The 72,089-nt window shown below is 42.7% G+C and overlaps 1 long non-coding RNA gene across 1 annotated transcript; it reads left to right on the forward strand.

Annotated features, from left to right (window-relative positions):
- The first annotated feature begins 3,891 nt into the window (after positions 1-3,891).
- LOC124049971 lies at positions 3,892-35,342 on the forward strand. The gene is made up of 3 exons (XR_006841517.1): positions 3,892-4,364; positions 34,371-34,452; positions 34,550-35,342. It is a non-coding gene; the product is annotated as an uncharacterized LOC124049971 (long non-coding RNA).
- Positions 35,343-72,089: the final 36,747 nt, after the last annotated feature.

Consider the following 72,089-nt stretch of genomic DNA (forward strand, 5'->3'; position numbering starts at 1 on the left):
CTGGGCGTTTTTAAATGGAGGGGAATTTAAAAACAGATTTATGGGTCAGTTAAATATAGTAGGCAAAACTGATTCCCTAACCAACCACCCCTCCTTCGTAACTCCCTCCATCCATCCCTCCGTTGTATCAGTAACCCCCCCCCAGTTTTTGTCTCCCTTTTCCCTCCCTTTGGTCTTTTATAAAATGATATATCTCTTAAAAAGGATGGAACAGTTCCCCCAGTGGAACGCTCAAACACAAATTGACAATCCAAGCCTTGTGGTTTAATAGGCTGCCTGTATGTCTTCAGCCTCCCCTCCCTTTCTTTCCTTTCCATCTCTGCCTCCCTCCCACCTTCCTCTCTCCTGTCTCCTATTCTCCTGACCAACAAGGACTTATTAAATGAAGCCTTAACTAAATCTGAGTTAATGAATTATTCTAACACCTACGATGTGATTATTGTAATTAATGGGCCACCGACGTACCTACCTTCACACCAGGTTTCCTAAATGAACATCTTCCACTAATGTCTCTCTTTTTGACACAGATTTAAAGCTTCCCCTGTCTGCCTTTCCTCCTCTTCAGCTGGCAACCCCAAATGCATTGTGGGATGGAAATCTGGGTCTGATATTCATTTTTCTTCTCTTAGGAGAGATTAAAAAAAAATACCCATGAGTATTTATATTATGGTTTTAATAAAATTGAGAGCACTGAAATTAGTGTTTAAAGAATTAGCAATATCTCATTGGGTAGATTTTTTATGTTCTATGCAAGTTTCTGCGGCTACAGCAAACTCACATATATACTATAACATTGCTATTTTGGATATGTTCTTGCTGCTTTTCCTTTAAAAATCTTATAGAAGGAGGGAGGGAAGGGGGTTCACTAAAAATGTGTTTACCTCACCATACTGAGAGTTGTAAATGCAACGGTTAGCAGGTTTTCAGCAGCGTGCATGAAGGTGCGAATCTCCCTCCGCACCACACGCTAGCCTCCAGCGCCAACACACAGACATGTACACATACTTTATTCATACACACACACACACTGCCTGCTGCTGCCTTCTGCTAATCCACAGCACCAGCACAATCCACTTTCAGGGCTGCACTGCTGCAACCGCGCCAAACAGGCCACAAGTTTGGTTCCTTCTCCAAGACACACAGTTCCAGGCCATGTTTGGGATTCTGTTTCAGCAGCAAACACACAGACCAGCACTGTACAAAGTTCCACTACTATAAAAGCAGATAATTTGACAAAAAAAAACCTTCCTGGTGTCGGTGCTAGTTCACCAACCTCGGCCAAGCCTTTCATCCCAAAGCCAATGTGTATGGGGCAAACATTCAGTGCGCTTTGATTTTCTAACCACTTAAGAAGATTTGGTCATGCTTAATCCAGTTTCTCAGACGAATTTCCCTCCAAGCTGGTAATTATGGCTGAATAAAGTGTATACTTCAAGTACTGCTGTTGTTGCTGTTGTTATAGACTCTACATCAGGTGTAGTAACCTCCTTGTTAACCTGTGGGTAAACTGGAAGTTAACACCCAGCCTGAGTAATCCGCAGCAGATGTGAATCAGGGGCTCGTACTTTAAGTACATTTATGTTACTATTTTTCATATCATTGCATAAACTTAACATGCTTTAACCTGGTGTTCTTCTCATTTCTTAATACAGAGTGTAAATGACCACTGCTTTGGTGTGGCAATTTATTAAAATTTTGTGCTACAGTTAAAGACAGGAGTGACAAAGGTAGGATAAGGACTCCAGCAGTTCCTTTAATCAAATCATTTGCTCTCTACAAGCCTGTGCAACTTTGAAAAGCATTGCTGGGAACATATGATGCATCTCCATTAAACAACTGGCCACTTAGAGATGAAATGCGCTGCTGACCTACATGCTGTATATGCAGTTGCAACATTCTGAATATGTTTACACTTGGTAATATTTAGCTTAAACAGAGTTTTCTGGTTCAGGGTCACAGTTTAAACCACCATCTGTTTTTGTTTATGGCAGGCTGGTTTATTGTTTTTCAACAGGTGTATGTTGAGTGTTATCAGTACTGGATGTGAATTATTCATTTATTTTGTTCAGATATGCAGTCCAGTTCAATTTTACAAAGGTTGTGACTGATACCAATCAAAATTCTACAGTTTTAACTGCTGCACTTTGTTAGCACGGCCCTTATCACCGGCTGAATGCTAACATTTTATCCTATGTGGCAATAAACATTTTTTTTTTTTTTTTTTTTTTTTGCACATCTAAACCCAAGGAGTGTAATTTAAGCTTTCCTTTTTTTGGTCCATTATCAGATCTGCCAAACCAGCAGTGCTGCATCTCCCAGGTATTCTCACAGTGTAGAGATGTGAGGGGTACGGGGTTGACCCATGTGGACCCTCGGCTGGTCTGTGTGCTCTGAGCCCGCAGCAAAAAAGCAGCCCAGCACTGATGAGAATCCCTATAATTGGCCCAAACCTGCACACATGGCCTCAAGCTCCTCCACTCTACATTGCCAATGAGAGTGGAGGATACAGATGGAGAAAGTAAAGCGGAGAAAGGCAGCTGACCTGACTGAAGATGCAGCTACATATTGGTCTCGGTGAAAAGATGTAGTCCGGGTTTACTAGATTCTGAGTAATGGTTGGAAATGAAACCGCTCACCTCACTTGAATATTTTTTTTCTTAAAGCAGAGTCAATCTGGAGACCTGAAAACTCTCCCTTCCATTTCTTTATCCATTGTCTGCTGGTATTTTTATAGCTACAGTATCTCTCTTTCAGCACAATTTCTCTTATCCATCCTGATCCATGCATTGCTCCATCTCCTCATTGTCACTGTCAGTGCATGTGTGAGTGTACATGTATGTGTGTCTGGTGCACCACTGCACGTGGGCCTGCTATCTTCCAGCCACACTTCTGGGGCTGGCAGTGGGACAGAACATCCTGAGGGCCCTAACTTTCCCCAGCTCCCCAACCCTTCCCTTCTCTCTCTCCCTTTCTGCCTCTGTTAGCCATCCAAGAATATGCCAGTCAGGTCCTGGGCAATCTGCATGCTGCCCTCCTGCCATCTTCCACCCACTCTCTCATCCTTTCCCTTACTCCTGCTCTTCTACATAGCCTTTCTCCTTTTCACTTTTCCTTTTGCCCTTGTCCTCACTCCGTCCCACATTTTCTCTGAAGGAACCATGCCTGCTCCTGTCCTCTCCTGTCCTCTCGGGCCTTTGGCAGTCACTGTAAACCCGCTGCATGAAGTGGTGTATGTTTGTAGTGCAGTACTGTATGTGTGGTGACGCCCTGTAGACAGGCACGCTCGCTGCCAGCTTGATTTGGACCTTCAGCAGACAGGAAAGCTCATAAATTTACCTATTAGGGAAAATGTTAAGAGGATTTTAAATAATTCTCTTGATAAGTTCAAACAAAGTCGATTATGTTAGATGATATCATTAATGTGATGACTTTCATTAATTTGTCATATATCGACAGTCAAGAAACGGACTTAGTGTCACTTTTTCTCTTGGTAGTTTGTCTCTTTTCCCTGCATCTTAAAATACTTAATAATGATTGATGCATTTCATCTTAAAGAACAGATACACATTTATTCAATTACATGAAGCTGAAGGCAACCCTGACAAACTGTGTTACATCTAAAAAACATACAGGTGCTGGATATAAAGGGAAAACTAACAGCAAGAATCTGACAAAAGATCCACTGTACCAATAGCACTCTACCATCTCAAATCTAAATATGATCTGTAAATATAATCCTGACATTTGTGCCTCTGGTTCCTACCTGTTGACACAAGCATAAAATTAAGAACATGGCTAAAGCTGTTTTTCAAACATTTCAGGACCTACAAGGACATTAAGAAAAATCAATTGTGTGTTTTATTATCTTTGCTGAGTGAAGCAAAATGTCAAACTAAACCACTGTTGCAGGTAAAATTTCTATATGTTGGAATATGGGTTATTTCCCTTCTGATATTTAAATTGAGTTACTTAACATAGCCAGGGCAGTGTATAGACAGAAGTTATTCCCACAGCTTTTCTGTTTTGTTGCTGAATTCTCACTCCACTTAAACAGTTTCCTGTCCTATTCAGCCCAGAAGAAGGACTTGTACAAGTTTCATTTTGCTTTTTTCTCAAGAAGAATAGTAAGCTTATGCTGCTGCTGTATGCATGCTGAACTCTGCTATCATCTCTGCAGCTGTGTGCTTCATGCTGTCCTGTAAGTAACTGCTAACTTCCTGCTGTTGTGCTTCATGTTGGACTGTGAGTAACTGCTAACTTCCTGCTGCTGTGCTTCATGTTGGACTTTGCTAACATCTTTGGTGCTGTGTACCTCATGCATGACTACTCTAAGATCTCTGCTGCTGTGTGCTTCATGTTGGACTGTGAGTAACTGCAAACTGTTCTGCTGTTGTGTGCTTGATGCTGAACTTTGCTAACATCTCTGCTGTTGTATGTTTCATGTTGGGCTGTGAGTTAGCTGCTAACATCTTTGGTGCTGTGTGCTTCATGTTGGACTGTGAGTTAGCGGCTAACATGTTTGGTGCTGTGTGCTTCATGTTGGGCTGTGAGTTAGCTGCTAACATCTCTGCTGTTGTATGTTTCATGTTGGCTGTGAGTTAGCGGCTAACATCTTTGGTGCTGTGTGCTTCATGTTGGGCTCTGAGTTGGCTCCTAACATCTCTGGTGCTTTATGCTTCATGTTTGACTGTGAGTTAGCTGCTAACATCTCTTCTGTTGTGTGTTTCATGTTGGCTGTTGCTATTATCTGCTGCTGTGTGCTTCATGTTGGACTGTGAGTAACTGCTAACTTCCTGCTGCTGTGCTTCATGTTGGACTGTGAGTAACTGCTAACTGCTCTGCTGTTGTGTGCTTGATGCTGAACTTTGCTAACATCTCTGCTGTTGTATGTTTCATGTTGGACTGTGAGTTAGCAGCTAACATCTTTGGTGCTGTGTGCTTCATGTTGGACTGTGAGTTGGCTCCTAACATCTCTGCCGCTTTATGCTTCATGTTTGACTATGAGTTAGCTGCTAACATGTCTTCTGTTGTGTGTTTCATGTTGGCTGTTGCTATTATCTGCTGCTGTGTGCTTCTAATCTTTGCTGATTCTGCTGATCTCTGAGTTTCATGCTGGACCTTGTGAATGTTTTTGCTACTGCGTACTCCATGCAGTTTTTCTCTATAGCTGACAATATTTCTGCTGTTGTTGCTACTGTTGTATTGTTTACTAGTGTCTTACTTTGCCTTGACCTCAGAGCTCAAAGCATTCATTAAATTCTGCCAAGACTAACGTTGTGTGGTTCAGTTGAAAGGGCACTTTGTTTCTCTCCACCTTGAACATTTCCACTAGATGAATTCATCCTGCAGCAGGTTACAGTTTGTAAATACTTAGGAATCTGGTTAGATACTGAATTGTTCTTCTCTCAGTATTTCACCAAGTTTCAGTTGATGATCAACATTTCTTTTACATCTGCTGACAGAGACATGATTGTCCAGATTACTATAAATCCTTTGTTTGATCGTTCATTCTGCTATCCAATTTGTTCTAAAGGTCCTTTTCAAGTCATAGGCCCGCTGCCTCCTGAGAATACAGGAGGCAGTGGGCCTCCTGTATTCTCAGATTAAATGGCCTTCTCTGCATCATTGTTGGAATTTATGCGAGAGTATAGGCGCCCACATGCAACACATCCTTTAGGCTGTTGTTAGCTAATGAAAGGAATTACCAAAAAAACACTAAAACTGGATAAATTTAACTCAAAGCATTGCTTTTTTTTTTTTAACCTAATTTTAGATTTACTTATTTATTTATTTGTATTTACTTCTACAAGTGTCTTCTGGCACTTCCCAGGCTGACAGTGTAAATAAGATAAGAAATTGTTCTTAATGACTGGACTTTTCTTTTTCTTTTCTTTTTTTTTCTTTTTTTTTTTTAAAAAAGGGATGAACAAAAGTATAATCTGACATGCAGAGTCAAACTACTCCACAGCATTAGATACAAAGTAGTGCAAAAAGAGAATTGCATTGTTTTGTGAGTATTTTGGGTTATTTTCCCTGTGTGGTCTTAAACTATGCAGTACTCACACAGATGAGAGGCTGTTGTCAGAGAAAAGAGTGGACAGGCAGATGGGCAAATGGATTGTTGTGATTGAATGTTATTGATTGGCTGTGTAACTCCACTGTATAAGGATTGATGTGACTTCACTGTAGGCCACATCTGCATAGTAACAAATGCAGGGAAACAAAACAGCTACTGTAGCAGGACCTCCTTCGAAAAAAGACTGATTAATGCAGGTCCTCCAGGGGTAAGAATGGAGGGATGGATGGATGCTAAAGAGGAGAGCCTGGCAGCTAGCTCCTAATGCTACAGGGCGAGTGACGAGAGGGAGGGAGGGAGGGAGGAGAAGGAGAGAGAGAACGTCCGGGGGCAGGCATGCAGGAACGAATACACACACACACTACACACACGTGGGGAGGATTTTGACTCTTTAATCTTGCCCTGTGTTGCTTTGATAAGGAAAGAAATCCCCCCCTTGCAACGAAGATAGAGCTGTTCTCCTTTTGTCTTAAAGTTATGGGCATATTTATGCATGAGCTGTTTATTTGTGTCAGGCTTACAAATTAATTTCTCCTCAAAAATAAATAAATAAATAAAGTGAGCGCCCAAGTTAAATGTGACTTTGCAGAGTTTGGAGACAAAGCGAGTCAGTGCTGATGTCTGTATGTATCGATTGCATCCGCCTGTAAAGAATATCTTCCTTGGCTGCAGCGATGAGTATTTACGTACACAAACCCACGCACATTCACAGATTCACATTCCTTTGAGTCTTTCAATGAAGTTTCCCAAGAGCAAGTGTGTGCCAAACCTGCAGTAGGTCACTGGATGTCAAATGCACCACAGCTCTCACTCCTCCTCCCTCTCAGTTTTGTTCCAAAATTAAATGTGCACATGCAAAAATTGGGGCAGCAAGTTTCACAAAAAGTGACTGCTCACATGAAGGAAAAAACTCTATTGAATTGGTCCCTCTGCTTAGAAGTCTGCTCCACTACAGTAACATGTAATTATCAAAGAACCCATCAACACAAAGCAACAGTTATTTCTGGCAAGCTTTCATTTAAACCCAACCTTCTTGTTGATTCACACAGGCACTCAGGTATACACGCACAAATATGATGTAGCTGTCAGAGGTGCGGAGCTCTGTTTTGAAGCTCTTTCCAGACTTTGAAGTCTTTGACCTTTCTGGTCTGGATCGTCACACACTAATGCAGAACCGGACTGTCGAGTTGCCACTGTCTTGTGCCAAATTCCACTGTAACTGCAAACAGGAAGCCATTTTTAAAAAGAATATTTCTGCTTCACTGGCATAGACTCACTGCATAGTGCAAGAGGATGCATGCATGCTCTGTCCGAGTGGTGCATGAATAGCATGCAGTGAACAGGTGATTAAATCTGCCGGTTCAAACACCAAACTGAGAAGAGGGAAACAAACCAAAAAACATCTTCTCTTATTGACCCCTGAATGTCTGGTTAAAAAGTGGCCTAAATAAGTGTACACACAAGCCACAAACTGTATGCAATTCTGGGTGGTCTTAAAATAAGAAAAAAATATTATAATGTATTAGCCACTTTTTTCAAATAGAAGTTGCTAATAACACAGTGTATAAACTTCTATAATCCTATTACTCATTTTACAGTACACAATACACACAATTATGGACTAAATACATAACACTGCTGTAAGTGTGTGTGTGTGTGTGTGTGAGAGAGAGAGAGAGAGAGAGAGAGAGAGAGACCTTCAGACATCTGTTTATGAGTGTGTACTAGCATTTTACGTCTCTTTCAACCAGTTTTTTTTCCTCCTTCTTCTAGACAGTTACTCATGCACTTAATTTATGGCACACCTGCACTGTGTGTGTGTGTGTGTGTTTTCATGTATTTGGGTCTAACTGTGTGGTAAGTCTCAGGCTCACAGTGGAACTGCTGATGAAGGAATGTTGCTCCGTCTGACTCACCTGATGATTTGTCTCTTACTTTGTGATCAGCGCAGCAGGGAGCTCCCACACAATAGGCATGTGATGAGCAACATGCAACAGCAGTGTGTTTTAGTTCAGGGGTTGAGATTTAAAGATGGAAATTGTTCCTGAAATAATCCCAGAGAAAATGAAAGATATTAATTTGTGTGTTGCCAGAACAAAACTCACACAGTAGCTTCATTCAAGTGGATAAAAACTGCTGACCCCATCCCACAACACCGATGGGCTGCTATGTGAAATGAATTTAATCAAACATGAGCATGTGACCCAATACGGACACTCTCACTTACCCACGTGCAGTCCATCACAGACCTGAAACAGATGTGCTCATGAGACTCGCTGCAGAATGACGTAGTAACACATGAAGCTAGTATAATCACACATTTAGTGAGTGAAGGGTCCAGTCCGCTGCCCTTTCTGAAGATGGGCGCTGAAAGATGGTCAGAGGGGAAGAGCTGGGTGGTTGGTATTTAAAGTTCATGTGTGTAAAGGCTCTGAGTGCGGCCTTGGATGGACGGACCGCTCATTTACATTTCTGCCTCTTTGCACTCGTGCCGGTCTTCTGAAGCATGGCGTGCAGAGGATCACTTCATGTGTGCTGCCATCTTTCTCTCTCACACACTCATACAGGCATGTTGTCTGTTTCTCTGCATCCGTCCAGCTCTCTCTCAGCTGTCAGATGTGTAAATACAAGCCATGCTTCCAGTAAAGCCTTTAGGCTAGCTGGAGTACACTCTAATTATGTGGAATATTATTTAGAGGACACACTTAGAGCAGTTACTGTTACTTGGCAGAGGTTAGGTAGAAAGAACTCTACAGGGACTACAATATCTGTGCGCATGGAAACAAAATGAATGATGTGATTGCTTTTTTTTTCTATTTTTTTCTATTTTCATTTTGATTTTCAGCCTGTTATAGCCTTTGAAAGTTAACCTTTCAACATCAGATCAGACTTCTTGGGGCCAAAACCAGATTTTAACCAATTTGCCATTATAGATAAAATCAAACAAAATATAAGTATCATCATTTGTAATAAAATAATGAGACCCCCATTATAGCCTTTATACACCATCGATGTGTCAAATAAACAGCACAGATATGTTCACCAGCAGACCGTATTCTTATGTTCTAACTTGCAACACATTAAAATTAAAAAAATAAATCCACACACAGCTCTGTAATGATGAGGCTGTAGCACTGACTGACTCATTGACAGGTAGAAAGAAGTCACAATCAGCATGGTTCATCCCTGGTTCATCTGATTTGCCTATCCAGTCCAGTCTGTTCTGTTCATGCTTAAACACCAAATTCACAAACAAACCAATTGAGGCAGCTGTAGATAAGCAAATCTGGTGTTCTGTGAGGTAACACTACTGACTGAGTAACTGTGCTGGGTAACCTTGAGTACCCTTGAGTAATCAAGGTTCTAATTAGTCACTTTCGTCTGTTGTCTTTATAATTTCTGTGCCATTTGTAGGGTGATGAGAATCACAAACAACAATCAGGTAAAGCTGCTGTCATTAGAAGTCATACAACACTATCTAAACTAGACCATTTTTCTGTCCACGCAGAGCCCCAGGTTGAATGTCACTCTCAGTTTCACTACTTTTTGTAGATTGGTAAACATCTGCAGAGAGAGCTGGTGGATTGACTAAATGATAGGTGTTCACTTTAATTATCCATCCTCAGCTAAACCAATGTGTAAAGTTAGTATAATGGAATCCCTATAAAATCCCTCCCGGGAGTGAGAATGCCTGATATCTTGCGTCATGATTTACCAAAGTCAGACTGCTGTTACTGTTAAAATGCTGCAAAAGTATGAGCAGTAACTTCATATGTTTTATTTAATAAAACGTCAGTTTTAGGTTTCATTCAAGATAAAAGTTAAGAGAACAAAAAAATATCTCAGTTTGTCTGACAGTGCTGGTTGTTATGTCTGCCTGCCGTCTGCAGAAATTAAACCATATGTTTGTGATCAGCAACAACACATGGCACAGGCGTGGGATCCTGGGAACGAAAGGAGAAAGACAGGGCCCGTACATCCTGGGTCAGGAAGGAAGAAGCAAACGATAGTGATGACGAAACAGATCCCATCTTTATTAGCAGGACTGCAGGCTTATGTGTCCTTTTGGGCTCAGGTCAGAGCTTATTATAGAAATACACATTTCTCATCTTCAGATTTCACTTTGGACCGATTCCCACCCCCACTGTCTCACGAGGAGGCAAGGACGTTAAAATACCTGAAAGGGATCAGCTTTAAAAATCGGGTGGTGACGGTCGGGAGTAGCAGCAGAGCTTCTGCAGGCCCCTGCAGCCATGTGACAGTGATGTGATCTAGTTTAAACAACAGCTGTTTGTGATTCCAGGGGAAATTAGGAGAAAGATTCCCCTTGAGATGACAGCAGCTCACTACTCCAGTTATCTAAATGAGGTGTCTCCACATCTCCGACGCTCTCACCTAGTAAAAACACACTACCTTCTTCTCATTGGTCTCCGATGATGTGTGATGCTGTTCCATCACTTTGTCTCTCCAACTCTCCTTTGTCTCTCTCTTCCTCTCTGGTAGATCAGAATATAAACTTATTCCCTTACTGCTCTTTGGCTTCCTGCCACCTCTTTTTTCTTTTATCTCGTGTTCGCATAGTGTCCCTTCAGGTTGCATGAATAACACCTGTTGTCATGCATGTGTGTGCTTGTGTGTATGAAGCCATCCTCCTGCCTGCTTTGGTGCTGTATTGAAATGATTAGTGGGCCATTTTTTATGATGCTTGCCTGCTTTCTGGGCATGTGAATACTTGCACAGGACTTATACCACGCTCCTCTTCATCCCCCAGCCTTACCCTGTGGCTATCCCTGCCCCGTCCCATAAAAATGATGCAATAGAACTGAATTAAAGAGGCTGAGATAATCTGTAAATGTGGCAGTATTGTGCCCCCTATAAATTCCTTTAGAATACTAAATGTGTTTAATACAAGTCTGCTGTTTTGTGTCACATTTAGCCCTTGTGAAACTGTTTTTATAGCAGGAGGCTTTGAGATGTTTTAGCACTCAAAGGTATTAATGAAAGTCTGAATAGCAAGAACTATTGACAAAATGTACAGAAATGAAATTAATTCTCCACTGTAAAAACAGTGGAGTGCAGTGCAGTGCCATCAGAGGACAGTGTTCAATGACAAACACAAATAGCACAATCCAGGTTTCATTTGTATGCCAAACTTCAATTCTCTCTTTGCTCTGGTGGGAGCAAAAAATCTCATTGATTATTTTCCTTTTCAAGTTGAGGGATAACACTTTAAGCACTCCAGTGTTAGGAAAATGAAAAGCCACTGGAATAACATATGGATTCACAAACTCACTACCTGCTTTAGAAGAGCACATAAAAATCTTTGGATTTCAAATTTCACTAGAATTAACCTTTTTAAATACTCTCACTGCACTTGGTGTTTTTGGGAAACCAGCTGACCAATGAAACCCTAGAGAGGTCCCAGCCCCCCAGCTTCTCCCTTACGTCTTTACCAGGTCATATTGTTGCTGTTCCATGTTAAGTGCTTGTAGCAGCCGACACATGGGTGTGTTCAATTAAAGTTATATAGCCACCTTAAATGGAGTTGCCATTATGGATAAGGAACCTTTATGGGAACTTAAAAAAATTAAGCATTTTCTTTGAAGTAGAAACCACACCGTGGCTACGAATAGTAAAAGTTGTTGAGTAAAATGCATTCAAATGATATTTACTTTTTTCCATAAAACACCTGGGTTTGATGTCAAACTTTATTGTCCTAGTAGAAGTATTAATTGGTTATTTTAAAAAGATTATATTGGCCAACTTAAGAGTTTTATAAACCGAAAGCACATTGGCAGCATATGGACGTGTCTTGATGTATGGGAGTGGGACAAGGTGCAACACTTTGCTAAATGGAAACAGCCTGAAATGCTTTGAGTTCAGTCACTTGAATTTATGAGAAGATGCTGTAAAATCCAAACTCTGTGTCTGGTTTGTTTGAGCCTCATCATTACAGAGCTGAGATTTATCCATCAGTGGAATCTGACTTCTCTTTATGCGGATGATGTGATAATGTTTAATCGACATATGGTTACATAAAAAGATACACAATACATGAAATATATAAAAATGTTAGAAATGCAACACTGAAGATGTGAGAAAATAACATCTGTGCTAGCCTTTCACTGAGCTGTGACTCTCGCAGTCTGTGCTCAGAGCTAAAGGCTTTGTTGTCAAGTTCTAGGCACAAAAATAACTCCTCGCACCAGACTGCACATTGGTCACCAGTACTCCCACAAATATGCACTCATTCATCAAATCAATGCATTCCCCTCCCATTCACAGAGATCTCCTCCAGCAGAGAACAGTGCAGCACAGCGCAGCAGCAAGCTAGACATGTCTGTTGGAGACTTCACAATGGTTCAGCAAGCAAACATACTTCCCTTAAGGCCCTTGGGACAAACACGGCATCAAGCAGAGGGACTCCAGGAGTGGTTGCTGCTGTCTTTTTTTTTTTCTCTTGTGTACTTGTATTTGTGTATTTCTCATTGCGTGTTACTGCACTGTTGCATCTGTATGTTTCCTTATTGACCGATCAGCTTTCAAAGTAGTCAGATTTGTAAAATTACCCAGCATTAGTCTGACTTTAGGTAAAATATTTTGGTCTTCATTAATGTTCCATCTCTTGACAATCAGCTATATGTCAGTTATGAAATACACTGCAGCCAAAACATACTGACAGCTGATCACAATACTTGTTTTGGAGAAAAGGCATCACCATGGGGTTAGCTGAATGAAGAGATTTTATCCTTAGGCAATTTTGCATGTATTAATGAGACTGTAGTTGTGAAAAATGAAGTAGAACAGATGAGAGGATTTTACGTTTTTTTGAAATATTTTACTTTTTTAATGGCCTCTGCTGATCTGTCTTCACTTAAACTACCAACTCCTGTGGGCATCAATTATCTTTTCTTGTTGATAACCAATCATTAATTATGTAATGCACTGTAGCCGTAGCTTATAGGGAAGTGAAGCGAACTTAACTTTGGGCACAGCGATAGTCCGACACATTTTGCAATCAAATCCAAGTTAATTTAATGAGGAATCATTTTGCCAAAGCAACAATGTTTATGTTCCTAAATCTAACAGTGCTTTTTCAGTGCCGTTGCCATGCAGCTATCTGTGGGTTGGCATGAATCACTGAGCGGTGGGATGGGAAGGGGGCGGTCCACCTGGGTTGGTGTACCACACTGGGCCTGTCAGAGAAAGCAGGAGGGGTGCACATTCTTCACCTTGCCCAGAATGGCACCTTCCAAAGTGGATCCCCTGTCTACCCGTTCCCCAGGCCCCAGATAAGAAGCTCATCCGTCATCCACTGGGGCCGCATTAAATTTTAACTCTGGTTACCGAGTGTGGCCATTCAAACTTTTATCTCAAACCTTCTTTATCTTCTTTTCATTAAGTTCTCAAGCACTAATAGCCCTGCGAGTCTCCGCCGGGGTAAGGATGATGTTCTGAATAATGAAAGCTCATTATTTCTCCACAGAATGCTTGTTAATTCAAATGATGATATTAAAACTATAGTAGCCCTCAGCAGTCGGGTGATTTCTAGCATACTTTATCATGTATCAATATATACTCTGTTTGTCAAAACTGCCCCGAGCCTGGGCTGACATTCTCCTCCTGAGGAGTGGAGTGCTTCAGCTGGGCCTGCAATACTCTAAGGTGACAACTGGCAGAGTTTGTGCCTTTAGGAAAGTGGGGGGAAGGAGGCATGAAGGCAGTGATGGGGAGAAGGATGAAACTCAAAGAGCAGTCGTCGTGCTCCCATGTCTATTTGACGTTCTTCCATCATGCACACACAAATCCCCCTCCACCTCTTCCTCCTCCTCCCACACACACCCATGCACGAATACACTCACATCTGTCATCCTCATCTGTCTTGCCTGATATGTGCATGTCAGCAGACATTTGCACATACTCACTTGGACTCATATATACACACACAAGAGCGCACATGAACATCCTCGGCCATTAACCTTTAAATATATCACCGTAGTATGTTATCTTCAAGACATGACTTAAGCTCAGGGATGTTCGTAGGATGATTGTGAATGAATGTTGATATCATTAAATAATTTTTTGTCCAGATCAATCATAATTTCACAGTCAATCTCATGGTCAGTATCCACGTCACAAGTACAGCTATTACGGTATGTTAGGAATCAGATCAGAGTTTTAAAAAAATAGGAAATACTCAATAATTTTACATTTGAATTAAACTGTGACATTATTAGTTCAAAATTGCACAATATAGCACAACAATGTTTCAAAATAAAATACTTGGATGGCTTGTGTTCTGGTAACCCCGAACCAAATGGCAGATAACACACTTTAAATTTGATGGAGGGAAAAAAAATGAAGCGAGTGTTAAAATTCCTTCGAGGATGTTGCTGCACTAAATATATCCCTCTTATTTCATTACCTGCAGCGCAACATTTATGTTTTGGCATCTCCTAAAAAAATGCCTGTGGTTCTTTGCTTGAAATGCATATCTTGGGGGTGAATGTGATGACAATATGTTTCAAATAGTGTGGAGGCCATATTTATTTTAGATTCCTCAAGAGAACTAAACCAGAGGAAAAAAAGAGGGTGGAGAGAGTCACATTCAAAAGGGCCTTGGGTGCCGTAGATGACACACTTTGATAGGTGTGCTCCTGGACACGTCTTGTTAACACCGGGCCAGATGCAAGCAAAAGAATACATCAACCTGGATTGTATGTGTTTGTCTGTGTGTGTACAGCATAGCAAACAGTGCACATGCACGTGTGTACACATTTATTTCTGTGCATGTTCCTTCGGAGCAGAGTGGTGGGTGAGTTAGGAGTCACAGACTAACATAGCAAAACACAACAAGAAGCCACACAGGCCTGACTGGTTGGTTCACCTCGATGTGGTCTGCATGACGCCCCAAGGCTGACCCACCCGACTATCTGTGAGCTTCTGCTCCAGGCTTCAGGTTACAAAAGTGGAAGCCTGTAGCACAATGTCACTAAGCCACAGGCCCTGAAGGCCTTGACTTGTGTACACATCCGCACGGCACATATACACACACATTCATATAAATGCGTGCAGGAGCCAAAGTCGACCTGCAGCTTGAAGCAAATGCATAAGTAGGTGCAGAACAAGGGGAAAGGATCTCTGAAAGATTGTACCAAGAGGTCATAGGTTAGGTCAGATGTAGTAAAATTCAGGTTAGACCTCATGCTTGAATAATGCAATTGTTCGTGCCTTGCGTTTTATGAGAAATACTCGATTTACCTGCTGCAAAGCAGATGTACTGTGTATCAGCTACCGGCTAAGAGAAAACTGCTTCTGAACAATTTCACTGTTCTCACAGTTCACTGCTAGCAGGACGCTATATTGAAAGAAAGTTAAATCTGACAGACAGCTGTGACAAAGTAACTATTGTGTTATTTTTATTCTTTAAAGTTCACCGTGGAGTCTTAAAAAAAAAACAACTCCCACGTTGTTTATCCTCTTAAAGTCATATTGCCCCTGTTTTCATACATTGCTCCTGATACCTGTGTCATATCCACAGTATCCTGAAAAAAGGAGACTTGTCTCTTTCCATCTGTTTTTTATCTCGTTTTATGCCCGTCCTTTTCCTCGAAAAGCTTTTAAAGAAGCGCAGTGAGTACTGAGAGTGGCAGGCAGCCAAGGACAGTGGACCTGGGGGGCAGACGGCATTAGAATTAGACACACTCACGCTCAGACTGGCATACTGGCCATCGCTATACTGCTACAGTGGCCCCTTGGTTGGTCCACAGTGTGCCTGTGTGTGTGTGTGTGTGTGTGTGTGTGTGAGAGAGAGAGAGAGAGAGACAGCAACAAAACCCACAGCATCAGACTATGATGCAGCTTTCTGCCTTGTGGGTGATGTTTCTTGAGATTAGCAGAGGCCTGGCTTGTCTTCCTGACACACACACCTGGATAGAATAAAGTAATTAAGCCAGGAACTGTTTGTATGATTTGCCTTGTTTAATTCTGATATGATCTGTCAAGATTCTCAAAGTATGAGTGATGTCTTCTGGTTATTGGAAAGCTGAAAGAAAAAAAAAAAAAAGCTCATGCATGTATTATTCTGGGTCGCTCAGGTGTCAAAATAAATCACACAATGTTTAAGTAATTTGACCTTAATAAACTTTTGTGCAGACATGTCCTGATGATGTTACTCCATAATAATTCACTAGTAATTAAGTTAAGCCTGAAAATGTGGTGAGAACATAAAGGTGCAGATAGCGGATGTATGTAAATACCTGATGGCTATTTGTGAGCTTTTAAACTATGTTCTCTCAGTAGAAGATCATCTTTTTAACAGTTGTTTGTAGTGTTTAATTTATATTTCCATTGACTCGTAATCAGGTTTACAAAGCTATTGCAGACCTCAGCCCCCACCCCCACCCCCCACTCTCATCCCTGCCTTTTCTTCCTCTTTTCCTCCCTCCATATACAGTGCGAGTGAAGCAGTGTGGAAACTGTTGTCGTACCTGATAATGGATTTGGTGGCCCCCCTGCAGGCATGCACCATTGGCAGATACTGAATACCACTGTGAGATCAATGGAAGAGCGGGATGACAGAAAGGGAGGGAGTTGTGAAGGGAGGGAGAGAAGGAAGATGAAGAAGGGATGGGGCGGATAAAAACTGAAATCCCGTGGCTTCTCCTATTTGCGAGCGGGGTAGGGTAAAGCCGTCGCCGTAATCTGTTGTCAAGACACAAGGCCGCTGTAATGTCTTCCATCAGCAAGTGGATTATGTGCAGGGGAATTGTAATTTACACCAGCTTCACTTTTATGCGTCGCTCGGCTTAAAAGTTAATAGCATTTAGCTCAACAATAGCCCAGCCACATCGAACCCGGTCTGCAGCGTACCAATCTACAAGTGAGCTGCCATTGAAGCGCACTTGTCTCAAACCTTAGACAATAGGGTGTTCCCACTGTGCTAATTAGCTGACGCCTGCCTATCTCCACGCCACACATGTCCATTGTTGCTGTCACTGTGTGAATCTCTGTCCCACTGTATCTGTACAGGCTATTGTCTGTTCAGGTTTCTCGTCAATAATCCTATGTAACGCCTGCATGTTTTGTCTTTAGCTTGCTAGATCTGAGTCCTCAAGTGACATGACCAGACATGGCTTTGGAGACGATATTTGATTTCCTCTGAATTCCTTCGTTTTGCCTTTTGTCTCAAAGGAATTATACGCCTTAAGAGGTAAAGCCTCATGTTTGCAACTTCAAGTTACTGGGAATAACCTTCAAGGAAAATGCAGAATTATGATTTAAAATAAGACTGTAGCATATCTTAAAGTCTGGAATAATATCTTTAAAAACACACGAGAGAAAACCCTGTTTTGATTTGAAAGAGCGAGCTATATATACAAAGTGTTTCTATTTGACCCAGACAAGATGTAGGTCGCCCTCTTAAAAATAGCAACAATTTGGAGGGCAAGTCTGTAATGTTGAACATCCAATACTTCGTGTCAGACTATTGACACGGAAAATTGGTCGTGAGATCGTTAGAACACAGCGGTTTCCAGAATGCTGGGGTCGCCTTCCCAAGTCGCGTTCCAAAAACATCTCCCAAGTAGCAAGCTGGGGAGGGAGAAAGTCAAAAAAGAGAGAGAGAATGAAGCCTACCTCAGATATTTTCCCAAGCCAAGTTGCCCTTGGGGAAGGCAGGTGTGATGTTGCAAGGTGTCCTCTGTTCTCTCCGGCAGCAGTAAAAGAGGTGGTTGTAGGGAATTAGGAATGGGGTGGGGGTGGGAGTTCAGATATACTGATAATCAGATAGCATGAGTTATGCTTTTGGGAGAGTGTGAGGGTAAAGAGCTGCTTTTAGCCATCTGCAGTACCAAAGGTGACAGACAAACCCTGTCAGTTATTATGGCCACTAATTGCTTCCTGCAGGTTTCACTGCCAGAGATGCTTCATACTGGGTTTGCCTGCAAGAGGATCCACCTACATGCAAACCAGCTGCCTACCATATTAGAGCTTTTTACACATAGATGCTGCTACACTGCCATGAAGAAGACCAGTGCTTTACGGCAGCTTAAGGCCATCCCAGTGTATGTTTTGTTTTTTGTTTTTTTAGATGGTATGCTGGCGTTCTGGAAGCCAGTCTACGTACTCAAGATGGGCAGAAGTGGATGCTATTTAAAAAGGAACTTGACAGGACTGGCCAAAAGTTGTTCATTTAAGCTTAAAAGTGATATGGGTCAATGAGAAGGTTGTATATTTATCATTTATCAGAGAACTATTCAATATGCAGCACGCTAGAATGCACAGTGCAGTTGGTATGTAGCTGGAAGGTTACTTACTGTACATACACACAGGTAAAAGCTCTTCCAGGCCTATTAACCTCAGCACCCCCGTCCTGCCACACCCAGATCCTAATATACTCTAAAGGTATATGAGGCGAATAAGTGCAGTCTTGAATAAGTAAAACTCCATTTCAGCACTCTGCTCTATTATTAATACCGAGCAGGCTGATCTTTGATTAAGCTACTCAAGTGTTCTTCCTGTGTGGGATTTTGATTAAGACTGAGCTGCGTCTTGGAGCAGGAGAAAATGGCGGCCCTCTCTCTTGTCTATCCACCTTGTTCTTTCTGTGTTTCTGTTCATCTTTGCACATTCTCATTTCCCACACAAACCTGTTCTCAAACAGCCACCTCGTCTCCCTTTTCCTCCAATGCAGTGACAGAGAATCAAAGTGATAACATGTATCACCTGTCACATTATTGACTGTGAGGTCCCGATCGTTTGTTGTTGTTGTTGTTGTTTGTTTGTTTGATTGTTTGTTTTTTGTTTTTGGCAGTGCTGCTACTAAGAGTCATTTCAACATAAAGCCATAAAACCTTGCACACATGTTTTCACCCATCAGTGATCTGTGCAAATTCTCAGTAAATTTTGAACCTGTTTGAAGTATGTTCAGTGGCAGTCATAAACGAATGCTGTCATCAGTTGCCATTCAGGTTATCAGTTCTTTCTGGTATGCGTTTTAATTTTGAAGTGACAGGTTAATGTACGCTGTTGCATAACCGAACTGGTGTCGCATGTTTCCTGTTTGTCACATTCAGACAAAGAAATGACCAATGTGGCTTACTGCGTGCCATCACTGAGCTAAAGTCATCCGTCTCTCTGTGTGATGTTTTCCAGAACCTGTTGCAAAGTCTGCATATTCAATCAAGCACAAAGACTTTTTTTAACCCCATAATACATCCGCAAACACTGTATGTCGTTGAACTGGAAAACGGAAACTCTAAGACAAACATTTCAGTTTGTGAGCAAGCAGGTTGATAAAAGATTTAGATAAGGTCAAACTTGGACATGTGCCTCAGGAGGAACCGTGTAATTCACAGTACACGTCTTATCTCTGTTTTCTTTAGTGGGAAAGTTAAACCTCAATCAATATTGACCGTTATTGATATTGATGGTAGTAATGAAAGATGCAGTGAGTTTATATTTTTGTCAGAAACCTGAAATCCATAATTCTTCCCAGAAACTATGAAGAGATGAGTGACTAATCCTCAACCATCCCTTAACACAAACTCCCAGCTCTCATGGCCAACACCGCAATGCAAGGCGATGCTGAAAAAAGGAGCTTATATACTTGGTAAATTAAAAGTACAAACAGTTTTTATCCAAGGCTTCACCCTGAACAGTAGAAGCCCACTGATCTTCACATGATGCTGCAGAGGAAGAGAAAAACACTTCTGTGTGCATGTGTGTCATATTTGTGCTTGGAAAGAAAGCGTATCAATGTTTCCCTACAAGCATCACTTTTTTCTTCAGCTGTGATGCCAAAGTCTCTTGACGTTCATCATTGCATCTGTTGTTGATTTGAACGCCCCGTTTGTCGCACTGAACCTCCAGATCAAACCCTCCTCATGCGTTACATGCAATGCACACGCACATACACACACATACAAGCACACAATATGGAAGCACAACTGGGGAGGGATGTCACTTGTCTTCCAAAGTCTTTTTCTTTTCCTTGAGGTGCTTTGAACAGCATCTCGGGCTGCTTCTGCTCTCCTTCTATCCTCTCGTACCCCGTTTTCCCATGATCCTTTTATGAACACCTCCTCATGCAAAGCCTCCTTCTCCACTTGGGGCTACTTCTGTTCCATTATGCATGGTGGCGGGATTAAAACTGTAGACGCGGTGGCTTCCCCTTTTCGGTGTCACGTGCAGGCACCAGTCCGCCAATGGCGTGCGAGTGTGTCACGCAACAGGGCGCCCCGCTTGGCCACCCACACATCTCAGGGAGTGGGGAGTATGTGTGAGGAGCACGGTATCAAACGGGGAACATCTGTGGCCACTGGGCTGTGGAGACCGGGGACAATGGTGGCCCCGGGGCAGCCGCAGAGCCCTGGCCCGTGCCGCAAAGGCTAGACACAGGCTAGGGAGCCATCCATGCACACACACACATGAACACACACACACACACACTGAGGGGTGGGAACCCATGCGCACACACACAGGAAGCAAAACAGACTGGTGCACGCCTGAAACACACACACACACACACACAGTGGACGAGCTTATGGCAAGAACCAAAAGGCCCGAAACAAGCTTTTTCATAATCTGCAGAAAATGGAGAACACAATACATGTGCCAGAAATTACTTTTAAATGGCAAAAGCTAATGAACTCTTCTCCGTGGTGGTTGTTGTGGTGCCAGTAGGAATACTAAACTATGTTACGAGTTTAATATTGTTTGAAGGAACAGTTCAGCCCAAAATCAAAAATACTGACTTTTCCTCTCCATCTGTCTTGGTGTGAGTTGTCGTGCTTTGGAGTTATCATGGAAAGAAAGCAAGATTTTGGGATGAACTGCCTCTCTAAGGCTTCACTTCTTTAGATATAGTCTCCATATGTGCATAATGTTAAGTTTTAACCACTCATCAAAGTCATTTGTGCAGATGGTGAAGAAACATGAAAGACGATTTAACTTGGGTTTTTTTTGTTTTTTGTTTTTTTTAAATTCAGACTTTGAGTGTGTCCAAATTTAGGATGAAGCATTGGCCAGCCTCACCACCCCCACTTTCACACCACTCACATGTATTTGCTATCTGAGGCGTAACCATTATTATCATTTTAAACAGCTGTGTGATCCAATTGAATGTCTCCTGCCCTGTCCTAATGCTGTGTACAGAGAAAAACTGAGTCACTCATTGCTACGCTGCAGTAAGAGCGGAGAGGTAAGTGATTCTCTACAAGCTCCCCGCAGAGACACATCACTACCGTTTATTCCTACAAGCAGAGATGATAACGTGCACACACTCACACACACACACACACACACACATTAATGCTATGATACACAAACAGTCACACACCATTTGAATAACATATTCCACAGCTGCTGCAGCTCTCAATGGCCTCCCATGTGGCTTTTGTGTGTTGACATGTGTGAAAAGTGTGGGCATGGAAACAGACACAGATGCACATGGACTCAGACACGCGCGCACACACACACACACACACACACACACACACACAAGGCAGATCTCCTTACAGTATGCTGTGATGTCACCTTGTAGAAAAAGCCTGCTCCACCTTGTCATGTTGTGGTATCCCATGTCTGAAATCAAATGCCCACTGACATGAAATATGATGTGGGAACTCTGTGTGTGTGTGTGTGTGTGTGTGTGTGTGTGTGTGTTTGCGTTTGCGCGCGTCTGTATATGAATGGACCCAGGTGTGTATACCTCCCATAAGGGATGTGTGGGCGGGTGGTGCTCCATCTGACTCCACCTGGTCCCCAGTGTGTACACAAACACAAATACACACCTGCGTAGCGTGAGCAGTAGCTGGAGTCGTGCCACGAGTGACAGTGTGGTGCTTTACAGGGAATGTGTCATGTGGAAATCCTTAAAAAAAACTTTTCTCTTTCACACTGTTCTGCGTGTTTAATGCATCACAATATCACATTCAGTGGTTCCCCAAGGTTATTTAGAGTTATTTAAATGATCAAGATACAAGGTTGCAGGCGATCATTTCTTCTAGTCTATCATTCCATAGGAAATCTAGGATTTGCAGCTTGTAAAATGATTATCTCTGAATATCAGCTGAATATCAGAGGACCTTCGTGCTATCCATCATTTTGCAAGAGCAGATGTCACACTGCAAATGCTGAAGACTTTACTGTGGGAGATTCTGCTCCCCGAGATATCCTGCACTGCAGTTTCACTGTCTGATTAACTTGTAATTCACGTCTGTATTTTTCTCACGCTTTTGAAATGAGTGAACTCTCTCAGCACTCAGTCATGTGTTATTATTAGCCATATACCACCACGGTTTGGCAGGGTGATTCTTTTCACTCAGAGACAACAAACGCTGGCTGCAAGTCATTTATTTGCGCTTCCTGTTTGAGTTTTAGATTTCACGCGCCATCTTTGATTACACAGACGCATGCATATAATCAGAGATGCACAAATACTTTTTCTACACACACACACACCCTTTTGACACACACAGCACAGTCATTCAGACGGTTTTAGACAAGTGATTCCTTCCTGTATCAGCTGGCCTCCGGATAAGAATAATCAGCAAGATAACTGTGGGAAGGTAACCACAATGACAGATTTGAGGAAGCTTTCATTTGCTGGTCAAAAAAGAAAAACCTCAAAGTTAATCAGAAGAAGATAACCGCGAGCCATAGGCTGGTGCAGGGTATTTGATTTTTGTGTTAGTTTTCAGTTCATGAATGGGGAATTTGTGAGCCATTCACATTCTGAGTGAAACCAAAGAAAGTCATCAGCAAAAACACTAGCACCCTTTGTCATGCTCAACATCAGATATTTAAGGTGGTGCTGCAGAGTTTCATTTTGCACACAATTTGCTTTGAAGCACAAAGTAAGGCTAGATTTCTGGCACAAAACAGTAAGAGGGTGTGCTGTTCAAAAAAAGGGCAAAAAGTTTTTAAAATTTTTTGTAAGCTTAAGGGTGGACTGAGTGAAATACTGGGTGGGGGGGGGGGTGTCACTGTATAATTTATTAGGTCACACACATCAGAAAGGAAAATGCAGGGCCCCCAAGGAAAAGTTTGTCGCCTCGGTGCAGTAAATAACACACTGAATGTGGACGACAAGTGCCATTTCATTTAACCGAGGCCCTCACCTGATTGACGTTTGACCAATGCCATGTCTCTTTCGCCTTCTATCCACATTAATCCCACTTCCTTCAACAAAATGCAATTCTGGTCTGTTCATTTATGCTGCCATTCACTGTACAGCACCGATAGTTCATAGTTTTGAAAAATAACAACAACAAAATGTCATTTTGCTGCTCTTTTTTCTGACATCTTATAATACATACCTCACCTGGAGAGTGACAGAGCGTGATGGATCGACTTACAGACGAACACACAGATGAAAGACACTGTAGGTAGGGCGGGGAAAGAGGCGAAAAGGTGTAAATGTTGAGAGAAAGAGGGAGGAAGCAGAAGGAGAAAGGGGGGAACAGAAGGAGAGATTTGAGTGAGAGGGGTTTGATATTTCTGTGGCCGTACACTTGTAAGCTCAAGCAGTTTCTTCCCTCCAAGGGACAGGGTCCGTTAAGTAGCTCTCCACTGCCTACAGTTTAGAAAAGGACCGAGGCAATACTGGACTAATTTAATCAAAGGTTACAGGCCCAGCATAGAAACACAATATTATGGCGATTGTACAGGAAAAGGAAGGCGGGGGGGGGGATATGTCATTTCACCCGGCGAGGCTTAGGCCTGCTGCTTTATCTCAACGGTTTCTAACTGCTGGCACCAAAACACATTTACATTTTAGCTAGAGGCCGGCAAGACAGGTGGATATCGTATGAATGGCTGGCCGGCGAGATGTGCGACTGACTGCCATGACTGTAAGGAAGAAGAGAGCAAGGCTGTCTCACTTTATAAACTTTTGCAAAGCCTCTATGAGAGTAATGCAAACAGTTCTTCAGTCCACCAACAAGAAAAGCATTTTGCCAGTAAAACTTGATGTAGATGTACATGCAATATTAGTTTGATTTAACCACCAAACTTGTCCAGAGATATAAAAAGATTCCTTTAAGGATACGACTAGACATTATTTTGTTAAGTGGTGTACTTATCACAAATGTTTCCAACAATGTTCGATGTTTCCTGTTGCTCTAACTTCCAGAAAAGAGTTAGAGAGTGAGGAAGGAAGTCCTTGAACGCGACAAAAGTGAAAACAACTTTAAAACGTTACCTCATCCGAAAACATTTCTGTCACGTCCAACTGGTTTTCATCTGCAGTGCTCATTATTCAACAGTAAGGACAACGGTGCTACTTGGCAGAAACTACATGCTGTGCATTTAATTATCAACCCAGATCATTTCAAAAATGCAGGTTTACGACTTCATAATTCACAATCCACAAGTTTCTCATGTTAAAGTGGAGGCGGCTGAGCAGCTTTATATTTTATTTTTTTATTGGAATTCCAGAGTGGGTCTTTAGCAACTGTGTGAACACTGACAGCAGTCAGACACATTGTGATCTGTTTAGCTCAGCTCACTGGACGTGTCACTGTATAATAAACTGTCATAAGTGTCAGTGTTCTTCACCCCTAAGGGATGTGTGTGTGTGTGTGCGCGCGTGTGCATTAGGGAGGGGATTCAAAGGTATGTAAGAGACTACACTGCAACACAACAACACACAAAGCTCACAAAAGATACTGGATTACCAAAATTGAATATGCAGTACCCACAGACCACACATTCAGACGTGATATTCCCAACTTGATTACAACAGTAATCATTTATCCAAAGCCCTGCTTACAGTACCAAACACTGAACAGATCAGCATTAATACCCAATCATAAATCCCAAAAGAATACACGCAGCCTGATAAGTTCCATTCTCATTCTCATGGACAGCTGCCCACTGCGCACTGGAGTGACTTTTGTTTTGTGTTACAGCCAGTGCTGGATCCAAAGGCAGAATTAACACAATTGGTCTATTATGAGATTAGGCCTAATGCACACTCCATCCCAACACACAACGAGCCATAAATACCTCTCGATTGAAACCCAACATGATTTGCTCCTAATCATTCTGCACGCAGGGAATGTAACCGAATAGTAAACAAATGAGGTATATTTAGGCTGCGTTTCGTCATTTCAGCCACGCATCAAGCGGTTTGGCTGTTCTGGCTTTTGGGAAGCTGTGGAGAGAGACAGGGAGTGAAAGAGATTATCTTGTATGTGTGTGTTTGTGTCCACACAAACTGGTGTGGTTTATGGGAATGATAGAAATAGTCCGTATATGGTGCGTTCAGTTTATTAGTGTGAATAGCCTGTACTTTAGAAAATATTACAAATATCTGACGTGCAGATAGCCGAGATGTGAACAGCCACTGCCATGGCCTCGCTTGATGGTGATGTGGGGGTGGAGGTGGGGGAGGTTGGGGCTGGTGTCAGGGCTTGAGCCTATCAAAAAGAAATCAGCTCGCCAGCTCTCTGGGTGCAGAAAGGCACATCTCGTCGGCTTTCACGGACCAAGATTGCTTTCACCTGCATTCCCCGGGGCGACGCGCAAAACACAGGCCTCAGCCAGCCTGCCAGTCACACACACTCATGCATGGACACACACATACATATATACGCTGAAACGCACGCATATTCTCTCTTATCTTTCATGCCTGACTACAATAGAATCATATTAACCCGCTCCATGCATTCCCAAACATGCAGTATTACGTGGGAACGTTGGACGGTGCAGGAAATCACAATTATAAGCGCATACATTTAGAGCGCCTTTGTTCCAGCTCCTGCTTGCAGTTCTGAGTGTGTGCATGAGTGTGTTTGTCAGCATGTGTATGTGTGTGTTTGCATGTGTGTGTATGTGCAGCAACGTGCATGTGTGTGTTAAGGTGTCTGATAGCTAGTCTGAAATACTCTGAAAGCTGCATTCAGTTGATCTTCCAGGAGGTGGAAAAATGATGTCAAAAAGGCAAATCTGTATTTACCGGCAGACAGGTATCCTTGACTTGACAGCTATACAGTCATTATCTGCCTGTCATGTGTCGCCTCGGGCCACCCTGCCTTCTCCCAAAGCCCACGGTTCCCATGCATCAGACGCAGCCCTATTAGCTTACCCGCTTCCAATTCAAAGGCCATCGCCAACCAAAAAGACGCCAGAAGGACAAAACAAGGTGTCATATTTATGAATGTGTCAGCACGGGCCCTCCTGAAACCCAGGGCGCACCTTGAGCAATGAGCCTGACAACTCAACAGGGGCCTTTTCCAGGCAGGAGAAATGATACCTTCAAAAACCACTGGCGGGATGAAACCAGAATCTGTGCTGGTGCGGCGTCGACGCAAGGGGGAAAGCACTCGTAAATCACCTCAGCATTATTCAGCCCCAATTAGGGGAAACTCAACCTGTTACGTCGAATAGAAGAGAGTGAATATCAAATGCTGAATAATGACTGGATGAGTTATAGAAGTTGAACAGAGAGGAGGAGGTAGGGGGTTGTGACGGTGATGATTACCTCAGTGTTCACTGTTCAGGTGTGTTTTCAGGTGTGTGTGTGTGTGCATGCTGGGAAGCTGACATCCTTAACTCTTGAGCATATCCAGGTGCAAGCAGTGTTCTACAATTTCTACATCTGCATTGTTAGTAAATGGTCGGGTAATTGCTGCCAATTAACTTATCCGATTGCAGATAAAAGTCCCATGTTTTGCCAAGGAGCAATAATTAGACAATGTTATAGTGTACCATTTTGACTGGTGGTGGTTTCCCATTACCTTTTAGTTCAAAACTACAGCTACAGTAATATTCACACATGGGTGGGGTGTTACAGTTTGGCTGTGTGTGTTGGGGCAGGGGGCCTAATTTGCCAGTCCACACTTCTCCTTCTGTGTGTGGATTTTTGAGACATATGGGGACAAATCTCCTTTGACTGTGTCCTCCATAAAGACCCCTGACCCTTTTCAGTCTACCTGAGTGTCCAGGGAGAGTGGCTGGAGAAAACAGAGGAGGAGTCACATGTGAGGGGCAAGGTGGTTGAGAGGGACAGAGGAGAATTTGTCACTGTCTCATTGATGGACCAGAGAGCCAGCACGTCCACACACCGTTTGGGATGCACCGATCCACCTTCAGAATCAGAAATCCTTATCCGTTGTGATATCACCGGTCATCTGCCAATGCTGAGCTTAATCTGAAACCACTGCATGTGTTTCAAAATTTAGAAGGTGCACTGTGTGGAACTCACCTGAGTCATTTATTGTTATCAGGGCTTGCAATGGCACTAAAAATGGGAGTTGTGCAGCCCACAGCAACTGATTGAATGTAACCGGCAGCAAAACACCTTAAAAACATAGTACAAAGATTTAACATGTAGTTGTGTAGGGTTCTTTCAAAATATGAAAATGGCTAATTTTGTCAGCTTATTCTTTCCCTAAAGCACTAAAGGCTCAATGTGGTTTACCTAACTGCACAAAGGACACAAGGAGAGTGGAAAAAAAATACCTTTCAAGCAAAAAGTGAACAGTACACTAAAAAGTGCCTTCTCCCTGCAGACGTTTGTGGCTAAAATGCATGACGGACTGTGGATCAAAATATCCATCTTAACCAGTCCGTCATTGATACCCATCTACCCAATGCCCAGGCTACAGCCTGTTTGCCCTCCTGCCGTCTGCCAGCAGATACAGAAGTATCCACTGCTGTACCACCAGGCTGCAGAGCAGCTCAGCAGGCCTAAAAAAATGACAAAGCTGATAACATTTTTTTTTCTTTTTCTTCCCAACTTTTACACACAAACCCTTATTTCAGTCAATTTTCAAACATTCATTGAATATTAAAGCCTGTTAAAACTCACAAGGTATCTTATCATTTCTTTCTTTAGAAGGGGTCAGACACATTTAATGCCCATCTTTCCTACAGCCATGTATGTTTGGCTTAAAAAATTCTTCATCAAAACTACCGATGAGTAGGCCTACAACATTACTCTTTATTCTTTTCTCTCTTTCCTGAAGTTCTTTGCTTCTCCATCTGCCATCCTGAGAGCCAAAAGCATTACAGTCGGATCAATACACACTAGCAGCTCAGAATTTATATCATCAGCAGTGCCATTGATCGTTATCAGCAGCTGAAAATTTCTGGGGCAAAACTAGGGCAGCTATTTCTTTCTCATTGCTTCTTCCATTGTTTTTTTTTTTGTTTGTTTGTTTGTTTTGTTTTGTTTTTTTTGAGAAAAGCAAGCAATTCACAGATATTTAATGACCAAAGAAGAGCAGAAACTTTCTACAACCCTGTGTTTAATTTGCGAAGAAAACCTATTTTATCTGGACACTTGTTAGTTTATGTAAAACATTATCATTAGTTTATATAAACATTATTTCTTCTGAAAAGGGTGATTTTATAGTCTTAGTATCTGTAGCACATCCATCCAGCTTAAATACTGTGTATAATGTTTTTTTCAATGTAAGAATGTGAGGTGAATGTCTGAAAATCACTAAATGTTTTTGAAGAGACTGACTTGTACATACTTGTACGTGCTACTGTTTGTCCCTCACACAGTCCCTTTGCTCGGTTATCTCTCTTAACAAAAGGATTTTTAGTTTAGAAATATGTAATGTGGCTGTTGAGTTTTATTTAAGACCATCTGAAAACATACAGCATGTTTACTTAGAGAGAAAACACTTGATTTGTACCAAAAATCAAAACAATCCCCCTCCTCTCTCTGTCTCTGTCTCTCTCTCTCTCTCTCCCCGTCTCCCCCTCTCAGTCGTGGGAGAATGACAGGTGTCTTGGTCCAATACTGTGGCTTCTCTGAAAGACAAAGCAGCTGGTTAGGACCTCAAGCAGTGTGTGTGTGTGTGTGTGTGTGTGTGTGTTTCTGTGCAATGCGAGAGAGAGACAGAGAGACTTATAGAAATATATAACTACTCCTCTTTCATATGTCATGACTTGGTAGCAGCATAAAACTGCAGGTGTAAAAGGGAAAATGTGGGAGTGGTCTGGTGATGGCAGATTCATCCAGCCATAAGCATATGGCTTTGTGATCGGGTTGGGTAAATAAGGGACTGGAGCAGTTGGATGTGGTTTCATCTGTTAGGCCTTAAATTGCTTTTAACTTGATCTGAGAAATCCCATAAGCCACTCTTAAAAACAAACATCTTTTCTACTCATTATATTTCACAATATTCACTGTTGGCTGTTGGCTGAATCAGTCAGTGCATTTGCCTCTAAAAGTATGTGTAGATGACTTTCTAAAAAATATGTCTACTTTCTATTAATACGTCTATCAGGAGTTAGTGTGCTGCTAGACGTTAGATGAGCTTTTGCCATCTGTGCCATATGTGCGTTTCCATTGGCTTTGTTAGCATTTTCTCTTTGCATTAAATTCTGTATCACACTGGGCTGTATATAAGGTCAGACAAATTAAAGGGGAAAATTTATTCTATAACATCAGTATTGTTGTTGTTATTGCTGACATTGCTCATTAAAACCAAAAGGTATTGCTAGCCTCAAGCTAATGATCAGGTGGCCAGCCCAAAACATCACATTATATTAGTGTCAATGAAAATATAAACCAAAAAAAGAATCGAGAGATGTCTTCATGTTACTCTTCATCATACGATTGTGTGACTGAGTGGATTCCATATATTTAACACTGTTTATTCCCCTATAAAAAGCTTCACATCAAGTCATTAGGACCATTTAGTAAAATGGTCAGTTTAATGCTCCCAGTGCCACGTGTCCTTGAATTTTATGTCCTCGTTGCAGCTCCATGATGTTTGGAAATTAAATGTTTGCCTAATGTATTGGTTTATATCAGAATCAATATTCATCACAGCAGTAATCACACCACCAGAGAAGCCACAGAGATTTCCTGTTAAAGTTGCTCTGATGTTGTTTAATTCTTAAGGTTGAGTTATGGAGGACGTTACGTACATTGACATATGATGACTAAAAACAAAATGCCTCTGAAGTTCGGGTATTTTGTGCCTCCTGGTAGGATTCTTGTGTGAGTAACTCCTCTGTCACCAGTGATGAAGGTTGCTGCTTTAGGCCAAGTCTTTAAGAACAAACAAATGTCATTCATTAAGTCATATTTATCTGTCTGTCTGCCTCACAGCTTGTCTATCTGCTCACGCTGCTGCCTTTATGCCTGCGTACCTGCTCACAGTATGTAGATAGATTAACAGATAGATGGATCAATAGATAGATGGATAGATAACTGACACCACAGAGAGAGATACTAGTCTGTCACTCTGACAGCTCAGATCTCGCTGCAGTCCTACTCTAAAGTAACAGATGCAGATTTTCCCAGGCTCTGCGTCAATATAGACACACACACACACACACACACACACACACAAACACACACTGCTGTCTCAATGGGGACAGTCGCTCAACTGTTCTGGAACAGAACACATCACACGCTCGCCGCTCGCTGTCATTTCAACGGTAGTCCCAACAGCAGTTCCTCTCCAGACTTGTCAAGCAGCCAGCCAGCCAGTCGCTGCTCTGCTCCCTCCTGCTACCCACTGTGGTGAGGGGGTGCATAGATCCCAGCTTCCCAACATGCAATTCAACTATATAATCATGCTTTACTGTTGTTTTTTTTCTTTTTTCATTATTATTTAGGGCCCCAAAGGCCACAGGTTCACCCAGTGTCAATTGGTTTGTGGTTATTTGATTAAATCTGAATTTACATGGGAATACGCTGCATTTAAGCACAACATAAACTGAGATGTATAATTATTATGATAGTGATGTTGTGTGCGTTAAAGAAAAATTCCATCTTTTTAAAAACCTTGTTCTTGTTATGTTCACACAGGTTAGGCTAACATTTTCTTAGCCAGTTCAGTGCAAACACAGTGGGGATATTGTAGCCACAGACTGTATGACGAATAGTGGACAAAGCCGCCGTGACGTCACCCACTGGTTCTGTTCTGAAGCTTTGAGTGCAACATAATGGCCGTCACCATCGTGGTTTTTTGGAACCGTTAGTGACCATGTCTGGACAAGGAAGTGGAGCTGGGGAGGACAAACATCACTACACCTCAATCACAAGTTGGCCACACCTCGAAACAACAAGCACTTTATCATTTATTTAACTCTAAATGGGAACATAGTTTAGAAAATGCACATCGTGCTGCCTGAAACTGGTCTCTTGTGCAATTTGGCCACATTTCACATTTATTAACATACATAACATAAATACATGATTGAAAAATCTGTATGTATTACAGTTAGGTTAAATCTGCAATAAAAACAATAACAATAACACTACATTCACACTACTCCAAGTCAGTCAAATGGGTCCTAAACTGCACTAAAGGGACCAGCCTTTCTAAAAAGTGCACTCTGCTGTAAGGCCTGAAATGCTATAAATAAAATAAATAAACACTACAATGTGTTGTCCATATGGGCTGAGAGCGCATATAAAATTTCCTGTATTTGCTCTATGACAGACACGTCTTGGACATATTGTCAGTGTCAGATTTTCCACAACATAACAAAAATAAATAAGTTAATGTTTATCTGTTTGGCTTCACCAACTTAGAGAAACAAGGAGCAGAGCTAATGACCCTTTTCTGCAGCATTAGTGTGTGTGTGTGTGTGTGTGTGTGCATTCTGCTTGTGACCGTGTTAGTACAGTCACGTGTGTGCATGTATTTCCTCGTCTGTGTGTTTCTGTGTTTGTGTTGTATGCTGAGCTTGGCACCTGTTAACAGTGCCAAATAATGTGCTCTGTTGAAATTTTAATCACCTGCAAGTGCAAAACAAGAGCAATGCAATCAGGACCTAATTAGCACAGCAATTAACACCTCTCTCACACACTTTGTGTGTGCCAGAGCTCACGCATTTAGCTCTTGTGATTGCAGACTCTCATTTCATTAGCATTTCTGCTTTGATTGAATATGTTTTATTTATCAGTAAACATTTGTTTGTTGTTGTGGTGGTGCCACTGCTAGTTCCCTGAGTCCCTGCTGCCTGTTGCTTTTCCAAGATGTGCTACGTGTTTTATTTTGAACAGAATTTGTGAGTAATTCTTGTGTGTCACTTGACACATATTGAAGGGAAAAAACTGTTTTCATGAATTGTAGATGGATTTTGGATAATTACTATTTACATTCGGTCGACCATGGAAGGTGTAACAATGATTAGATTGGAATCAGTAAAGCATATTTAATTCATGTTTATTTCACAGAGCCAAGCACAGACGGACAACATTATGGGTAATTCAGAAACTTTCCCATCTTTACCATATGAATTCAACAATATTCTTTAAATTGCCTCAAAAGTCCCACAGTCTCAGTCTGAAGTGAATCATATGGAATCTGCGGTTGACTGAGCAGTTTTGCGGTGCATGCGTGCCTGACTGTCCATGCAATAACTAAAATATGAATCATTACCATTTGATTGGCATATGTGACAATTGATCAGTGACCCAAGCACACAATTGATTACTGTATTTTGACATCCTGTTAGTTTCGCTGTAAAAGAAAATGCATAGTTAGCAATAATTGTGATGTGCACAAACACACACAAGCACACACATTTTGTTTCACTCGGATTTATGCATTAAAGTCTGGAGAAAACACACGCACAAACAGCCGTGTTCAGATTCTGAATCTTATGTACACATGTAACCATGTGTGCTGCTTACCAAACACACATTCAGAAGGAGTCGAAATGTGACGTTTGCTGAGTTTGTGTCTTACAGTTTTGGATGAAGTGACGGCCAAGTGGACGAGGTCACTGATGACTATTGATCAGGCAGCTGCTCAGCCGGTCGGCCGCTCTGTCATGTGGGGAATAGGGATAGATTTGTGTGTCACTGTCTGTCTGACTGTAGGCCTCCCGGGGAGTGGACCTATGTGTTTGTGTTTTCATTTGTGTGCTGCTGCTTGAATGCGTGTGTGTGGGTGTGTGTGTGTGCGCACGCTGGCTCCACCGGGTTATCCATTACAGCCTGTCCAGGAAACCAATAAGCTTGACTTCAGCATGAGAAATATTAACTTTCCCCTGGATGGCAAGCTAATTATGGTTGTGGAGCCCCCCCCACCACACACACACACACACACACACACACACACACTCCTAACCCTGTCCAAGGTACAGAGGAAGTCAACACCTGATCAATGCATCAACCGCTACAGAAGATCGAGGGAGGGACTAGAGAAACCTGTCTCATGTCACTGGTTGTTTACAGATGTGTTAAGTAGAAGAAGAGATATTTTTCTGTTCAATCAGTGTCAGTGTTTCAGCTGTTGTTACCTTTGTTTGCTTTGGATTGTGAGCACAATCCAATGCATTTTGTTTCCTTCATTTATAGAGAACAACACTGCCTCTTTCATGGACACACACAGGAACACAGAAATCAATGCCAAACTTTTTTTCCAATCTGCTTTTAAGCCATATCATCATATCCATGGCATGTAGAGTCGTTCAGACCCAGACAATGATGAAGAAAACGGTCTACTGCTCCCGTTCAGACAGGAAGTCTATTTGCCCGACTCCCTCTCAGTATAAGAGACTTTGTTAGCACTCCTTCTCATCTATCCTTGCAGATGTCAAATCATGGCGGCGTCTTTGGTGGTATTTCGGGTAATTGAGTGTGCCAGGGCGCCGTAGATCTAATTTGATTTGAACAGATACAGTTTTAGTAGGCAGCCATGACATCACTTCCCTCTCAGAGTACATACTTTAGCATCTGTGTCATCAGTCCCATTTTGGAATTCAACAGATGACTTATTGTAGTGGGATGGGGTGTCTTGAGTTGAGGACACACTTCTTGGGGTTAATCGTAACGTCCGTAACATGCACCCCCAGAAAACAGAAAACAGGGTCAGTGTAGGACAACAGTGCTTTTGAGCATTTAGCCTCCTTTGCCTCAGATTTTCTCAAATCATCTCACATTAGCTGTCATTTTGGAATCCTAATTATAACAACGAGTGATCAATGTCAAGCTTTCTTGTACGTGAGGTAAAACTGAAGCCCTCATTTTAAAAGCACATGGACGCATGCGTGTCCCAAATGTGAAAACATGTGCACATATACACAAAAAGAGAAATTATTCAATCATTACTAAAGCATATAACCACAGGAGGGATGGGGATAACACAGTTTGGCCTGAGAAAAGTGTGGAAGCACGAAAAAGGGGCAACATGCAAAGTACAAGATGGACTGAGATGTTTACTTCACCAACGGTCATCTGATGTGCTGCCATTATGCAAGAGCCACGCTTATTTTCAACAAGAAAGGAGAGGGAGCAGAAAGACAGAGACTTTCGTATGCCAACGAACCCCCTCGGGGCATCTGTGTTTTTTTGGTGTTCCAGAGCTGTGCAGCGATCAGGCGGCGTGTTTGACCATGACTCCTCAGCGCTGCCTCCCCTGCTCAGCCACAGTTCAAGACCAGAGGTTGGGAAGCTTCCCTCGTCTTTGACACGATTTTCTCAATTTTCTGCTTGAGTGTGATGGGAAGCGTATGAAAGCACGCTCTGTGTGTTTTTGAAAGGCTCGGTGCGTGGTTGAATCCCCCTCACAGATGGCTCTGTGTCGAGCGGCGACTGCTGCCCCAGACTCCCACAGATGGAGGACGCAGGAGGGAAAATGGCAGCGGTGTTTGAGCAAAGTGCCTTCACTCGCTTCCCCGTTCTGGACTTGAAATGTCACGTGTGAGACGGTCAGAAAGACCGATTCTGCTTGGACCATGTGTGTCATGTTGGGTGCACACATGTTGTGTTTCTGTCTTCACTCGTTGCCATCCCAACGCTCAGCGCTGTATTGGAGGAGGACAGGAAGTGAAAATAATGTCATCATATACATGTGCTGTTTGGTTTGCAGATTGTTTCAACTGGAAACAAACCTGTTTTTTAGCAGTCGTGCCAGGAGTGGTTTCATATTTTGTCAAATTGAAAAGCAAAATGAAAGAGTGTCGGAGTGATTGATGCTTTACCGTCTCTAAAGTAATCTTTTACATTCATGAATCAACAGTGTTCAGTGTCGAGTTATTGAGTCATCAGGCACTTCACTTTGAATCATCCATCCTGGCATACATCTGTTGTGCAAGGGGATTTCCTGTAAGATATGCAAAAGGTGAATTTTCAGTTTTATCGCTTCACTACATTAAATCCCATTTAACCTGGACCGATGTTTAACCCCTGAAAGGACAAACACTGGGGAAACTAGCTTGCAGAAGTGGGGAGGTTCTTTACTGTCACTCTCATCTTACTACAGCAGAAATAGACCTCAACACACACCTTGTGTTGTCCCTTATTATGGCCAACAGTCATGATGAAATCGCTACATTATTATCTGCTCAATGACAAATTCATCTGACTTGCTATCAGATTTAGAGCGGAGACATCGGGGACCTTTTTTTGGTTTTTAATTTGGAGCATGTTTGCACGGGGGAAATCATACCTCTTTATCTCATTCTCACCAGAGACTTCGCCACTCGCTTTTCAGTTTACTAACATCACGGTACAAGGAGGCCTACAAAGATGGTAGCCTTATTTAGGAACATAATAGAGGAAATTTACAGCTACAGACCAGGTTATTGCATCATTTAGCATACATTTTGTTCCTCTGTTTTGTTCGGATTTCTGCAACATTCTGGTGCACAAAACAGCAACAATTTGGATGTCAAGGTAGGCGTCAGGTGTTGATTTTAATTACTACAAAGTTTTCCAGTTTTTAATTTCTCCATCTGTATCTATTGCTTTCTCATTTCCTGACCAAGAGTTTCCCGCTCCCTGTCTCCATCTACCTCCTCTCCCTATCCCCTTCCACCATTTTCCCCAGCGATACCCAATGAAACGCTGCATCAGCTGTTATCAAAGCTTGATGAATTTGGATTTTAAAATGGAGTATTGCCCAGAGACAAATTTATCAAAGGGGAGGGGGGTTAAATCGTTAAATCTGGCAGAGGAACTTGGTGTGATCATCTTTGGTGTCTGACTGCAATTTGCATAACACACTCCTTATTTGCATATTCATGATTTACAAATACATACAGATCTATGAGGGGAAAAAAATAATGCAGATACTTTTTTATTATTATTATTATTGTTCCTGCAGAAAGTTTTGGCTTGGGTTGCCCACATGCATGCACAAGCACCTGCATGCTGCACAGTCTCAATTAATTCACAGAGCAACATGGAGGGAAGGAATGTGTTTAGTTTATTTAGATGCTTCCCCACCTCCATCTCTAACTCTCCCTCTCTCCATGGAGGTGGGTAATTAGGAGTGAGTATGTGGGGGTCTGGGATTTTGGGGGGGTTAGGTGGGAGGTCCTGTAATCTTTTGCTGAGAAGGCACCTTGTCCTCTCCCCTGTTTATAACATCATCAAAGTTGTGCCTCTGGGGGCCCCGAGCTTCGTTAATAATTTAGGTGTGCGCTGGCCTGCCTGGCTGAGGCAGGAAACCCTTACTTATTGAGTTTGTAAACCATGTGATGATTTACGAGAACACCTTTGCGTTCGTCATGCTCATTAAATAAAATAGTCTCCTTCTATTTCTCTGTGGCTCAGTTTAATCAAGAACATGGAGGGTAAACAGTGCTTCCCTCCATCACATGCATTTGTGCTTTGCAGGGCTGGGAAAAGGCAGGACGGAGATGCAGCAGACAGGTGGAGAGAGTCCAGAGGAAAAGAGAGGAAAGAGAGAAGGATTAATAAGACATAAAGAGTGCAATAAGCTGGAATAATAAAGATTCGATAAAGTGAAATGAAAAAAAGGTAGCAGGCCAAAAGTTTCACCAAACACTGTAATCGGCTGGTCAAAATTGATGATGATCTGTTGAGTTTTCCCACTTGACCACATAAAAAGTTTGAAAACCTGCAATAAAATGTAATTTTCCAGTCATTTATTATTCAGCAACGTCTTTTGTAAATTAATTCCTCATCTAAAGGCTATAATGTATCCCTGAGTTCCCCTTATGATTGAAAAAATGGGGTGGGTCATCCAGCCTTAAGCAGCGGCTAACCCACCTAAAATCATTTCATTAGTCTGCTGTGATGTGTGGCGCTTTCACCCTGATGAATAAAATTCTGTCGGATCCTGTAATTGTTCGGCACCGAAAAGGTCAACTTTAATGACACACAAAATAAAAATCAATACATAAATGTATCTGCTTTCTTTATCTGGCATTCAGAGACCTGTGCTGGCCGAACCCGAGGGGAGAGTTACAATGCTGGAAGGTGGTGGAATGGTGGTATATATTAAGGTTTCACTTGGCAGCTAGTTTGGACATGGCGTGGAGGGTAAATGCTTCACGCTCAGATGGCAGCCAAAGTGGGTTGTCTGACCTTCATACAGCACCTTACGCCCCAGTTTAGCTTATGGAATTGATTGTGCTGTGGCATGGCAGAGCCCAGACCAGAGGACGGTACACAGCAAGGGGCCGTAGAAATGGAATATTTCTTCACCCCAGGATTTATGGCTGTTAGAAAGTTGCTCGCTGCATGTGGAGTGGATGATTGGACAAAGTCTGCGTCTCTGTGTGTGGAAAAAAGCCAAAGAGGAGAGGAAAAAGTAATTTTTTTACACAGAGATCAGGTAATACTGCCGAAACCCCTCAATATGACAACTCGACTAGTGCCAACTGTGCGGGACACGCCACAAAAAGTAGAGCCGCAGACGCTCACCGAGGTCCAATGACCACCGGTGTTGGTCGTCTTAAACTAACTGCTAACTGATGCTAACCAACACGTCACACACATTCCAGCTTCGTGCCTTTCATACAGAAATACATAGCAGAAGAAGGTGCAACAGTCCCACCTTGAACAGACTGTAAAAGGGACCAGCCAAAAGAAGTGAGAGAAGAAGAAAAGAATAATATAACAGGAGAGGTGAAGAAGCACTGAGTCACAGGTTATTCAGATAGATAGATAGATAGATACTTTATTGATCCCGAGGGAAATTCAATTCAATACATCTTCTGTAGTAACTGCTTATTTGAGTGTAAGATAAAGACTCAGCACGAGCAGTTACTTCTTGTCAGGATGCATAGCATGTTGGCAAACATTTGAGAATATTTATTTGAGTTCGAATTATGTTTTGAAGCCGCCTACGGGCAGGGCAGCTAAGGAGATTTGTTTGTTTTACTGTCTGTTGTTTTAGAGTCAGTTAGGCCAAATTAACACCATTACATCTCTTCTGTAAACACACATTATGTTGTTTAAACCACCTTTAACATGTTTGTCCAGGAAGCAACCATCCATCGAGCCAATTATTGCAAATACATCCCAGGAAATTTTGAGAGTAAACATACAATCTTTCTTCTTCCTTGCCACATTTATAAATCCACTTGACAGGCGTCTGTCACAATGCAGAGGCCCTCAAAGTTCGCTTTCCCACTCCCTCTCCTGCTCTCTCTTTTTCTCTGAGGATTTAGATGGTGTCAGTCTAATGGGTTTTACAGTTTTTAAAGAGATTATACTTTGGGATTACTACCTGAGCAGGAGGGGCTTGGAAAAGTTCAGCAATGCCTTTGATGTCCTGGAGTGTAAACACAACCTAAGGCTACCTTGCAAGGAGGGGCCCACGTTTTGTTATTCAGAGCCGAGGCCCTTAATTGTGGTGGAAAGGACAAAAGGAAAGAAAAAGGCAACATTTTTCTAAAAAGCGACAGGGGAGGGGCTCAGTGAATGGTCAAGAAAGGCCATCATTTAGCATAATTGTGCAAACAGGAGCCAGAGGTTCCACGCTGAGATCAGTTAAGCTTATCACAGGTTAGTCTTGTATTCTTGTAAACTTTGGTGAATTTTCAAGATGGGGAATTTGGAACATTAGTCTTCATGAGGACAGTTGGAATAATTATATTGCTAAACCACCATGAGAGGCAATGAATCCTTTCAAGAGAAGACATTTGTGGACAGTTAATACAGTGTTTTAAATCATCCAAAACAAGCTATCGCGGGGACCCATTACTTGTGTCAGGCAGCTCTCAATGCTCTGCTTCACCACAATATTTAAACCTACGGCTCCACTGAGCCTAAGTGCGGAGATGGGGTTCTCTGTTGGCATTATGGACATGCAAATAGGCCTTAATGTGTCCACAAGGCCCTCTAAAGGCAAATACCTCCACTCTCGCTCACAGAGACGAGCCTCCTTGTGGTGCAGGCTGCACTGAGCTCTGCTCTGCTTCAGCACTTGTGTGCATTAGAATGAAGTTAATGTCTGTTAACGCAGAATTGGGTGACATTCAGTGTTTACTGTGATATATTTGCATGAACTCCACAGTAAGACAAGCCAGGAGACTTGCAGTAGACGTCGAGTAGATGTGATTTCATATGGGTGCCATCTCTGTTGTTATTTAAGATTAATAAAATGCTGTTTGACAGAATTTAATTGTCATTTTTACAGAATATGACACTGTTGAGCAAGCTCCACTCCTGACTTGAGATATTGAACAGCACACACTCTCCTCTTAACAAAAATAGATGTACTATCAAAAACATATCACACAACAGAGAGAGGAAAAAGCAGATACAGACACGGGCATAGAAAGAGTGAAGGCAGAGGAAAGACCAGAAAAACAGCGTGTTGTGACAGCTATAGTCATTACCTTTGATTCTGAGTCGCTATCCTGCCTGTCAGAAAAGAAAAGGCAAATCAATATTGTCATTCACAACTTCAGATTAAACTCCTCTTGCTTTTACTGCCTCCATGTTCTTTTTTGGGCCATTCAGTCTGCCGTAACAGTGACAAACGGATCTCAATCGATTGCTGGTGAGATCAGCGAATTAACAAGTGGAATGTTTTCCCCCCCTCTTTGTTTCCCCCTGCAAAATGGACAGGGAGTGAAGCAATGGAGCAAAACACATAAAAAGACGGCAGTCATCAACAAACACAATAAAACCCTGATCTAGAAACTACTTTTCCGAGGCGAGGGAGTATTGCCGTGCAAATGTTTTTGCAATTTAGAGTCAGTTGCCACAAACCACTAAATGCCCTTAAATAGTACTGTGCAGTTAAGGTTTTCAGCAGAAAAGTAGTTCCAGTGCTTTATGTGGGGCCAGACATGGGAATCATTAAAAAAAGGGAAAAAAATGTGGGGGTAAAAAGCAAACACAAAGTAAGGATTGAAAATATCCTCCCCGATTCATGCCAGACATTCGCATGTATTGACAATGTGGTTTTAATACATACTCATTGTTCCTCACGGCATCTGCAGAGATGTAAACAAAAGTCAGCGGTGTCTCTTTGCCACATGGACTATCCACATGTGTTTCCTTAACAACATCAAGTGCGCTGGCATCCCCAAGTTCTTTTCTAAATCCTCAGTAATGCTGATACAAAGACTCAGCCTGCAACAGCAAGGGGAGGCATAATTGGCACACACATGATTCAGTCCACTTAGGTGGAGGCTCGGTGGGTGATTAGGTAGGCGCTTTCGAGCTGTCAACTTAAAAAGATGACAAAGTTGATGCTGGGGAGGGTAGGCGCTTTTTAGCCGTCGCTGCTGTCTAAGACAGCGCCAAGGTAGATTATAGCATGGCTTTAGCGTGCGAATGTGTCATGGGATAGGCTCCAACAGGGAGGATGCTGCTTTTGGGTGTGAAAGGTGCAGGTCGGGTTCACATTCTGAGTGGATCAGCATCATCGCACGCTCAAGTGCCGCAGTAATACTCTGGTCCCATCTGCCTCAGTCAGGTAGTGAAGAAAGACGAGAGAGAAGGAGGCAGTTAATGTCTCCAAACCCAATCTGCATCTACGTGTCTTAGAGAACAATACAAGTATTTAGTTGTTGGATAGAAACTGATGACTGCAGCTTTGAAAGAGTCTTGCAGGAGGTTTAGAGGATAATTGCTGTGTTTTTTCACGCAGCAGCCATTTGACTTTTTGACCTGAGAGGGGTCACAGAACCAGGTAAAACTGGATTGCAGAGAGAGCCATTAAGACATGAACAAAATGTGGTCGGTGTTGATTCGAAATGTCAAAGAGCCAAAGGTGCAGCTGAGGCACATTTCACTTAAAGCTTTGCTCATCCTGTTTGTTTGTTAAACATTTTCCGTTTATAGTTTGAAGGTGATTTGTGCCGTGCTGTGTAATGTTTGTGAGTGTGATTTAAAACAATTAACAGCCCAGATGATTCCCAGGCTTGTAAAGCACCCAAACAAAAATGTAAAAACAGGATTTATTTTTAAAAAGTATGCCAGGCTGACCCATATGTGTGTGTGATTAGTTACATATGTGTCTGTGGGACAGTGTAAGCATGCACTTACATGTGTGTGTACAGTAAATGAATGTATGGATGTGTCTTTTATTTGCGTAAGACTCTCTGAACTCATCGAGCTGTTAATTTCTCCTCTTCCAGCATGAGGAGCAGGGGTCACACATCAAAGCAGCCAATGATGATTGAATGAGAAAGGTCTCTGTCTTAAGAGCCTGCCCCAGCCTGCTCCCCTGGATTTAGACACTTAGCAAGGGATAAACGAAAGGCTCTGGATTTTACTCTCCGGACACGCACTCAGAGACATGTAGACCAACATGCATGTGGAGGCAGAGTATTTCAAATTATATCACAGAATGAAATACCAGCCTCCTTTGTCCTGTTGACAATAAATAACATTTGTTTATAGAAACTGCAAAGCTGACTAAGATTTTTCTTATTTGATTTTTTTCATTCGTAGCAATAGCCTGTGGAAAGATTGCACTCCGACTCCCACCAGAGAGCTGCCCAGTATAACCAGCCATGCCCTCGACAGAGTTGGAAGTTCACTAAGGCAGAGAGTTGTTGAAAAAGAGTAATGAGCAGCTGTCATTCACTGCCACTTAAATGCAACAACCTGCTATAGTGTGGTTTCATGCTCGTAACCCTCTGCCATATGTTTGTTTTACTAAAACATCAGGCTCTCCTGCACCCCGGGGTGAAGCACAAAAAAGGCTCACAAAGGGTCACAAAACCTTGCCATCCCCTGCTTTTTGTTCCCGTTTTCCAGAAATACGCAGAGACATATGCAAACACATTTTATTACAGTGCGTTGTGTAGGATGGTGGGAATTCAGTCATTTCAGCAGGGCAGATGTTTTGCGGCAACCAGCAAATCTCAGATGTAAAGTGTTGTCTGCATGGCAGAAGAGCGCTGGGACGAAGGTCATCGCGTGATAAAACACAACACTTTGTGGGAGCAGATCAGCGTCCGGCCGATCTGCTCCCATAAATGGGCTTTTCTGTGTCTGTTATGAAGGACAGACAAGCTTCTCCTGCAATTTCTCAGTTACCAGGGTGACAAGTGATGAGTCCCACCCCATCTAATGTGTGACTGGTTGCCTGAAACAGAGCGACGGTGATGACCCCGTGCCTCTCCAGAAAGTTCATATAGTTTAAACAAGAAGGCCTGACTGTCGACTGTAAAATAAATACACTGTGAATATAGATGCAGTGTGTTTATTAGCATTAGTCATATAGCAGAGGGATGCTGTACACACACCGTTTGTGGCAGGATCACCCAATGAAACAAGAACTTTCTCACTCTTGCATGCCGGCACCAATTTTAGCTCAAAGTCCTATACAGATTAACACTCATGCACGCATGCATGCGCACGCACATGCGCGCACACACACTCACACACACAAAACAAGGTGTGTCCTCTTTGCAGTGATGTTAGGTAGGCCAGGTATTTACGCTCCTGCTTGGCTTATCAGATTTCGGTATCTTCCCTAAGGCGCTGTAACACAAAAAGATAGATAGCCATCCAGGCATGACCTCAGACACACACACTCACATGCACACACACACACACACACACACACAAAAGGCGCACAAAAGACACACGAACACACACACAAAGACACACAGAGCATATATAGATGACAACCCAAACATGCTGCCGGACATCATCAGTGATTACCTTCTTACAAAAACTTTGATTAGGCAGCAGCACAAACAGAGAGACTTGAGAAGGTGCTGAAGTATTTTGAAGCATTTTAAAAATGTGTTTATCCTTCACAGTACAATACATTTTCTGATCACTTTGCAGTCAACATGTTAACACTTCGGCTGCGGTATCCAAATGGACCTTAAATGTTCCTGCAGTCCGTCAACCTGCATTTGCTTTTGTTGCTCCACTATCAGCAATCTGAACATCTCTGCAGCAAACTGAACTTCAATAAAAAAAAAAAACTGATAATTGTCAGTTATGGTAATCTGTCTGCATATTGTTCGCAATGATAAGGGGGATGAGATCAGCGCTGATAGTGGATTTGTCGTATATGTCAGGTCATGCGTGTGGTGGCGGGAGGTTAGAATCTGAGTGAGTTGAAAGTAAGTTGAACTGCTTCCTTGCTCTCACGCTTTCTGAGGCCCTGTCCCGGTTTCTCACAAGATATGTATGTAAATCCTGATAATTTAACGGCATGCATGGCTGTTATTCATGTTGCTGTTGTTGTTGCAGAGCCAGGTGAGCCTCGCTTCACCTGGCTGATAGCATCTGATTTCACATCAGCTCTGCCTCCGGGCCCTGAGGCCCCACAACCGTTTATTTAACTCTAATCATTTTAAAGCATCTTCCCTTTACCACCATCACGAAAAGATAGATGGAAGGAGACTGCGAGAGAGAAAATAGAGCAACAAGACAAGGCCAGACTGAGAGAGAGAGAGAGAGAGAGAGAGAGAGAGAGAGAAATGTAAATCTATGGAAGGATGAGACACACCTTCACATCTCAAATTCTGTCCTCTTCCCGTCTTCTCCTAAGTCTAGTTTTCTTCTTTAGCACAATTTCATTTTCCTCCGAAGGTGGTTCAGACATACAACACACTGGGACAATAATATGATGATGGGGTTTGTAGGGGTTGAAAGGTCAAATAATGTAAGTGACAGCTTGGACTTTGAAGTTTCGCAGCAGGTAGCCTTCCACCTCCCCCTCCTTCCCCATCCTCCCTCAGGCTCTCCGTCTCTCCCCTCTTTCTCTGTCAGTCTGTCTTACTGCCTTACTGCCAACACATTACCCCCCCACCCACCCCGCAACTCTTTCTCTCTGAAGTTCTGCTCATCCTGCTCGAGTAACCAGCAGAGTTGTGTCTTCCATCACCAAGTCAATGCTACACAGCAGCATATTTGATTTTTACTGCAAATTCTGATTGTTTCCTAATCATAATCCATTGTTATTTAAATTAGATCCAAAGTGATGTGAACTCTGGGTAACTTTTTTCTAAAACTCTGCCTGTCTGTGCATGGAGCACCGCGCACTGCTTGACATCTTCTCGATCACAAGTGCTGCCTCGTCGAGGTGAGCCATGATTCAAGCATGTCTGTCACATTTTAGCAGCAGAAAACAACACTTTTGTGGGAGAGTTACAGCCTAAGTGAGAAATAGGTTGTTTGGTGAGAACACTGTGGAAGGACTTTGTTGCCTAAGGGATGGAAGCGAGACGTGTGAGCGGCCCCCCACAGCCAGTCCAAGGGACAGCAAAGCATGTACACGCATGCACAAGTGTCTTTGTGCGTGTGTGTGCCAAGACTTACAGTTACACCAACATACTTCTATCATATGCACGAATGTACTTGAGCTCTCAGATCTACACACTGCACTCTCTCAGAGCCTCACAGTCGCAACAGTTTTCAGATCAGTTGCTTTTGCAGCACTTTCACAGTTTCCCCTGAGTGTCAGGAGTGCACGGCACGGTGTCATCTAAAGAGCAGACTTTTGTACCCGTTACTCCTTCGCTCTGATGAAAAGCTCCAAAGCTACCAGTTCTGTGTGCGTGTGTGTGTGTGTGTGTGTGTGTGGCGGAGAAAAAGGGAGTCATGCAGAGATGTCTGTGGATAGAGAAGAAGAAGAAGGCAGACGATGGGTACAGACAGAGGGAGACAGAGAAAGGGGAAAAGAAAGACTGACAGACCAGTGAACGTGGTCTTAATACGAGTCCTCTCATTATTACAATGAAAAATCTTTTTAAACGTATAAGATTCACAAGAAGGTTTGAGCCATACAACAAAAGGACAAAGCGTCACGTGTAAATAAATGAATTTTTGTTGCATACAGGACAAAGTTCATTACACATTGTCATACATTATTCGTGTTTTCATACTTTTAGCCCTGAAATATGTCAAATGTACTAATTTGCACTTATCACCAGTTTACATGATGTTCTCCAACATCACAAGGCCTTTGATCACAGCCCCACGTAAGTGATGACTCCATCACAAAAGACAAAGAATCACATGACTGCTGGTAGTTTCTCTCATTAGGCCACATGTGACCGTTGTTTTCATCTGTCTGGTATTGTGAGGTGATGGAAGATGTTTGACTGTGGTTTTCCATTTGAATGTTGGTAACGGATATAATTGACCCTGTGGGGATACTTTGCAGTGGCGATGCAGGGGGTCATGGGTGGAGGCAGACATGCGTCGCCTCCAGGCCATCTCTGCGTGCTGCTCTTCAGCTCAGGATGCCTCCGAGGCCCACTGAGTCCTGATGTTATGAATTCTGATTTATAAATGGGTTTTGGCTTATTTTAGGACCAAATTCATGCTGTAACTGTTAGATCTTGATGGCAAAGTTTACTGAGACCCTCAACAACAAGTGTGACATATTAATGACGTAATCTGTAGTTCCAAAACTATTATTTTATCCGTTCATTTTTCATTGAAATGTACTGTACATATAGTGGTGTCACAGCTAAAACATCAAATATTTTCATGACAAAACTTTCGAATTTCTCATCTCCCAAATGTCGCATCCTCCCACTGAGGAGCTGTCCCATTCATGTGTTTCAAGTTGGATCCACTAATGGGTCCTCTCTCTCTCTCTCTTTCTCTCTCTCCTCACGCTGTGCTCTCACTAATGGACAGATGGCATCCCATTGTTTACTGGGCCAAGGTACAATGCCTTATCGGCCATAGCAGCGGAAACTGGGCTAGCGTTTCTGCTTGACCCAGCTCAGATCTGCCTCCAAAAGAAAGAGGAGGGGAAGGAGGGTGGGAAGAGGAGGGAGGGAGGGAAGGAAGGAGGATAAGAGTGGTTGGCCAATGGAGACTGATGCAAAAAGAAAAAAAAAATCTCACTCATGCAGTGTGCTTTCTGGCCCTCTGTTTACACCTCTTTGACCCTGGATTGTGTGTGCATTAGTGTGTGTGTGTGTGTGTGTGTGTGTGTTATGATGGTCAAACCCTCCCCCTCTACTCCCCTGCTCACCTCCCAGTAATCGAGTGAGCTGTGACAGCCCCCATCGTACTCACACACACACACACACACACACACCCTGGGGCTTGAGGTGATTTCTTGATGATGGGGAGCAATCAGCTCAGAGCCAATCAGTAATGAGCGTTAATCAGCTGATCGATCAGAGAAGAGGGGCTCTGCGGCCTCGGCCCTCTCTTCACTGTGACTTCACTGTGACTTCGGCGTGTTGTGTGAAGATGACAGTGACAGACGCTCTGTTGGACATAATGTACAGTAAACATGTCACTCTGACAAAACACCTGTGTCACATAATTTTAGTCCAAAAAAACATACAAGAAGAAATATAAAGAAACGCAAAGCTCGTTGTTGTAATGGAAGAAGCATTCAGATGCAAAAAGATTTAATTTTCATCTGAGAGCCGCAGATTAACAATATCAGGGTGTAAAAGATAAGTGATATGCACATTAGCCCAAAGCCAACGAGAACCAGAAGGTTTCAGGTCCAGAACTGATAATCCGTGAGATCTGTTGTTTGCTTTGTTTTGTTTTCTTTTGGGGACGTCATCTTGATGTTTTGTTTCAGTGTGACTGCGATGTCTTTTCTGCATGTGGGCTGAAGGGCTTTTGTCAGTGCAACCAGGGTGGTTTTCACCACTCGTGCTAGCTATGCAATTCTTGTATGTTGTATGTTTTTTTGATATATATAAACCTTAAATACATAAACTTAGTTTTAGGTTTAGCAGATTGTCAGTTTGGGGCTGGGGCACATTTTCGTGGGGTTTCATTTACTGATCAGATTGATTCTCAGATCTGTTGTGCTGGTGCTGCCACTCAAAAGAGCGACTTGTACATCACAGTCACTGAGGGCCCCTGAGTCAGCACCCTCGGAGCCCCGGTTCCTCCCTCTCTTTTAACCCCTGAGGGTCTGAGACCTGGGGAACTTTTAATTATCTGCAGCCCCAGTTCTCCTCTCCACTGGTCACTGAATGGTCAACAGGCCTTTTACTACTTACCAAGGCATCAGTGCTTGAATAATAATAGAAAACAATGCCAGTGTGCAGGGAGAAGTGTCTAAGGGGGGCCCAAGCTGAGAGAGAGAGAGAGAGAGATAGATGGGAAGAGAGAGACAGGGGTATCATTAGATAAGCCTGTCGGTTAATTAGCCCTGCTTGAGGAGGAGGGGACCCCCCTCCTGATGCCAAGAATGGCCATCAGGCGTTATCCGTGGTCGCCTATTTTTTTATGGTCCTTTGCAGACTCTACTGACGAGGTTGTTAAGCAGCATGGAGGGCATATGGTGTCAGGATGAAAACAAACTGGTGTCAGTCAGTTGCACATTGACAGAGAGAAAAATAAAGGTTTACATCGTTGCAGGGGCGGGCCTGGAGATGTTTCACTCCAGCTGCTTGTTAGCCATGGACTTTAAAACCAGCGATGGAGGTGTTTTGACTCTTCATCAGGTTGGCTGTGTGGGATGTCCCCAGAGCTGCCGACACAGCCTGTTCCTACCAGGGTCTGCACTCACGAGATTTACTGTACATAAGCAGGGGGGAATTTTTCCCAAAGACAACGGCCTTAAACTGAACTATGGAACATGAGGTTTATTTAGTTAAGATTATGTCTGATTTAAAGGGTCACTTCAAATACCAAGGAGCATATTTTCCCACTTGCTCTTATGATATGTGGCTGATAGTTTGAGTTTTATTTGGTGAAGTTTTCAGAGCTATGTACTAGCTAGGAATGTTTAGCTGTGAGGCCTCTGTCATCATGTGTTGTGACAACATGTTCTCTGATGCATGAGAGTGTTTTTAGATGTAATTTCTGGACTGTTTTAAGCATCCAAATCTCACATTAAACAAATTTTAATACGAAGAGCTGCCATTCTGATCCATAGTAGGGTAAGTCAATGACCAGTATACATCAGTTTGTAGAATTACGTTCCCACAAGCCAGAATTTTGTCCAAATCGCTTTGAGACACCAGAAGTTGACCCACAGAGTCTCCCACATTAGAGGTGTTATGAACGTGCAAGTAAAAACACAAAACTGCCTTCCAAAGAGGAAGATAAAGAGTCATACATAATGCATTAATTCAGCTGAATACATATTAAGAGCTTTGAACGCTCCTACCTTGTTTTCACTCCCTTGTCAGCTATTTGCATTGTGTGGTGCTCATTTAGTATTTATATTACTGTATGCACTGGCTTTTGTGCAGTCAGTTCATAACAGTCCACTTTTTTCCACTTAATCACAAAAGATTTTTGCTTTGCCTGCGGCAAATTCAGGGGAATGCACAATAGTACGCAAGAGCCCATACATCAAACACAACTTTTCTTTCTTTCTGTCTTTCTTTCTATGAATGCCTTCATTTCCACCATCACCCTTCCTTTTCAGTCTCCCAGTCCTCACCCAGTACATTTGTCCCTTTTCTACCTCCCACTGTGAGCCTTACAGATTTTTGCATTCACCGCCATCCTCTCCCCCGTTCACTCAATCCAGTCCCTCGTCCGTCCATCGCCCAATCCCTCATTCTTTTTTTTTTTTGTGCTATCACCACTTCATCCCTCCTCTCTTTCACCCTGCACTCTCTCTTGCAGTGGGCAGGAGGAGCCCCGGGGCGAGAGAAGCAGCGCCCAGATCTGCTCCGTGTCGTGTGACTAGTTATTTTTGTCTCAAGTCACTTTCTAGGCCCAAACAGCCCCCCCCTCCCATCTCACTCACTCTCTCACTCTCGCTCTCTCTCTTTCTTTCTCTCAATTGCATTTTATTTTCTGCCTCTCTAAATTTTGATTTTTTTTTGGCAGTGGTGCTGGTTTACTCACTGTACTGTATTTACTTCTAACAAGCAGTGTAAGATAAGATGTGTGGGCAGTGTTTGCATGCATTCAAGCCTGGGTGAGTGTGTGTGTGTGTCTGTGTGTGTGTTTGTGTGTATGGTATGATGATTCAACTTGCTTTTTGTCACTGATGTTGACAAGCATAAACACAGACCTGCTAGTCAATGTTCCCGAAAAACACAGAAAAGAAATAAATCTCAGCTGATGACTACTGATCACCAGAAACGAGAATACAAATATGTTTAAAATAAAGAAAGGCCTCGTGTGTGTCCTCCATTTTCCATATAATGTATAAAAAACACATCAGCATGTTAGGACGACTTCCACGCTGTTGCAACATTTTTTGAACATTAGAATCCACCTTTCTGGAAAACACCTGGGAGACTTGTCCTGTGGAGTACTGGACATGTTGTTTAGAACAAAATAAAATTTGTTGCCAGAAAAGAGGACACACACACACACACACACACACACACACACACACGGCCTGCTCTTCTGGAGGAAGCCCATTGTGTGGTGAGGAGATCGATGAAGGGGTCAGGCCATGTCAGCAGAGGTAAAACAGCAACAAGCAGGAGATTGTTTTCTGCGTCTCCAGCTCCTCCGCCGTCTGGAGACCTCGCTGGTCAGCGCTTTGTGCCAGGGTACAACCTCTCAGCTCAGGGAGAAGACACTGTTCACTCCCAACAGCGAGTTCTTTCTGTGAGAAATAACAGTGGACTACTTTAACACGATGCATCTGAAAATAAACTGATGCAGAGATGCACAGCAGAGGTGGAGGAAGCACTCGGATGTCGTACTTGAGTGAAAATAACAATATCACAGTGCAGAAATACTCTCTTACAAGTAAAATGTGTATTTCAATTGGACTGGACATATAACCAAGTCCAGTTGAGCTTGATTCAATCTCCACAAGATACCTGGATACCTGACCTGGATGAATAAGAATATCCATAGACATATTTTGATTTTTACTTTTGTCAAAGTACAGAAGTATTAGCATTGCTATATGCTCAAAGATCCAAACGAATATTCCAGAACAATAAATATTAAATGACAAGATTATAATTATTGTTGCATTAATGTATTCAGCATTTTAATTACGAAACTGGTAAAAGTGTTTTAACTATTTTATTTAGTTTATCTGTTAGGAACCTTGTGAATTTCATCTCAGGAATCAATAAAGTTTTATTTTGATCTATAATATTACATCCTAAAATAATACATACTGTGTTATTAAACAGAATCTGCAAAGTAAATGCAGTTGTTTTAAATGTAGTAAACCGTAGAATTGTGGTGGAGTAGAAATATAAAGAAAAATATAAAGAAAATGTAAAAATTCAAGTACAGCACAAGTACCTCAGAGTACTTGGGGTAAAATGCCTTCTTTCAAAGGATGACTACAATGTATAACATGTTCGTATTATACAACTTCTCATACTGCCAAAAGCATGAAAGGTACACGTGGCGCTGATATTCCATGAGCCAAACCACAGGGAGTAAACTTAGAAAGCTGCAAACTAACCACTGACTAACCAGCCACTCTCTGAATCCTTTACCCCTTTACAATAAATTAATGTGACTGAAAGTACATATCTTTATCAATTTAGAGTGTTTAATCTTATTTTTCAGCAGATGGAATCTTTTGGAAAAAATCATTTACTGAGTTATCACATGGACACACTGTCCCACTTGATTAGGCCTTTGGACGACTGAGTTTAACAACAACAAAAAGTATCTTTTTGGAAGGATCAAACCATAACCATAAGTGACTAAATTCACTTTGAATCATGTGTGATGACTCTCCAAAAAATGTTGGTTCAGAAGAATGTAAATAATAGAATATATTGCAGAGTAAACACAAAACAGTGGTGTGCTCTCTTTATCAAAACTGTTAATTCCTGCCGTCTCTTGCTGTTATTATCCATCAGCTGTTATTTTCGGATGCTGGCCCCAACTGATAAGTGTGGGAAAGGAACATGTGGTTCTCCACAGCAGCCTTCCAACCTCACCGACAATGGTCTGCTTTGTTCACCTCACCTCCCTCCTGCCCTGTCTTGGGCGCTACATAGGGTTGGCATTGTGCTTAATAAAGTTACAGTGGCCCTAGGACGTCTGACTTCCCTTGATAGCAAAAGCCGGCACATCGGGGGCGTAACGAGCTGGGACAAAAGACTGCAACTGCCACTTTGCCCCAGCTAGGCAAAATGTAGCTCTGCAGGACTATGGCCAGAATTGCCTAGTAAGGTTACAGCAAGCCATGAAATGCAATTATCATTTAAAAATTTTAAGCTGCATGGTGACTTTCTGATGTATTTAAAATAGAAGCGATTCTGTCTGGAGGGCAGATCATTAATGAGTTAGCCCTGGCTGGCACCAAACCAAGCTAATGATTCACTGGGGCTTTCTTGTGACCCTCCAGTCCTCACGTGCCCTGTGTCACATCTTTTTAGGGTGGGGTTGGGTTGGGTGGGGGTGAGGAGCTGCAGAGATGCTAGCAGAGCTCTTGATGTCACACCATACAAGGTGATAAAGGTTATTAAACTGAACAGGGAGTCTAAATCCAAGGGTGTAGACACAAATGCTTAGCATTATCAAATTAGCTGCCAAGCAGTTGTTCCATTGATTCTCATGGTTCAGGACACCAGAAGTGATGTGTGAAGCGTTGATGATGATGGATAGGATGGGGGTTAGGGTAGGCAGATTGTTTCAAGACCAACCAGTGACTCATTTACCAAACTTGGCTAAAGAAAAAAGTCTTTGTTATCAGCATTGTTTATTTGTTGCAGACAAACTGCATCAGTTTCCTTTCTCTAAATGATGGAGTTCATGTAATGATTAAGTCATAACCAACCTTTGTTTTTTGCAGAAACAAACTCACAACATTTCATTGCTGGTGATCTGCTGAAGAGCTTGCGTCATCTAACTTAACTAAAACCATGATTCATCAATGTTCAACTATTAGCCTCTCTAATCATAGCTGACTTTTTAATTCTCCCTTTAAATTGCACCTGAGTACTCTTTTCTTCTTATTGCCACCATTACCCTTTTGGTTCATGCTCAAAGTACTGGCAAAGTATTCCCAAATGTATCTCCCCTAAGTTACAGTGTGTTTGCAAGCTATACGGTTATCTCGCTCATGTCACAGCCAGCACATGGCCAAGTCCTGACTGATGGCATGCTCTCTTTCCCCAGAGCCGCTGGGTCCCCTGGTAGTCTCAGAACACCCCCACCCCCCCGACACAACGTTCCCTCGGGGTGTCGGCACCGCAGTGTGTGTACGTAAGCGTGTTAATGTGTGTGTGCTGTATCTCCGCTGTGCAGGTAGCTAACGGTGACAGCTCAGTCCACAGGTAATAGTCAGGTGGCTGAAAGGAGGACCCCCTCAGGAAGATCTGCATCCACCAGGTCCCAAGGGACACAAGAGAGAAAGAGAGGGGAGGGGGGGGCTAAAAGATAGACGAAGAGGGGGATGGAAAGGTCAACCAGCGACAGGGTTTCAGAGCTTAGGTGAGTGTTCCCCCGTGACTTGCCCACAACCACCATCCACCATTTGCACTGCTCTACTCACGTTCTGTCCCCACCAGCATACAAATGTTGTGTGTTTGTGTGTGTGTGTCTGAATGCAAACTGATTGGTGGTGCTGGCATGTTCTCACTGCACAAAGAGTGCATATGAATGCTGGTCGACATCTGCTTGCTAATGGTAAGGAGGTCAAGATCTGACAAGTGCATGATAAATGGCTGCTTGATCCTCATTTTCCCGCTTCCACTCGGGCTGCATGACACCCAGTGGCTGGAACCACAGCCATTTATTTAAGGAATTTGGGAACATGAGCACCTCTCTTTCTCTGATTAAGTTTTTAAAAAAATGTTAGTACACGTGTATCTTTGCATGTTTGTGCCCAGAATCTGATCAGTCTCAAAAGTCAGTCTAATTCATGTCCATTATTTTTATTGTAAACTGAAGTAATAATCTGCACATAAAAATGATAGCAAGTGAAGCCTCTTGGTTAAGTTTAGGTTGTGATTGGCCGATCACAAACCAGGACGGAGGCACCTGACCCATCTACCAGTACAAATGATCCATGTTCTTGCATATTCCTGTGGTTCCCAGGCTAGTAATTCCTCAGACAAGGGCTGCCCCAAACTATTGTTTTAGAAGTTGAATGTTTAAAGCCCTAAATATTAATAGGCACAAAGAAGATGTGGTACCATGAGCAGTACCGCACATATCTTTATATAATGTAACGAAACATAATTGATTCCTGTAGGACACAGGATTACCTAAACAATAGCCTTTCATGTCCTGCTACCCAATAACAGATAGATGCATTTTTACAGTACATTTAAAGACATTAATGAAATATGGTCTTATCTGTCAGGGAAGGACAGGTGGTGATTTGATAGTCATACTCAAACTGCACAGCATTTCATTATAGCAGGTGTTTGCGGGATTCTTAATAGCTTCCATGTGCCCGAACATGCCTTGGTCTAACTGACAGTAAGTGTTCATTCAGGGGACGGATCAAGGTGCAGCATGCACGCATGCTCTTCCAAAATATTTTTTTAATCTTTCCAGACAAACATACTTGGTGTGGATGTTGACTGGAATGGGAGGGGAAGAAACTATTGTGCTGTCTGTGTTTCTAGCCAACCACACAGTTTGAGTCAGACAGTTTACTCTGTCCTGGAAACATTCCTACTCATGTGTCACAAGATGGCAAGACCTCCCCAGTCTTGTGCTGCGTTGCCAACGAACCCCATTAAGAAAACTCTTCGACAAGGCAAGACAAACAAGATTCTCTTCCTCTTGACTCTTCTTGTCAGGGCTGCCCTTTATCATCCTCTCCAGTTGCTATGAAGGGAGGCCTATCTTTGGACTATCATTTGACATCATGTACACATTCCTCCTACCAGATGCTCCCTTGTGATATGCCGTGTGTGTTCTCCCCCTTGCTATGTGACTCAATGGGCTGCTTTCTTCCTTTGCAGCTTCCCCCCTCCATCCACACACAAACATATAGACCATGTCAGCCACAAAGTCCATTCAGCTGATGGAGACTGCTGGCTGAGGGGGGAAAAGCCACCACATGATGGTGGGCATGGCCCTTCACAGAAAACCACCTTTTCTGTCTGAGGGGGGGAAACAGACAATGCTTTGTGGACCATACAGAGGGAGCCTACCCCTTCTATTAAAGGCACTGACGCCCAGCTGCTTAAGCACGTCTCCCAAACTATGGACCATTGTTCCACGCATGCCTGCTTTAGTCACATCCCTTCCTCGATAGGCCCCCACTGATGATCAATGGCCAGGCCCTGCTGGAGTGGCCGAGGGTCTCTGGCACCCCACAGGTCACTATACTGGGCCCACTCATCTTGTGACTGATCACCCGTCACTCTCCACCCTCTCCACACCCCTGGCCTGGAAGAGGCACTCGTCCTGTCTCGTCAGTTAAACCCACACAGCAGGTCGTAGCCTCCTTGTTGCTGGTTGCCGGCTTTTGTCAGACCACATAGTAACAGCAAGCTGCATTTTTTTCCCTGCATGGTGAGGTGCAGTTTTTATTGGCTTAGTTTGCAGGAGATAGGTATACCAGTTCTTATGTTTCTCATCCTGTCTCCGTTTTACGACAGCTTTTAAAAAACTAATGTCTGTCATCTCATCTGTTTGGTGCAATTAAATTCTTCTGTTAGTGGTATTGAGAGGAGGCCTCAGCTAACACGTCCATCAGAAGTGGAGCTTCGTATAGGAGACATGCTCAGTTAGACCGGATGGTCATAAAGGTTATATTAATGGTTTATGTACCCCACTGCAGCATTGTTAATGGCAAATGGCATTTACTGGGTGCTGCAGAGGAAGGCCATTCAATCCACTGTATGGTTTATCTATCATGTCAAGAGCTCAATAAAAAGCCTTCAGTAATATCAAAGGAGACTCAACACAAAGGCAGTACCCCTGGGCTAGGTTTAAACCTTCTCTTGTGTTCTGTGTAACAAAATGAATAGTTTATATTTTCAAAATCCGTCTGAAATTAATCAAATTTAATTCCTCTTTGCGCCGTGCCTAAGTACATGCACACGGACACACAGAGACAAACACACACCATGGTATGTCTGCGTGTGTGCACACGAGGTAACAAAGTAATCCACACGCGCTGAAACAAACCCTATTAAAAGAATTTCAGGGGTCGTTTCAAATCTGGCTCTGTGAAATAGCTCGCGCCTGAACCAGCGACTGATTTCATGTGCCTATTTGATTGCTCTGTGTCCCTTTATCGGCTATGACGTCATCAAAGCGAGTCCCCACTCTATGGCAGGACCTCGTCTGCTTTACAGTTAAGCACTATGCTGGCTGAATGCTGGAGAGGATAACGATAATGATGATGGAGGTTATCATGGAGTAATTACTGTGCATGGAGGATTCCACGCAGTGTGAATGAGTAAAACACCCAAGCGAGAGAGATTGAAAGAGGGAATGAGGAGGAAACATTGATGGGGAGGGTGTGTGTGTGTGTCTCGTGGAGGGGGTGTTGTATCTCTTAATGTGTCGCTTGATTGAAGTGCGCAAGGTTCTGAGCTAATTACATCCAGAACCGCAGCCTAGGAACAGATGCCACACTTGTGCATCAATAAATGCTTATAAGTAACTTATTTAGGGCTGCCTGCCATGCAAGGAAATGGCATGACTTAAAGCACAGGCGCCCGGGGGCTATTCCCCGGCTCTTTGTCTTGTCATCCTGCATCTTTTAAATCTATTCACCGCCTCAAAACAACACAGGCAGACAGCAGGGCAGGCAGGGAAAAAAAGAGAAGAGGAAGAAAAAAGCAGATACAAATATTCACACTTTGGAGATGGTATTATGTTTGCCGTTTGGGTTGTCTGGCATCAAAGAAATGCTGTCTTCTCTTGGATTTGTGAACAGTAAAGGAGTAGTGGAGGTTGTTTTTGGGGTTTTTTGGTTTTTTTTTTTGTAAAGGCCAAGCTCCCGTTTGATGAAACGCAGCTGTTCTTTAAAGTTTTAAGATAAATATGTTTTGACTTGAGTGTAGAGAGATACATTAGCTTGACAAGTCACTGCTATGTTTTATTCAGCTGTTGGTGTAAAAACAGCTTTAGGCCTGAATGCCTGCAAGTTGTGTGTTGTGGAAATTTAAAGGTGCCATCCTGCTTCATGATTTTGTTTGGTGTTAACACAAGAAACAAAAATATTTCGTTGTTGTTCACGCGCCATCATCTTTGCTGACCACTGACGGATTCAAACAGACGGGTTGACTGCCTTGACAGTTCCACTGTAGAGCATGTAATCAAAGCCAGACCTTAGCTTTCTGCAATGATAACAGGCAATTAGTGTTGTCACAGTCGTGGAGTGTTGTTATTCAGTACATGAATTTGATTGACAGAATTCATTTCAACATCACTTCTGAATTCTTTGAGGTTTATCCTTGGAACAGCATTTGAGTCATTAGCGTGACGCTGAATGAACTTGTGAACTTGTTATTGTCCTCTGAATTTATCTTTCATTACTCAGTCACCTGTTTCATGTCTTTTGTTCAAACAAGTGATACTTTATGCATAGCAGGCAGAAAGAGACACTTTGACTGCATGACAGGGCAGTGCTAACTTTTGTGTGTGTGTGTGTGCATGTTCAGGAGCATGCTAGTGATCCTTGCCCCACTCACAAAGCTATTTAAAGCAGCAAAGCTGGAAAATCAACTGTGTGTAACATTAAGGGCACATTCCCAAGGATTTGCATACAGAGAGAAAGCGCTTCTTCACTCATTACTGTCTCTGCTGCATGATGTAACAGGGCGAAAGTCCCTGGGAATTCTGGTTGGTTTCGATCAGCCGGCATGACTGACCAGGGCTTTAAACACTGCAGTGCTCAACAGAAAAATGCTAATGCAAATGCAAAGCAAGCATTTCTCCCCTCAACTATTTGTTCTGTTTTTCTGACTGCAAGAAGCTGTTTTGCAATTGATGATTGTCCCATAGAATAATTAGACAGGCTTGCATTTTTCATGAGATTAATTCATGGCTTCCTAATGTGCGTTTTGTAACCTCACACTGCATATATTCCAGGCCATATTAACATATCTGAAATATGTATGGTCTTTAAGGAATATGCCATATGTTAGTCGCAGACTCTGCACCAGGGGTTTAACCATGTGAACGTAGAATGCAAGTGGCCTAGTTTGTTTTGTAATATTTAGCATAATAAGTTAAACATTTTTGCGGTGGAATTCTCACATAGACTTGTCTGTTCCTGTTCATCATAGGCAGATCATGTTCACACCATCCGCTGCCAAAACTGCACACACATGGCACACATACATTGCAAATTAGGATTCTGATGCTGCAAGTGCTGTCAACATCCTTAATAAAGAGAAGTCAGCCTATTTCAAGACTAAAATTTGTGGAAATCTTTGCTGTTTCAAAGTACAGGCATGTTTGTGTGCATTTGAATTTGAGCACACACACCTGTTTGCATTAACATGCACGCATATTTACACACAAACGTACACTGAATGCAGTTAGTAGGTGTATTTGTGAACTGTCAGGAGGTGGAGGAGAAGGAGGTGGTCGAAGAAGTTTAAAACATGGCTAATTTTCCATGACATCACTCATCTGGTATTAGCAGTGTTAACGTGCCGTCCCACTTTTCCCTCCTCTGCTGTGCCACCCAAACGAGAGGAACAGAGCAGTGTTGCATGTTGCTGTTTTACTGGGGTTCCAAGTGGCCTGTTGCCAGAACCTCTGCTTTGCATTTCCTCCCAGGGTTAATTCATCACATCCTTTTCTCACCCATTCTTCTCCAGGGGTGCCAGTTCTCCTGGGACAGGCCACTGCTGGGACAGACTCTAATGTACCAGTGTCCAGTGGGACACAGCGCCGCTCTTTACCCTGTGTTTGGTCCAGAATACATTTTTGAATAAAGGTAAAAAAATCCATTTTAAACTCTGAAACAAAATTCCATGGAGGGAAAGCTGGACTAGTTTAATCTGCAATATTTGTTTAATTAACAGATCAGTAGTATGGAATTTCTTCCAGACAACAAATAATAAAATACAGGATGCAGCATCTGTATTTTTATTAACACTCTATTAAGTCAATCTATGAAATGAAAACCCGGTGTATGTAAACCTTTAAACTGTCAAATAATCAGACTTGAGGCGTCGTTAGTGCCAAAGCAGCTGGAACTTACTTTCTCACAGTGTGGAGTGAGACTTCAAAACCAAGCACAGTGTGTGATGAATATGAAGAAAAAGAAGTGTAATCCAAGGTGTGTGATTTCACCTCCGAGGCTGGAGGTGGGGGAGAGCAGCTCTGTGGCGAGGTACAATATTTTAATGCCTTAGAAATTGCCGCTCACTGCACGTCGACTTGTTTGGGCAGCGAACAAACACTCGTGGCGTACTATATGCCTCCTAGCCCCACCTCTCTCCTGCATCCACAGCTGCAGCCACCACCCCCGATCGTTTTGATCTAATTTCCTCTTTTTTTTCTTCTTCCTTTACCTTTCCTGCTGAAATTGATTTCTGCTTGTTTGGTTTGGCAGTAATAAGATCAACAGTAGGATCATGTTTCAATGGCATACTACCCTGAACCCCAGGCAAATGATTTGTCCAAACTTAATAATGGAAATACTTAGGATGTATTGGGAGATGTAAACAGTAGTTGTAATAAAACAGTGCCGCAAGGTAAGGGCTCCTTTAAGTTGCAAAGCCTTTCCACTTATGTTGGCCGTACACACCTCAGGCTCTCCCCAAACACTGCGAATAAAATGTATCCCCATTTAGCCCGGCGAAAAGTCACCCAATGAAAGCTATTTAACTGGAGTGCGGTCTGGAGTGTGGCATGTTCAGCCCACTGCAAAGTTTGACCGCCAATGACAAAGCTGTCAACAGAGAAGGAGAGAATTCTTCACTACACAGACGATTAGCTGAAGCCTGTCACATACGCATAGTCAGTGCTTAAGGTCCTGCTGTTTCTTCTACAGCAGCACAGAGTCACCAGAGGGTCAGCAATGCGGGAAAGGAGGATTTTCAAATTTGTCAGCTGTTGCACAATTTCAGCAGGAGTCACAAGAAAAAACAGGAATTTTTACTATTAGCATGCGTTGCTGCTCTCAAGCTAGTTTTGTTGTTCTTCCTCTTCGTAATCTGCTACACCTGCAATGATTAAGACAGCAAGCAAAGACATTTCTTGAAGCAACTCGCAGTGGAGCAAAAGTGTTGTCTCTCGCCTCACTATAACTGCTGGCAGTCAGGCAACAGGACTCGTAGGGATTTAAGGACAGATTGTATTCGTAAGACGTATCTTTACCCGCACATTACAGCAAAACTTCAACCGAGCAATTTTTTAGTTATATTCAGCTTTTTGAAAGGTATATTGTATGTGCGACGGTTTCTAATTAAACTCTTCAAGAGTTTTGTTTGCAGGCTGTCGCCTCACACCTTGTATGCATTGGCCCACTTGCATTCCTCAAAGTGAATTAGATTAGTTTCACTCCATGGAGGATGGCAGAGTTACTCCCTGTCTTCTGCCGTAACTTGAAAATGTATCCTTTCAGGAAACGCTTCACATCCTCTCCCTCCTTCCCCCTCAGATTTCTCCTCCATTTTACAAAAAAATGATACCCCAATAAAAAAATTTCTATTTATAAAACTACACAACCAGTTCAAAGACATTTTCTCAAGTCTGTAAACTGTGCTTGTTCTTCTTAGTATGAGCTGTAAGACTTTGGGTCTGCACTCAGTCACTGGAGCCTGAAATATAACTGTAATAAATGACAATACTCTAGTAATACTCAAACTGTGCGGAATGTAAGCAGATGTGAGTTAGGAGGGCGCAGGGTGCAGCAGCACTCTGTGGAACTTTTCAGCCCAAATAGACATATTCATGGTGTGTTTAATTCTGTATTGTATCCACTGTTGTCTGCCACATGGAGTCCTTGTGACCAGGCCACAGAATTGAGATAAAAGCTCTGCGGCTGCTAAGAGTTCTTCATAGGCTTTCTTGCTCAAGATTTGCACATTAAATCACACATTAAAAGACTTGTGAGCTTGTGTCGCCCTCAAACACATGCATGCACAAAAAAATGTCTGTGCAAGTGCAGAAGCTAACACATGCTGGGTGACAAATCTACCCTCCAAATCATAAATCATTCTTCTTCTACCACTGCCTGTTTGCATAGACCAAGACCCCATTGAACCAGGAGCCCCAGGTCTCTCCTGCCTGTGAAAATTTAAACGCATTAAACAAATTGAATCGCTGACCAAATCCAATTTATCATCATGGTGTTTTTATTTTCTTGTTTCCTGCCACGAGTGACTCAAACAATATAACACAAGAGGAAAAAAGCAGCCAAGGACATCAGGTGGCTTTGTTGGTGGCATAACCGGAGCGATGACGACTGTGAACCTGACATGTGTATCCTTAAATCAATTTGTACTCCAACTGAGGCACTGTCATGCCTTTTATGTCCTTAGTGGCAGTTTTAATGTTCTTGCAGTGCTAATTCTTCTGCTTCTGTGGTGAAGACCCAATAAAAAGAGGCTTAGTCACTGATCAGTCATAACAAGGCAAATATTTCTCATTCAGCTGTGACGGAACCCATTTGCTTCTCAGAACTGTTTTTCCTTGTTTCTCTTTCTGAGTCAAATATGAAACCAAACAGGAAAAGTCAGACGAAATCATGTGATTCGAAGCTGTCATTTGCTGACCTGTTCACATGTTTTTAACCCCTTACTCAGGAGTAGAAATGGAAACTCTGAAAGTTGGTGGAAATACACAGCAGGCGGACTCGTAAAACACCTGTTTGCAGTATGGGGGCCTGAAACTGGGAGTTGTTAATAGCCAGCCATAAATCGCTCACTCCATTGTTCTGTCACCAAGTTACAGGCCTGCATTTCTCTGTGGGATTCATGAGGTAAAACTTTGTCGGACGCATAACCCCCAATCACACCCCCTCCCCACACACACACACACACACACACACACACACACATCAATTGGCAGTAACGCCATGTGCACCGTTTGAACCTGGAAAACAAACTTCTGAGCTGTGACAGAAACATGCAAAACGCTTTTTAAATTTCAACTTCTTTGCAAGTAATTTGGTTCTCTTCACATCATCTACATAAAAAAACATTTCCTAAATTTGAATAGAAAAATGCTGTCTTCTTTTGTGACACGCAATTTGATTATATTGTTGATTAGTCACAGCCATTAAACAGAAGCTTTTTGGTCGAGTGCTGATATAAAGAATAGTGTTTGCACAAAAAAGGACGCTACTTTATCAGAATTTAGCTGCTGTTGACCTTTTCTGAGGGCTTGGGAGCAGCAGCAGTGAGGGGTCTTTCTCCTAATCAGTCGTTTGACAACAAACACAAGCTGTTGGGGCCACAGAAAGAATTGAAGGTGTGTGAACGTGTGTGTGTGTGTCATGCTTCCATCACCTGGTCAGCCTGAGTGAAGCCCCCACCGCTACCATCACCACCCCTTTTTATTTTTTTTAAACAGACCTCTGGACGTCTCAACCGTCACAGTGATACAAGTCTGACAAACAAAGGAGGAGGCAGAGAAATTGCAGGTTGGGGGGGGACTCGGCACAGACAAGCCCGGACGGGACTGGAGGGAGACCTCTGGCCTTCGGGTCGCCCCTTGGAGACCACTCGGACGAGGGGATCGTCTCACTGTAACAAGCTGCACAAAGACAGCAGGAGGAGCAGAGGGAGGAGTAGTGAACACCTGAGATCAGATCTGCTGATCACTTGCCTGCAGTAAAGGGTCATCTCTGCATTCAGTCTCCCTTTAAAGAGCCAGGCCTCCACTGTGAGGGGAACACATCAAGGGCTTGAAGACAAAAGAGAAAGAGACATATTGTGTTGTTTTGTTGCAGTTTATAAGCCACAAACATCAAGTCTAGTTGACACGTTATTGCTGTTTTTCATTTTTAAAGAGGCCAAGTGTGAAGAATGTGAGACCAAATGAAGAATGCTAAGTGGATACTTATGCTTTAGATGGTGCAGAGTGAGACAGAAAAGACAGGGGCCACAGCTTTTCTACATTCTCTGTCTAGTTAATGTTGGGAGGCTCTAATAAAAAGCCACCATGTGCCAATTGAGCGCCTACAATTAACAGATTAGAGTGATAAAGAGGTTGCGTGGCTGCAAGGCATGGGGCCGCCTCCCTGGGCCCTCAGGGCTCCACGATGGGCAGGAGCAGGAGGAGAGGAGGAGGAGGGGCTCTGCACTACTGATGAAGGGCCCAGATAATCTCTTCCTCCCTCCTTCTCTCTCCCCCTCTCTCGCTCCCTTTCCCTCCTCCCACTACCTTCCCCTCTCCCCGCCGCCCCACCCCACCCAATCCCTCACACTCCGTGCCCTGGAGCACCTTTTCGCAAATACCTGCTCAATATTCTAGTTGGGGGTGCAGCAGCATCAGTGGTGGAGGTGGTGGTAGGGGGGCATGTGGTGCGTCTGCAAAGGGGAGATACAACACACAAAAAAGGCGCTTGAAACAAAAAGCGGAACATCTGCTAAAGCGATTGCGAGGTAAATATGTTTGACAATTATTGTTTACAGTGACAGTGGTAACAGTTTCAACACCCGAATCAAAACCCCACCATTTCTCCATTTGCAGTGAAACAGATGGGCCTACAGCGATCCATTAGCAACCTGTCAAAAGCTTTATTCTCAACTTACTTTTATGTCTTTGCTTCTTTGCTGTGTGACTGAGGAGAGGCACTATTTGGGTGTAATGATTATTATCAATTCGCCCAGCATAAATCAGATACCTACTGCTCATTGTGTATATTATTTTTTTGTCTTGTTCTTTCTTTACTTTCTTCTCTTGCCAGTGTTTGCTATTCAAGGAGGGCTGCTTGAATCCACATTTGTTTCTCCACTCTTCACATGTTATTGTATTATTGATGGCGATACACTCTACGTTGCACTTACAAAGAACCTGCGTAACGATTTTCCACTGGTTGTTGTTTTTGTTTGTTTGCAGTAAAACTCTTAATACATTTGGGGCATTTCTTATTATTCAGCAGTGAGTGAGATTATTCAACAATACAAATTATTAACAAGTTGCCTCTTTCATCTTGCTGCCTGGATTCTCACGCTACCTTGAGCGATCAACATGAGCCGTTATGAGCGAGCATGCAAAGTGAGGACTTTGAATACTGTGATGTGAGGATCCTAATCAAATCAATTGGCAGTGGTGTTGACGTGAGGGAGGTGCAGCTGTGAGACCTTTCGCTCTATTTTTATGGTTTTACACAAGGCGCATAGCATGAAGCACAACACAGAATCAAATTAGGAACACGATAGGAAGATAGTTACTGCATCTGCTTAGGAACCGGATTTGGAATTGTGTGCGTGCGTGTGTGTGTGTGTGTGTGTGTGTGTGTGCACGTGTCTGTCACTGTCTGCAAGTGTAAATCAACAAAGACTGAGGCGTTATCTACAGCTACCCCTGTGTCACCATTTTTCCCCAGCACTGTACTGCTCTAAATACGCTCAATCAAATAATGTGTTGGGAATAATTAACCCCAGAGCCCCCATTGGTTCTAATTGGCACCTATTAGAGGGCTGTATGATTCCTTGATAAACACCGAGGAGAGAGAGCAAATGGCAGCAGTGGTGGGCGGAGGTTTGATTGGTAAGCAAAGTGCGGGAGCGATGCATACCGGGGGTAACCAACATTTAATTATCAATGAGGTTTTCGCAACACTTTAGAGAGGCCCGGGGCATCGTTTCCTTCAGTAGTAGTAATGGGCTCTTTTTAATGGAACTTGTGTTAAACACGGTGCTGCCACTGCAAAGCTCTGGCGTTCAGCCCCAGCCCTTAGTTGTGGCTGCTTTAATTTAGGTGACTACTGAAAGAAGACGGAGCTCATTTGGGTTACTCACTTTGAAAGTGTGCAGCGGGGCCACGGAAGATAAAGAGGATGCCCACAGTCGGTTCGCATAGGCTGCATTTACATTTTCTCTTTTGTAACTGCTTTGCAACTTCTTTAGTGAAAGGAAAATGATTCATCTATTCAGGCTGCATCCAAGAGGTTCAGAGTAGTCTGCTGGTTAACTATATTTTTATTCCCGTTAAAGGTGCAGTGTGTGGGATTTAGCAGCATCTAGCAGTGTGGTTGAAGATTGCAAGCAACTAAACACCCCTCTCACCTTTTCTCTGCGGTGGAGGATAAAACATGGGAATCAAGAAAGGGCCTCTCTAGAGCCAGTGTTTGGCTTGTCTGTTCATGGCAGACTCCCTCCTCCCTCAGTAGAAATAAAAGCCTCATTCCAAAGTAGCTAAAACACAACGACTCTTCAATTGTGATTATTAAATTTTGGCCCTAAAACCCCTTTAATCCTCCACATTGGACATTTGAAGAGAATATCATATCCTGGTCTCCATTCAAAGAACCACAAATTGTTGCATAATAACATTTTTAACTTTTGAGCCACAGAAATGGAGTCACACTGTTCTAAATTATGTGTGGTTGAGTGTCACTCTAATGTCAGACTCCGCCCGCTGTCACCACAGTCATTAATGTGGTTTCCCAACAAGACCAGTGAGAACTTTATATATGTCGCTGGATTTCTCATCCAGACAAACTCGCCTCTATGCTGTATTTGAACCATTTGTTTACCCTGTGGTGTCAAAAACCCTTTTTTCCCTTTCTTTTTGAATGTGTGTTGCATAAACATTGAAGTGGGTTGTGAACTGGCTGTTCTGAGGGCTCAGCATGTTACCAGCGTGAACACTATGAGTTCAAAGCAAATGAACATCCTCTGTTGTATTTATTTATGCCCCTTTTCACATTCAACCATACCCAATGTAACCCAGTCTAACAAGCTATTTTTAATGATCGGATTGGAAATAAAATCAGAAATACATGGCTTTCGTTGTGAATGGCGCTGGTGCTCAAAAACTCCAAATTTCAGATTGTGTTCTTTGTTATGACAGACAAGATTCAACCAATAAACACACAGTTAAGCAAACAGAAAGATATTTCTAACACTGGGGTCCACGCTCAAAGCAAGGCAGACATTTGATGCTTCAGTGAAGAAGGACTTCCATCGGCAATAAGAAGCTACCTGTAAATGCACAAGTGAGCAGTGCGGACAGTGAACAACAGAGCTGCTGGTTTCTCACTCTCGTAACTCGGCGTATCGTCGGGAGTTTCAAACCCAGTCGCCAGAATGAAATGTTGGCATTGTACGTTGATTATATGTTACACGTCTACTTTTCATATGTATCATATAGCATGTTTGAATTGACATATTTCATTTCACATTACATTTGTGGTAGGAGAAGCAGATATTTTACATTACTTTTTCAGCTGTACAGGTGGTTTAAGCCAGAACACGATCTTTTCCCAACTGTACTCGTGGCTAAAAGTAAAGAAAGTCTCAACATGTCTGCAGAAACATACAAAGCCAACATTTATTCTGGAAACTGAGCTTTGTGTTTCTCCTGATTGGCAAATATGACGCCACTGACTGATTTCTCTGGTTTTGACCATAGCTGGAAACATTTGGGATATTGTACACAATTAACGACATAACTCAACAAAATATATTCTTAAAAAGTCAAGTTGGTTTTTTGACATTTTAATTGAATTTAATTTGCAGAATTGTTGTATATTTTGCTCTTCAAGTTGATGTAAATACTGTATTTCTTTGTTTAAGGCCATGATTATGTAGAAGAGTGAGTTTGGAAATGAGTACCGTGGGATGGGTTGAGGTGCTGGCTTGGGCTTTGGCCTTCATCCGAGGCTTGAGGCTCAATCCTTCTCTCCCGCTAGCATTTGCATCGGGACTAAAGCTGGGGCAAAGGGGCTCGGGGCAGTGACAAGCCCAAGTCTGACCCAGTTTTTGGGGGTTCCTGATAGCAGACAGCTGGGCGTCTCAGGGTAACCCTCCATCAACACCAGCTCCCGTAATCTGGCCTAGCATGTGCCAATCAAGCCGAAACACGATGACAAGCTCGCGATGACATGGCCATCGTCCTCTCTCCTCTATTTGCTGCCTGGACATCTCAAAAGCAAGAAAACATCCCAGTGATTATGGCATTTCAGTGTCAACTGGCATGTTTAGTTTGGCCAGAACCTTGAGATTGACAACGAAGACACAACATGTTTGTGAGCTTAGCAAAGTTTACTGAGAAAGGTTGAGGTTTTTGGCACACAAGTGTTCAGTGGTATTAGATGAAACTGGATGCAAACTATCAGATCACATTTACATCCATGAAGCTTTTAAAAACCATGAAATGTGAATGAAAAATCTTTTCAAAAATATAATCAAACACAAGCAACCACACAAGGCAACGTCAACACAAACTGGATTTAAATGCCCAAGAATATGCCTTTCTTACGAACAGAGTCTCATGGAAGTTCACACTTTTTTCTTCCATTTTCAAAATGATCTTTTCCATTTTCCAGCTGTCAGGAGGGAATCCTTTTTTGGACACTCGCGTATAAGCAGGCTGGTAAAGGGGGGGGCAGCACATCTGACAATCCACTGGCATGAAAGTGAGCCCCTCAAGCTAACAAATTCAGAGAGAAAATTACAGTTTTGCACGTTTGTGTCAATATGCATGTCAAAAGGTAATTGGGAAATTGTTCTGCAATGTCAAGTCCTGTTGGCAGTGTTTAGCCCGTGGTAAGATCAAAACCATTTCTTCACAGCCTCCGAGAGGCCAGAGCAAGCTCTCTAGTTCTCCCAGCCGTACGAGACTCTTCTTTAAGCTAATAATGTGGCCGCTCATCGTAAAGGTATGACGTGATTATCAGCTGCTCACAGGATCTACTGAGAATGACAGAAAAAACTTCATTGTACTCATGCACTGTCATGACCTATTACATTTTTTATGAAGTGGTAGCATAAGTGACACATCAAGCAATCATTCAGTACGATGGACAGAGTGCGGAGACGGGGCCATTTCTGAGTGTGACCGGTCACAGCACAAAGCCAGACGATCAGTCGTGTTCAGGTTGATTTTTTTTTTAAAATTCCAATCTAAAAATTGAAAATGCCCTGTTACACTGAGTGATTTTACAGTGTTGTGTTGTTAGTGACATTAGCACAACAACTCAGCTTCTTCAACCAGTGAAACTGATCATCTGAAGAAAACAGCTGAAGATTATACAATCACTGATCCCTTCTGATCCTGACTCTAATCCTAACCCAGAACCAAAGTGTTCAACGCTCACCTCATGCAAAGTACTTTTGTAATGAACCAAATGTGGCCAAATAGATGTCATGTCATTTTTACGAACAAGAGACAGTGAAAGGCCTTATTGTACAGCAACACCACAGCAACAGAAATCGCCTACAGTGTGCATGTTATTTTAGCACATCTTATTCATTCATTTCAATTTCCACATAGCGATTTATGGTAAGTTAATAAAAGGTTTCCTTATGGGGCTAAATATGTGCACAAGGGGTCACTGTGCCTTAAACTAGAAGATTAGTTTTGGTTTCAGTGGAGACTTTGACTTCTGACAGTATGGCTAAGTGCTGCAGGGTTTTCCACTCTATTATGTGTGGATCTCTTAAACAGTAAACAGGTTATACTTCCTTAGCATGACACAATGCAGGAGGACATTGAACACAGACACATAAAATATACAAATCAGTAGCAAAACAGTCAAGCTCAATACATTAGACAGTGTTGGAAATTGATCAAAAGTCCAAAGTGACTTTTCTTTGAAGGGTTTCGATACGACACAGTAGCTATATTTTTATTCTTTTCAGGCAATGATTTGGTCAGGATCAGGTCTGCTTCAGTCCTTACACTCCACACTGTTGCCTGCATGTACAAATAACTGTTACTCCTTGTTGTACACATAAGTGATAGATCAGCCTCCACAAAAGTTCAGGCATCATGTGCTCTCAGGAGTGCTGGCTTGAAACTGACTCATGACCTTTGTCACATGGCACAGCCCAGCAGCAAGCAAAAATAAATACATAAATAAATCCAGTAAGCCATAAACAATCTCTTATGATGATGGCGATAATGACGACTCGTGCTGGAGGTCATGGCTGGACAGTTCATTTTCCAATGTGTGCACCAGCAGCAGTCTTGGGTTGCCAGTTAAGGTTATTTCAGAGTTGGATTCACTTTATTCTCCATTTAGAGTGAAGTGGACGTTTATTTTTGTCACCATGTGGCCACCGTTCATCCAAAATGTTATATGCTATACCCAAAAAACAGCAGAAAACATTTCCAAAAAGTAAGTAGCATTTGTGAGAAATTATTTTCCCTTTACATCTAAAAATAAATATTTTAGTCACTACATAAATGTCAAAAGTGGCTGACCTGAAGGCAGAAGCAAACCCCCACGGACAGGATGGGCCCCATCACCTGGGATTAGAGTCAGCCTGAGAGCTTCACGGGAAGAGGACCAGAAGCGTCCCAGTCATTTTAAAAATATATGAAAATAAAATACAATAAAAACTGGGAGACTAAAAATATTTTTTTAGAAACGAAAAATGTACATCTTTGTTCTTGTCTTCAGACTCTGAGAAAGCTCCCTACAGGACTTTGGACGCAAAGTTTCCTTTTCGCTTTTGAGCAGCTGGACAAAAAGTCCAGCACAGAAAAAAAAGCGTAGGAGTCAAAAAATAACATGAGAGGAAAAAAATATTTCCGTTATGAATAACAACTTCAGGTAAAAAAAAGCGACCTCAGCGCACTCAACGTGTTTTTATTTCCTCTCACAGCAGACAAAAGCCTCCAATATTACTGTCCTATTAATGTCCTACTAATTTTTGTTTCCGTTTTGATCAATATAAACTTTATAGCGTATTATTATTATTATTATTATTATTATTATTATTATTATTATTATTATTATTATTATTATTATTATTGTTAACGTTTGGGATGGATAAATAAATAAATGGCCAGCAAAATGTGTCGTAACTAACAGGAAGACAGAGACAAAAAAGAGTAGGGGTAAAAAAGAGGGATGGAGAAAGAGACAGAGGCGTGGTGGAGGGTGGTGGTGGTGGAGGGGGTGGAGGGGGTGTATAGCAATCGTTAAAGGGCCAAGCCAGTGAGTTGATTAGGTTCGGGAGAGGGAGAAGCTGCTGCGGCTTTCTTTGCGCGCAGACAGAGTATAAGTCCTTTATCATGGGGAGGCACCGGCGTGGCCCCGAGCTATTGCTGGCCTGAAGCGAAGTACCAGAGAGAAGGAAAAAAAGAAAGAAGAGGGGAAGGGGGGGGCGAGGGGGGCGGGGGGGGCGGGGGGGTCTATCATCAAACTTCATAATAACGCTTGGGGTTTGCCACAGCTGCGCAGTGACCCTTTTATTTTGCTGTGATGGAACAGATAGCTCACTATGAAATAGTGTGAAATTATCATGTCTATTAATTCAGTCAGACATCCACGGCTCTCCGCTGCCACCCCCCCCGCCTGTGCCCCCACCCCACGCTCCTTCTCTCTGTCTTCTTCCTTATCCGTGGAAATATGTGATTTCCTCGCAAATGCTACATTTTACTAGAGTGATTTTTTTTCATCGTTGATTCACAGAAAACAAGACAAAGGATGACACGGAGTGTTAGCGCACCGGCTGTCTGCGTGTGTGTACACAACACAACGCAGGCCGCTGTGCACTTTCATCTGCTCTCTACACCACCAGTGAAACTGTGTGTGTGTGTGTGTGTCAGTCCACCACACACACACACACACACATTTTTTAATGCATTATCGAATCTCCTGTTGTCATGAAACCAATCACTTTAAAGTCAGATAGCAGCACTTGGCACAGTGGGACGGACTGAAACGAGCTGCATTTATTTTATTTTATTTTATTTTATTTATTTATTTTCAAATTTTCAAATTCGGCTGTTTAATCTTGACAAACTACAATTCCCCAACATTTTCAGAAAATTAAAATTGTTTTTTTTTAAATAAATAACAATAATAATTATGTAGTGATAAGTAATAAAAGTTTAAATTGGCCCTCAGCGTTTTAGATTCCCAAACTGCTTTGTCACTTCATTTGTGTCTTTTTCCAACAACACTTTACAGCTACTTTATTATTTTATTTATCATGTTGTTATTATCAGCCATGTCGACTCTGCGGCTGGATGGCCGAGCTGGTTTGCCCGTCTTCACTGTAGGAAAACAGCAGAAAGTCACCATAAAGTCCTTTTCGTTTGTAGTCATTGCTCATGCGACCGTTTTGCCAAATCAAAGGCTGCCAACGTGGCGCGCTGTCAATATTAATGAAGATGGTGCTCCAAATATGATGACCTGACAGCAGCCACAACATGAGGGGTGAATTTAAAAAAAGAAAAAAGCTTTTTGAATGATGTGGCTGTGTGCTTATGAAGCGTGAGGGTCTGGTCTGATAAAAGGTCTGCAGTTTGATACAGAGACAGGCTGGGAGAACTGATTGAAATGGCGTGTGCCTGGCTGACGGGAGCCAGTGAGGGACAAAGCCCCTGCGAAGCCACGGCCACTCGAGCAATTATTCCTCCACGCTGCATTTGGATTAGTGCAATGGAAAGAAGCATATGTTTGGCCCGGGGCGACACTCCCCCCCTGGCTGACTGCAGAGGATGCAGGGAGAGACACACACTGAGAGGGAGGATGACTACAACTAGAATATAAACTGCATTAACCAAGTGGGGAAACATGAACACCATTTTTAATCCGCCCGTCTTCCATACAGCCTGTTTGGGGATACGCAGGGAAGCAACAACGCTTCCTGACAAGTGCTGTCACACGTTCTCTTATTGTTTAGAAACAGAAACTAAAAATACACTAAATCTATACTGACATCTTTCACTTGTCATCTTCTTTGCAGGTGTGCATTAAAGCTAATCAAACAGCTCTCATTTTTGTGAATGAGAGTGTGTGTGTGTGTGTGTGTGGAATTATGCAGCCCTTTGTTTATTCAAAGTCACTTAATGTTTTCTAATCGATTACCTAATGTCTCAAGTAATCAGGGGTGATTTGATGATTTGGTGGAGTCATTGACCTCTCTTGGCTTCTGAGCCCTGGCTCTCAGAGTGGGCAGCGGGGTCCACGGGGGGGTGGGGGGTGGGGTGCTGATGTCAGAGTTGAGGACAATTAGCCATTTTGCGCTTCACTGCAAACTTTAAAGTCACATAATTCGATTGCACAGATAACCGTATCAGATGTCATTTAGAGGAACCCTGCGTCTTGTCCACTTATTTTTAAGCCTGCAGTTTCAAGTGGCCCGTCGGTAAAACGTTTGATACAAGAAGCTCAAACTGACAGCATCCATCGTGTCTGCAGAAATTCTATCGATAAAATGACCATCTGCTACGTGTCATTTAAGGCTCCCTCTAGTAGTATATCTGGAACATGTTTAGTCGATTAAAATCTTCTATCAAAACATGACTGTTCCATCAGTGAAGAAAAACTTCCCAGCACTGTGTGAACATTAGAGCAAAGAGCGGACCTTTTCTTTCTCCAAAGTGCTGCGCAGTTATTGATCATCTTTAAACAATCACTTCAGACTCCAATTCCTCCGTTTAAATGTCAGGAGGACAGCTGAGTTTGAAATTCCACTCATACCAATACAACATTCGAGGCAGTGCAGTGAACAAATCTGGGCCTTGTGGGCTGGTTGTCCTACATCCTCCCATGCAGGCAAGCAGCTCCAAAGCGCTGCCTGCAAGCGCTGCAGGGCGCGCTGCTGTAGCGGCGGTGCTGGGGGGGGTAATTAGGCCATGCAGACACCCCTCTCACCAAGCAGTGACCCCAGCAGCATCAACTAAATACTTTCTGACCACAAACATGGCTGCCAGCGTGTAAAAGTGGATGGGACACATTTGCACAGGACTGATGAGCTCAGCAGTGAAGTGCAGCTGGTCGTGGATGAAAAAAGTTGCGTTATGTGCCTGACAGACAGTGATCAACAGAGGGCCAGTGGCATGGAAAATAAATATGTTTGCAGTCTTGGCACACAAGCATTAATCTGTCCTCTAAAATCGTCCTCGGTGCACACACAACATTTCTTCAAATTTGGCGCCGCAGCTTTTGATTAAAAGTAGAAACACTCCACAGAGTCTGTCTGCGCTCACATCTCTGCTCCA

The sequence above is a fragment of the Scatophagus argus genome, chromosome 18 (genome assembly GCF_020382885.2).
Source record: "Scatophagus argus isolate fScaArg1 chromosome 18, fScaArg1.pri, whole genome shotgun sequence".
NCBI lineage: Eukaryota > Metazoa > Chordata > Actinopteri > Scatophagidae > Scatophagus > Scatophagus argus.